The sequence below is a fragment of the Tamandua tetradactyla genome, chromosome 15 (genome assembly GCF_023851605.1).
Source record: "Tamandua tetradactyla isolate mTamTet1 chromosome 15, mTamTet1.pri, whole genome shotgun sequence".
NCBI lineage: Eukaryota > Metazoa > Chordata > Mammalia > Pilosa > Myrmecophagidae > Tamandua > Tamandua tetradactyla.
In genome coordinates this window covers 60,490,575-60,562,663 of record NC_135341.1, presented here as the reverse complement: position 1 = coordinate 60,562,663, position 72,089 = coordinate 60,490,575, and the positions used below count along the sequence as shown (strand labels likewise).

The following is a 72,089-nucleotide window of genomic DNA, read 5'->3' as shown; positions in this document are numbered from 1 at the left end:
AAATCAGGGCACTGGCAGGGCATTGGAGGGCAGAGGGAAATCTGTTTCTCTCTTTGTGGACTCATCACAAATTGGCCAAATCCTTTTTCTTCTGGCTGCAGCTTTTGTCAAGTGGTTTTATCCATATCACTCTTTCTCTGGGTTCCGGACGCCCTACCTAAGTCAAGGGGGCAGGGAAACATCGAAGGGCCAGTGGAATACTTGCTAGACATTACTGCACTGATCACAGAGTCTAATGCAAGAGCCCTGCTTCTTGGGCATCTAAGAATGTGACTTATAAACTGTTTCCTAAAACCCCAAGAGGAATTAAAAATATATACCACTTGGATATACTTGCCTTGCCCTTCTCCAATGAATTTCTTTTTGCAGAAATGGAAAGAGGAATGAGATGGAGTTATTTTGAGCATCCACCTCCAGATTAAGATTTAATTGCATTCCTAGAGACTTTCTTCTGTTTACATTGAGTCTTTCAGATGAGTGTTTCATCAATATGATTGGGATCACCTCCTTCAGTCTAGTCTATTTGCACAATCTATTTTGACAGCTCTGAGCAGAAAGGTCCCTAAAGGAAATATTAGATACCACCTTATCATTTCATTCTAATCGTATTCTGTACTCCGTGATATCAGCTCAATGATATTCAGCTCCAGAGCACAAATACACACTCTCACATGCAAGCATGTATGCACATTTTTGTACACTAGCTCAATCTAGACTTCTCTGTCTTTTCTCGTATGTTTTTTTCATTCTTAAACAATTTTATTCACACATTATACAATCCAACCCAATTAAATAGACAAACCTTCACCACCATAATCTATATGAAGACATTTGCTTTTCTTCTGCATAGAATTCATATCCCTCCCTCATGACCCCTACTTCTTGACATTTAATTTTGGCATAATGCCTTTGTTATATTCAGTGGAAGATTATTTCAATGCTACTGTTGACTATAGACCCTAGCTTGCATTGATTGTACCTTTTCCTGTATATCATCCATTTTCAACCCCTTGCAGTGTTGACATTCATTTGTTCTCACGCAAAAACATTTTTATATTTGTTCATTTAATCACCATTACTGTCCACTCGAGGCATTCCTAAATTATGCCATTGCAGTCTTTATCCTCCATCTTTCTTTCGTATGTATTTCTGTGCAACAGCCATGTGGTTTCTATCTGCAGCCTTCTAAATACTTACAGTGATGGGCATAGACTGTCTATTAATGAGCTCAGCAGTCACCTTTTCAGTAGAGGCCATGTTGGAAAAACTGGGAACCTGGAAAAAGTGAAACGCCAAAGAATGTCCTTGGATTTTAGATTTACAAGATTTACAAGATAGAGATAAAATCAGCCTGCCGAGAAACCCACATATATGTAGGGTGGAGGACATACACTGTGAACTCACTATCCCAGAGCTCAGTACAGGTTAAAGGAGCAGGATGAGGCAGATGACCTTCCACTACAGGCTCAGATTTTAGGACAAAAGAAAGAAGAAGAAAGAGGAAAGATTAATCAATGATCCATTTGGATCTTGAATATCTTTCATCCCCTGCAAACCACAGAAACAATAATAAAAACTCTGCTTTAGAATATAATGTTTTCATGACTAGATATTTTCCAGGCCTCTGAAACATTTTATATCCAAAGCATGGGGTCCAAACCCACGGTGCACTACAGAGTTAATGGACTTCTCAAGGGGCTCTGCAAAGCACACAACACAGTGACCTTTAGTTCCTGCTTCTGTAAAGCGTGGTGGTCTGCACTAAAGTAATCTTCCAGCTCTCCAGTTTAGTGACTGGAGGACAGACAATTGGTTTGAAGACTTGAGAAAAAGTCCTTTCATTAGCAAAGTCCTTTTCTTTAGAAGGCCATCTCTCCAGGACATTAAACCTGGGACATTTCAAAGGGAAATGGTGACAATCAAAGTCAGGCCACTGCAGCAGCCTGCTTGGCTGAATGACTGGTGGCCTGTGGAATAGGCTTCAATCTGATGATGTCTGGGATAGAGAAGGGGGCAGTGTTGTAGCAATGGCATCCAGATGGTAAAATTTACCCTAGTTATTCTCAGAATTACCATGACATTCTCAATAACCAATTCCATCTAGGTTTCAGAATTTGGGGACAGTGAATTGTGAATAGTAATCTGGCAGTGCTGTGGACTTTTCTTCATCTCTCTTTCCACAGATTCCTTCCTCAAACCTTCCCCCCATTCCAAACTAAATAGTAAGAAATGACTTCTCCTTAATTCTCATGGATGAAATAACCCACCTCACTCCCCATATAATATCCACTGAATTACTTGATAGTCCTTTTTGTCACTTCTGATTTCTACATAATATTCCTCCTTATAGGTTCTTGAAATATGTATTTAAAGGGATCAAAAGATTGATAATTTCAAGGGATTGAGAAAGTCTTCTTGATCAAAAGGGGAAGAGAGAAATGAGACAAAATAAAGTTTCAGTGGCTGAGAGATTTCAAAGTCAAGAGGTTATCCTGGAGGTTATTCTTATGCATTATATAGATATCCCTTTTTTAGTTTATGGTGTAAGGAGTGACTGGAGGGAAGTACGTGAAACTGTTGAGCTGTGTTCCAGTAGTCTCGATTTTTGAAAACAATTGTATAAAGAAATAACTATCACAGTGTGACTGTGCGATTGTGAAAACCTTGTGTCTGATGCTGTTTTTATCCAGGGTAATGGACAGATGAGTTTAAAAAAATGGATGAATAAAATAAATAATTGGGGGGACAAAGGGTAAAATAAATTGAGTAGATGAAAATACTAGTGGTCAATGAGAGGGAGGGGCAAGGGTTATGGTATGGTATAGTATGTATGTGTTTTTTCTTTTTCCTTTGAATTTCTTCTTCTGGAGTGATGCAAATGTTCTAAAAAATGATCATGGTGATGAACACACAACTACGTGATGATATTATGAGCCGTTGATTGTACACCATGTATAGACTATATGTGCATAAAGATTTCTCAATAAAAATATTAAAAATAAAAAAGAGTTTGATAATTTGCCCTGGGAAAAGAAAAGCTAATAGAAACATATTTTATCATTTGGTCAAACACTGGTTTAAAGTGATTTCTTAGCAATTTTGTGCTTAGCAGACTTTTATACACTGTCTATTTTATCACTTGGTTGAATACACCCTGTGTCCTTCCTAGGGCCAAGGCTCTTTTGCTGGTGCAATATATAAATAAAGAGCAGAGATCTTGGCTTTTTGTTTCACTCTAATGTCACATTCAAAGTATCAGTGGGTAAAATTTTCGCATTTATATGTAGCTCCTGATACTATCTGCGTTGAAATTTACCTCCTTTGTCAAACACTTAAAGAAATAAAGGATATAGTGAACAATCATCAATGGAAGTGACATCACCCAAAGAAAGACAAACAGTCATCATGAGCCTCCTGATGGAATATTAACACCTATAAAATATTACTAAAAAAAAAGAATCTGAATCAGATCAAGTCTTCATATTTATCACTTCATTTGAAATCAAAGGGTCAGAGGGATATGCCAACACCACAGGCACGCAATCAGCAAAAGCCAGAACCTGGACAACTAAACAGAACAAATGCCTAATTTCTTTGATAAATAAATTGCAAGGAAAAATAAAAGAGGGAGGTGGGGGAGAAGACTTCTGGACTACTAGAATTAAGTGGCACATCAATTAAATGTGTGGGACTTGTTTGGACTCTGATTCAAACAAACCAGCAGTAGAAAACGAAGAGAAAGACCATCACCAAAGAAAGCAAAAATTTTTATGAGACAGGGAAATGTTACTGAATATTTCACAATATTAAGAAATCTGTTGATTTCTTATATTATACACAGATTTCTTAAAATCTGTATATTTTAGAGCTACATATGAAAAATTGTGCATTAAATGTCAATATTTCTGGGATTTGTGGTAGAAAGAGTGGGGTGATGTGGGGAATGTAGGGTGATTCTTGTAGCTGAGATGTATACATGGGGGTCCATTGCTCTTTACCAGTGCATCTCAGTTTACCATCACATATAATCCTATAAAACGAGTGACTAATAATATCTACTAATATTTGGAACTACGCAAGAGTTTACAAAACAGTTTAAATTTGTAATCTCATTTCTTCCTCCTCGGTGCTACCTGGCCAAGCAGGCGCCGTTCGAATCCCAATTTCACAGATGAGGAAATGTATCAGAGAAGGCTGAGCGCAATGAAGCTGGTAAAACGTGGCCCGAGAATTAACTCGAACTCAAGTCTTTAGAACCCCAAGTTCTAAGGTCCTTCCTTTACGCCAAGAAGCTTTAAAAAGGAAGCGTAGGTGTGGGATGCAGAAAAGATATTTTTATGGAGCGCTGCAGGACCCGAGTAAAGCAACGACTTCTGGTAGAGAAGTCTGAGTGGGAGGAAGCCCTCTTCGGCTGGGGAGATTCTTACTCGCAGTGGCCACCAGATGGCGAAGGCTGCCCGCCGCGGGGAAGAGAGCGGCGCAGGCACCCCGGCGCGGAGACCTGGCGGCCAAGGTCGTAGAGAGCTCCTCATCCGGCCAGCAGTGCGGGGAAAGCAGGGTTGAGCCTAGAGTGTAAAATAACAAAGCTGTTGTGCGAGTCCTGCTACCTCTACAAGGGTTTATAAAAGAAAGCTTAGTGCTTTTTAAAGGTGGCGGCGAAAATTTAGCGTGGGTGATGCACCCCCTGCCGCCTAAAATGTGCATCTCGGGAGCGGTCAGGGATCCAGGCAGATGCGGAGACAGACACTTCAGGGGCCATCTCTGAGTGTCCGCTCCGCAACTGGAGCAACTCCGCAATGAACTCCGTGCGGATCCCAGGCGAAATGCAGGGGACTCTAAAGACCGAAGGACACAGGTTGGGGGGGTGGGGGGTGGTGAGTGGCTCGCCAGAAGTTTACTTATCCTTTAAATCCCGATAAGGAGAAACTCGATGGCCGCCAAAGTCAGAGTCCCCTGGATCTTAAAAGAAAGAACAGAAAAAAGTCTGTATCTCCCAGCTACAGATTGAGCCACCCGGCACGTGCACCGGGAAGTCCAGGCTATGTCAGGTTTGGGCTCGCGTTAACCCCTGCGGACTGCGAGCTTGTGCGCTAGACCCAGGCTCGGGAAGCTGCCGGACCGACTCCTACCTCGAGGGCGACGAAGTCGCAAGTGAATGGATTCTGCGCCTTTGCTGGGCCTGCCAGAGTTCGCGCATTCTAAAGCCTAAACTTGAGGAATGGGAAATAGGGGCACAGAGGGGGACTCAATTGGGTTTACCAACAGATTTTGTTAAATTGCCTTTTCAAAACAGCCCCCAAGGTAATGCTAAGGTCCGCGGAGTGAAAGCCAAAGTTTTGGAGTTGGCGTGCAGCAGCAGCGTGGGGTACTTCGCGGCTCAAGCATTCTTGAGAATGGAAAAGAATTCAGTGATTTTAATCTCTGTCCCTACTGGTGGCTCAGCGTCCCTTAAAATCGAGGGACACGCTAGAAGGATTTTATTCCGGACCGTTTTCATGACGCTTCCCAAAGATTTTTCTTTTCTTTTCTTTTATTGCATCCCCACCCCTATCCCAGACTTCGTTTCAAAAGAAGAAAGAGGGCGGGCCACCGTGGTTCAGCAGGCAGAGTTCTCGCCTGCCACGCCGGAGACCCGGGTTCGATTCCCGATGCCTGCCCATTGGGGGGGGGGGGCGGGAAAAAAAAAGGGAAGGGACTGTAGAGAAGGGGGAAGAACCCATTATCCTGCCATTAACCTGGTTTAAAGGTAACCAAAAGGCAGCTGAGAAGAAAGGAGAGTGGTACCAAAAGCAGATTTGCAGTCTTGAAACTCTGCACTGCGTGGCTAGAAGGCGTCCATGGAGGTTTTAAATTGGCTGCAAACCCCGAACTCTGTTGCACAGGTTGAGAATATGGCACAGTGGCAACCTCCCCTCCACCCCATTTCTTTTCTGACTCTTCCTGCCTTTCCCGGTTTTCCTTCCAGACGTTAGCGGCTCCGCACCCCCACTTCCACCCGCAGGATAGCTACCCAGCGTGCGAGCAATTCTCGGCTTCTGCTCCGCCGCGGAATCCTGGGACCACTGGGGTCGAGCTCGGGCTGGGGCGGTGTGGGGAGTAGGGGAAGCTCCTGCTCCGAGTTCTCCCCAAAGTAGAAAACGACTTACAGGTGCCATGTGTGGCTGCCTTTTCCCCACCCCCCAACTCTTTTAACCCTAACAAACAACCATACTGTGCTTGGCGATGAAAGGGGCACACGTGGGACATGGCAAATGAAAGCAGTATTTCTAACTCAGAATCGGATCCTCTTTACATTTAATTTCCCTTTTTCGTTGCAGTTTTTGTTGGTTTGTTTTGTTATGTGTTTTTGTTTGGGGCAAGGAGGTAAGAAAAGCGAACCCTGTGGAGACAGCAGGTCCTCAAGTCCGCATCTCTGTCCTGCGCAGGGAACACCGCCCTCAGCGACGCAAATGCCCGGACCTTGGCGGAGAATGTAAACAAACCCGGCGCCGAGCCCTTGATCTTTATTTAAATAGAAGCTTGTTTATCGGTGTCATCCTAGGAGGATTAATTAGATACATCTCTTCACAATTTGGTGTCTGACACTCCATCTTAGGAATGCCTTATCACAAGGTGTTAATTGGGGCCACTCAGCCACTTACGTTTCTATTAAACACTGCGAGGGACTTTTCACAAGTACCAGGTTCTTTTTACTGTACCGTGCAAAAATATACAAGACTCAAAATAGACTGGGGCCAGCCTGCTTTATCCCAGCGGCGATTAACATTTTCGGGTTTTCTAGAGGGCACGGTTTCAAAATTCCATCGCATCTCCCAGTGCACGCTGGCTCAGTGAGGTTGTTTTGGGGGACAGGCGGAGTGCGATGTCCAAGTTAGGGAGACGCTGAGTCCCCCTCTCCCCGATTTTCAATTCATCATCCATAAATAAATATACATGAAAAACCAAGTCCTCAAAGCTTTTGATTCGAGTGGCTTTGCCAAAGCGTTTTGAGGAGGTACCGTCGGAGACACTCGGCGAGAGCGCAAGCTCCCAAGGTCACCGGCAGCGCAGGAATAACTCGGGCCCCGGGGGGGTGGGGGGGTGGGTAGGAAACTGGGGAGAGGCCAGGTACAAGCTCCTGGCGGTCTTAATTGGGCGCGGAAGGGGAGGTCTAGGCTGATTGCTTGCCTCCCAGCAGCTAATCCTCTTAGCAGCTGCATTTCCGCGCCACGCAGTTAGAATGACCCTCCTGGCCAGACCTTTACTCTGGGAGGGTCAGGAGGGGGCTGGAAAGGTTTGCAAGCCCGGCCAGAGGCCGTCTGCTGATAAGCCTCGCGGGCTGTCTGGCGGCGGGACGAGAGGCCCTCTAGTCCCACTCCTTGGTTTGACTTTTCGACGGGCTACGGGCTCAGCCAGGGGATAGGGTGGCCTTCGCCCTCTAGGGAACGTGAGCCAAATAAACGGAGCTAAACGCAAACACAAACGTTTGCAGACAGCGGCGCGCAGGAAAACTGAGAATACTCATGTGTAAATGCGGCGCCCACCTCCAAGCCCCCGCCGCAGACCCATCATCCGGTGCAGAGTTCAGCTTTGGGGCTGGGGCTGGGGCGCCGGCCGGTGGCTACCGAAGGAGCAGCCCGCAGCGGGCGGGTGCGCGCGAGCGGCTCCCTGCAGAAGCAAACCACAAGTGGAAGCACAAGCCGAGCAGTGGGCGGCCGGCGCATCCTGCAGCGCTCTGGGACCCGGAACTCGCAAAGGGTTGCAGGGGTTCCGGGGGAGCCCATGTGGGCCCATGGCTGGGTGGCCCCAAGTAAGCAGAGAAAAAAGCCCGGGGAATTGACGAAGTGGCCAAGAGCCGCGGCAGGGACCCCGCGCTAAGAGCCGGGGTGGGGGGAGGGGCGGGATTTTCGAGGCTTGGATTGGGCCTGATGTGGACAATCTTAGATCTGGGCAGCAATCCACCCCCCATTCCCCACCCCCACCCCCAGTCCCAACACCCATTGTCCAGACTTCCCAGTTGGGTGAGGAAATAGCCCCATTCAGCTTCAAGGAAAAAGAAGATAAACAAAATCATCCCTGCCCCCATAGCAACGTGGCAAATCAGAGATTCTAGAGCAGTCCATGAGCATGGGGCGGGAGGGGGGGTATGTTGGTGGGGCAGTGTTAATGCTGGAGCAGGGAGACAAAACGAGATTTTAAAACAGATTAACATGCAGGAGAACCGGGTTCGATTCCCAGACCAAGTATCACCTCCGCCGCCCCCCCCCCCGAAAAAAACCCACCCCAAAACAGATTAAAACCCATAATACAGAAGACGGAGCTATGCCCGTTTCCTTAGTGAACCACATTTATTAAAAATGACTAAGACTGTACATAAAAACTCAGGATCTCTAAAAAGCCTACAGGAGCTGTGGCATCAGGTTTTAGTTTCTGCACATTACCAAGGCAAAGGGGAGTAGAGGATAGTAAAGGAAGAATGAAGTAGGAGTTTTCTTTAACACGCTTCTTTAAACACGTTTCAAGTTAGTACAGGGTAGGTGAATACATTCTTAACTATCTACGAAGTAAACAGAAAATTCCCACATATGGGGATGATGAGAGAAACTATCCCCTTGCCCCTGCAGCTGTTGAGTTGCAATTTCTTTACAAAGCCAAAGCACCAATTTTACATGATCTCGGACACCTACATAGACTATTTGTACAATATATTCCACATTATGCTACAGTGTATCTAAACACACGCAACTGTACAGTTTAACATTCTCTCTTTTTGGCTGCTCCCCCTTACTCCCTTTCCCTCTCCTGAGTGCTCTGAGAGGACCCTAGCACACAGCAGAGGCCTCCTAACACATGTTCAGTGAGGCAGTCCTGAACTAGGGCAAACATGGCTTGTTCTGGAAGCCTGGAAGGAATAAATCAGGTAAAACCAGCACCTTCACAAAGGTTTTTCTTGCCTCCCAGGCCTAATAGCTTTTGTCCCTAGCAGAAGTCCCCCGTTGAAGCTTTAATGCCCGGCCCTTCTTTTCCAGGCTCAAAACACCTCAGTAATTTGGCTTATATTTGCTCAAAGATTTACAAATAGTAAAGAGAACCAAAGCTTTCAACTCATTTGACGGTGCTCGGCACTCAATCTTCACAGCCCATTTCACTGAATGTTTAGTGTTTCCAATAAATAAATCTGGAACCTTGAATATCTTCCAAATTTTAAATCATATTTAAGTCCTCCATTAACTTCATTTTAAAAAGAAATGCTAGGTCTGTTTCAGTTACCTGCAGCAATCGAAAAGCTTTGGCACCTTCTTTAGAGAATTGCACAAAACAGGATGCATCAAGGTGGAAGGCAAATGTCTTTTTGGCAACCTAGGTAAAGAAAACAAGAACAAAAAACACCACCAAGTCCATCTGCAAAAAGGTAGCTAATTTTTACGAGGTTAAAATACTTCTTTAGGGAGTTGTATAAAAAGCATAATACCCCCCCATGCCTTTTGAGGTGTCTTTACTATACTCTTCAGCATTAATGTCCTCGCACTTTATGGAGGGAGAATTTTCATTACTGGAGGTGCTAGGAGACAGCCGCCTTCGCTTACAAGCACTGGTGTATACCCCTGAATCATTGGAATCTAGAGACTTGATGGAAGGGGGTGTCTCTATCCAAGAAGAGGTAATTTCTTCTTTGACCTTCTCCTTGGAAAGCTGATCTTCAGAGAATACAGGGGGGCTTGTTCTAGAGGTCCATGGTAGTCCAGCTGTCATCTTCCTCTGATACGAACCTCGACCTCCCCACCCTGTCATTGCAGGGAAGGTTGGGTCAGGGTAATAGCCCAGGGCATGGGATGTCTGGAGGGGCAAGGATTTAAGGCCGTATGGGAGCAAGGTGCTGGAAGTATATTCGGACTCATAGGAACCGATGTCTAGTTTGTTGGTCCCAGGTTGCTGGACAGGTGTGACAAGCCACCGCTGGGGAGGGTTAGTCACCTCTTCACTCTGTTGGGGTGAAAGGAGTCCGTTGGTCTGTGGCACGGTTCTCTCGCCATTATAGTACCGGGCTTGAGGTAAAGTGTTGACAAAGGGCTCCGGGAAGAAGGACTGAACGCCGTACCGACCTCCGGGGACAATCTGATGGGATCTAGGAGAATCCGTGGGAGATGGAGTTAACCTGTCATTTTCTGAAGCGGTGTACATGCTACAATATAAAGAGAAACACTTAAAAAAAAAAAAAAAAAAAAAAAAAAAAAAAAAAAAAAAACCTAATGTTCTCCCCAAACAAATCACCTCCCAGAAATGAAAAAAAGAGAGAGACAGAGAGAGTGCTAATGGTTGCCTATACTCAAAGCACTGGTCTGTTGAAGTGGAGGAAAAGAGAGGCAGGAAATGCATTGGTCTATTTTAGCCAGACTCTTGTTTCTTGGGAGAAAACTCCCCACCACAGCAGAATAAGATTCCTTCCCCTTGGACATTATGCATTAAGTCTTAGAAAATCCACCTTTGTAAATTCTAGAACTTGAAGAACTCAGAACAACCCTCCCTTGCCAATGCGAGAGAAAGAACGCTGACTGTGGTGTTAGAAAACCCAGATTAAATGGACATTTGCATCTGCTTAGTTTCAGACTTTTCTTCTGTTAACAAAAAGGGGGAAGAGTCATAACACCCTCTTGTGGGGATGAAAATGCTGGATCAAAATGAGAAACCATACAAATGCAGACTCTTGAAATTTCAAGTTTCCACCCAAGTATTTAGAAAAAGCTCCTCATTTTTAAGCTTTTAATATTTCTTTAGAAATTAACAAAACCCTTCTGTGTAAATTTTAAAGCAAGATTAAAGGCAAAATACATGCCAAAATAAAAACAAATTAAAATCCCAAACAGGAACGCTCTTCCTAGAACATATTCTCAAAATGTCTGATTATGTGTGTGTTGTTCAAAGATGAGTATGCAAGCGTGAACAAAAGGTGCACTTACGAATCATAGTTGTCCCTGAAGCCCTTTGCAAAGGGGTTATGATCAATCTTTAGTTGAGTAATCTAGATAGGGGAGAAAAATAGTTAAGTGTTTTTTGTCAAGCAGGGGCCCTGGCTTTAAGAGATTCCTGGGACATTTGGGACACTCACATCAGTGTTTTGGTAGGCAGTCACCGCAATGAACTGTGTTTCTGAGAAGGTAAAAGTCTGGGTCTTTGAGGGTTCATTTAAGTCCTCCACGCCATCCTCTGTAACTTCAACAATGTGCAGTCGTGGTTGGTACTTGTGTAAAGACTGTAAGACTATCATCTGGAAATGGTACAGAAAAAGAATGGCCAAATGTAAAAAAAAAAAAAAAAAGCCTCTTTGAAGATCAACAAAAGTAGGTTTTAACAAATTATATATTTTGGAATGGGACTCCTGTTTTCCTCCCCCACCAACAGCTTCCTTTTTTAATTTCCATTTTAGAGATCTTATCACTGCCATTTTTGAAATTTAAGCACTAGCTGGGTAGGGTGTTTGATCATCATCATCTTTCTTCTTGAGTTCCTAAGGCTCCCTAAGATTTCAGTATTTCTGTTCCTAATAGTCAACTCGCTGTTATTGAAATCCAGTAAGAAAGTGAAAAGGAGAAAAGTTAAAGGAAAAAATGGTTAGAAAGAAACAGGCGAGCAAACAGGTCACAACTGTGAAGAGCATGGACTCTTGTTAGAAACTGTAGCCGGAAGACACCCCCTCCTCTGTCACTCTACCTGGGTGTTGTTGTTATTGGCGCCTTTGTTATTGGTGAGTTTTAATTTCCCAAAGGAAATCTCCTGTCTCATCCAGTGGGAACCGGTATTAGGAGACTCTGGGTGCACATACATTTTGTTGCCTAAGAGAAAATGAAACAAAACACAAAACCCAGGCATATAGGGTGGTTTACAAATGGGGGTGGGACAGGGCTATCAGTTAGCTATCAGTAAATCAAGACCAAAACTTAGAGTCCAATTCTCCCCAAAGCTAGCTGCTTAAGAAAGTGGAGATCACCTGGAGACAAATCTGGTATTCCTTCCCAGGGCCCCTGTGCTTGCAGCCTTTCTCGGACAAGGCACTCATCTTAACAATATGTCAAAATTAAAAAATGAAGCCCAGAGGAGATGCCTCTTAAAGGTCAGTTTGTGGCCTTCTAAAGCAGTGGAGGGTGGTTGGACTTTCAGGCATGGACTCACTCTTGGGGAGTGAACATTACCAGGAAGGCATATCCACCCAAAGATCTTGACTGTTAGTTTCTTAGACTGTGGAAAGGTAGGGATTGGAGGGGTGGAGTGGAGTCACGGTTAAAGGTTCTATATATAAGTAGGCAAGAAATCTGACTTGAGTAATTCTTTCCTTCAATCAACAGAAGAAATTTATACTAACACCTCTAGGTCCCAGCTTGGGGGAGTGGGGGGAGGACACAGTGCTAGATCTAAATGTGAATTGTCTGAGTTTGGATTCAGATTTCTGCCCTGCCGGTCTTGCCCTCCCCCCCTCCCCACCCCCCACCCTACCCGAGTCTCCTCTCTCCTCACCCTGCATGTTATTGTCAGCTTTGCCGCAGGTCACCCACTTGCCCCCCTGGAAGCGCCAGTGGTTGGGGTCTGCCAGCACCACCTCTACGAACACGTTGTAGTGGGCCGTGGGATTGAGTCCGTTTATATTGAAGCTCAAGAACGGAAACATGCGCCTGTGCAAGCGAACAGAACCAAGATAAGCGATTTACAGCCGGATCTCGCGACAGCCGGCCCAGACTCCGCCGCTTTCGCCCGACCCCTGCGGTGGGGCGAAGTGCGACATTTAGAAGTCTACAATGAACAGAATATTGGTAGATAAAGTGGGCTGAAGCTATGAAAAATATGTCGAGTTGGCAACTCTTGAAACACCTTCCTCCCCCCCACCCCCAATAATTCCTTCTAAAGTCAGTATTTCTAAACTCATGGGCTTCTCAACACCCTCCTCACAAGTTTTCGACCCTTTCTGATGTTGATTATTTTCCTTTCAGGACATTAAATGATTTTAATTTTTAAAGGTACAAGTATCAGGGAACAAGATTTATTTCTCCTTATAAAATAATTGTAATAAAAAATTCCACGTAAGGCTAAAGTCCCCTTTGAGCGCCCCTCTCCCAGCACCCGTCCCCGTCACCTTCCCCAGAAAAAAAAAAAAAAAAACATTGTTAGCACTTGGATGTGTATCAGAACTTTCTAGCGCCTAGAGCTCTCCGAACCGCCTAAGTTACCATCCGGACCAATCCTCCCAGGCCGGCTCTCAGTACCTCACGCCCATCTCCCGGAGGCACCCCGTGGAGACCTTGGCGCCTAAAACTGCGGGAGCCCATCTACAGTGCGCAGGTGGCCAACCTTGAGCCTTCCCCCAATCCCAGCTCCTCGCCAGTGCACAGAGAACAGCGCACCGCTAAGCTGGCCGAACTGGTGAATCTAGCTTTGTGGATATGCCCGAATTTCCATTACTATCTCCTCCGAGTCAGTACCGGTGAGGATGAAACGGAGGAGGGGAGGACAGTCGTAACTTCGGCCTCAAGCACCAGCCGCAATTGCGGCGACCGGGGGAGAAAGGAATTGGGAGATACTGTGTATTCACTTACTGCGCGCCGAAGGACTCTGCAAGCAGAGCGCGCAGAGAGTGTTGCACCCCGTCACACCCGACCTTCTCCGGGAACACACCCTTTACCCCCGCGCCTCGGGACCCCTCCGCGTTGCGCTCACCTGCCCTGTTTCGTAATAATCATCTCGGTTTGGTGGCGGTGGAATTTGAGCCACAAAGGCCGGTTGCACAGGTAGACGTGGGCGCGGAAACCGGAACCAGGAACCCCCAAACCCCCCAATCCTCCGCAAGAACCGGCGGCTGCTGCCCCTGGGTACGGCCCGTAGAGTGGAGCTCCCTGGCTATACTGATAGGCGCCTGGGCCTCCTCCCCCGCCGCTGCTGCCTCCCGCGCCACTGCTTGCGCCGGCTCCGGGGCCAAACTGCGCCCTCCCAGGTGGGCACACAGCGGTGGGGAAGCCGCCGGGGGGCAGCATGGAGCCGTAGGGGTAGCGCGTCCCGTTGGGAGCCGGGTACATAGATCCGTGGGGCGCCCCGGTCGCCGCCTGGTACGGGAAGAGCGAGCAGGGGGCAGCCAGCTCGGAGCCCTGAGGCCCGGGAGATTGGAGGTAGTAGCGCTCGGAGCTCAGGCTGTCCATGCAGTAGCGTGCGGTGGCGGCGGCAGCGGCCGAGGGCAGCTCCTCCTCCCCGCACGGGGAACCCTTGCGGCCGTCCGGGGGCCCTGGCTTGGCCACTGCAGCGGCGCTGGCGAAGGCGTCCCCGGCGTCGGCGTCAGTGAGCATGGCCGCGGGGGCCCCCGCGCTGGAGGTTGCGGACTCCCCGCTCCCCGCCTCGCACGAGAGGGTGCCAGAGAACTTCTTGGACGCTTTGTCTAAGTCCAGCCTCTGAGGCGAGGGGGTCGTGCCAGGGAGGTGACCCGCGCTCCCTCCGCCGCCGCCTCGCGCACTCTCCAGCTGGTAGAAGTGTGCGCCAGGCAGGTTCACCGAGCTCACCAAGAGCTGCTCCCCTAACTGCATGCTTTGCTAAGCGCAGACGGCAGCTGGCAGCTTCCTCTCCTTCTGCGGCCTTATTATAAAGGCAGAATGGGGGAGCCAGCGCCCTCTTCCGAGGGGAAGGTAACTTCCCCTTACCCGCGCGCGGGTACTACCCACTTGCCGACGCACCCGCCCCACCAGCGCGCACAGGAGCGCCCTAACCCGGTGTTTTTCCCGCACGGATAGCGCACTTAGCCAAGGCAGGAGGTGGAAACTGACCGAGAAGCACTCTCCTTTTTCTTCCTCTTGCCTCCCTCTCCCCGCTTCTACACTCACACTAGGGGAGAAGAGGACTTAGAGCTCTTTCCCTGTGCACCCACCAGCCCACGCCTTTCTGCCCCTTCTCGACTCCCAAACCATTGGCCAAGTTGGCCACTTAGAAACTTGCGGGCTGTCTTCGGAGCCTTTATGTATGTGTAGTTAGGGAGGGGCTTCGCAGTCCCTCAGCCTAGGGACCCTCCTATTGGCTGATAGAGGTGACACTAATTCAATTAAGCATTTACTAATTGGATCAATCGCCTGCGACTTTCTTTTCCTTTAGCCTGCCCCCCCTTCTTTTCCTTTCCTTCTCTCTGTTTCTCTCTCCCTTTCTCCTTCCCTCTCTCTCATTCCCATCCATCCTTCCTTCCTTCCTTCCTTCCTTCCTTCCTTCCTTCCTTCCTTCCTTCCTTCCTTCCTTCCTTCCTTCCTTCCTTCCTTCCTTCTGTCCAACTGTGAGAATTCTGATGTATTTCACTGGAGTTTAGGGGTACAGGATTTGGGGGCTCGGTAGCACGGCAAACTTGACGCACCGAAGTCACCCCCACTCTCCCCTCGGGCAATGAGGGGGCGGGAGCAAGATTTTGGGGCGGGAGGGAGAAATGGTCTACAAGCTGACCGCTCAGGGAGGCGCGGGTTCCGGAGGATGGGCGAATGGCGCGAGCTGAAGAGAGGCCAGAGCCAAGGGGATTTTCCTATCAGAGGCTGTGACTTCAGGCACACCTTACTCTGTGCGGAGGAGAAAACCCTGGCATCTTTTTGTTCACTCTATCCTTTTACCAATGCGAAGAGTTTGTAGAAAGGATTTGCGCTCAGCATTTGAGATTAACGAGCGGGCTAGAGCACTTGGTCTTCAGCGGGTACTGACGCCCTCAGCTTCTAGATCAGAAGTCCGGGTCGGGTGGGCGTTGGGAAACATCCAGAACCCAAACTAAACACGACTAACCACTTTCCCTCATCCGCCTGTCAACTCGCTGGCCTTCGGAAAGCAATCACTTTTACTCTTCACCGTTAAAAATCTACACTGCTCGGATTCCCTGAATCCCAGATTTCTGAGATCCCCGCCCCCATTTTCAGTCGGGCCTGGCACCGAGAAACAAAGGTTCCCTGGCAGCCGTGCGGTTAAGATTCCCTGAGCCTCTCTTTCGCGGCGCAACACAGGACGTAGAATAATTAGTGAAATAAGCAGTCTGATACTGAATTAAACCCCTTGGCCCCAGCTGCCTGTTTCTCCAACCTATGTTTTCGCAGAGTTAAGAGCGGTGCCGTCATATTTTATTGTTTTATTATTACAGAAGGTGGGGGGTGGGGGTGGGGAACGCATGTTAAATTGCAGATAAGGAGAAGCCTGAATATTCACAGTTAATAAGCAATTACGGACGCGGCTTGTAATCGCTCCGGGAGCGCATTTTCCGGCTGAGATGTCCAGGCTCTGCTTCCCCACCCGAACTCGATCCCACGGGAAACTCTCCGCGCACAACAGATGAGGCGGCCACAGAATTTGCTGGGCGCACACCCGCCAGTGTGGAACAGGGCGAAGCTTCCCAACCGGGCTTCAAACTCCAGCAGCACCAACGTTCTCAGGTTTAGGTTGGAGAGCGGAGAGGCCCGTAATGCACTCGGACGCTCCAGGGCATCTATCAGTTTTTCCTAGGGGTGAAAGCCGAGCGCGCGCGCGCGGGTTTGCGCGGTCGAGGCACAGCCGGGCGGGGGAACGCCGAGTGAGGAGAGGGCAAGTTAAGGCGAGTGGGCCGGGGACGGTGTCTAGTCGGTGCGGGGCAAGAGCGATCGCATCACGGATCCCAGCAAAGCTGGCGGCCCCGAGCGCGCTAAGCCCTAATACTCCCTGCTTCTCATCCCATTAGTTTAACTAGTCCGCGTTTGGTGTGTCAGATGTTCTGACCGCCCCACCGCCCACTCCCACCTCCCCTCCCACCCCTTTTGTTTTATTTTGATCCATGGAAGTCTTAAAGCATTCTTCAAATAGGATAGCGCTTTTGAAGACCCTAACTTCTTCCTGATTTTCGACGTGGAGATTCCGCGAGAGTGACGCGATCGGAAGGATAGGAAGGTAGCCCCGAGCTAAGGGTTCCTGGTTACGAGTCGTGGGCTTCTCCACGTTAGCCTTCCTCCTTGACCGTAGCTGCAGGGTATTTGAGGGGCTAATAGAGGTCAGGTTTAATCTCTCATTCTTTGCCGATATTTGGAGATGGGTGTGTGACAGTTTTGCACTTTAATATTGAGAGAAGCGGGCTTTCGTGTCCCTTCAAAATGCTTTCGAGGCGGCCAGGGGAACGCTGCGCGTGGCAAAGTGCCATCGCAGGCAACAGGCATCGTTCCGACCCACTCTGGCGCACATAACATGGGCCAGCTGTCCCCTGCGCCACGTCAGAAGGGGTTGCTTTAATTCCAGACACAGAGCTGGGTTCATTGAGTGCTACCTTATTATTAAATATATACACCGTATGTACAACCAAGAGTATGTGTAACCAAGAGTTGTGTTGATTCGTTGGGCAGGGAATTGTGGTTTACATCTCCCCACCTCCCCAGTAAATCTCTTATTGCATGCAAACTTTAGCACTTTTACAGATGGGAAGACAAACAAATTTTAAAAGGATCAAAAATCAAGCTGTACACAATAATACCTAATTGTAATGTAATTATGTTAAAACACTGAATGAAGCTGCATCTGAGCTATTAAAAAAATCAAGCTGTACAAAACTCTCTGGACCCCAAGATTTTTTTAAAATGGGAAAAATATATAATATAACGTATTACATGGTGTATTACATATATAAGTATATTACAAATTCCTCTGTAAAATAATGAAAAGCACTTTTCAACTACAGAGGATTTTTTTGTGGGTGCATAGAGACAAAGAAATCTCATTTAATGGTTCCTCTGTGTTAATTAAATAAATATTTATTATTATAATCATTACGTATGGAATATACTACTCTTAAATGTCTGAAAAGTTGAAGATGAGCACATCTGTGATTTCTTACACAGAATAGACTTTTCTTTTGCTTTCTCAATTTTACTTGTAACTAAGGAAAGAAACCTACAAATGATTTTCACGTGTCCCAGCAGTACTTTTAAAAAACCCAAACACTCCTTTCCAGAAATAGGAACAGAAAAGAAAGCTTAAAGCAGTAGCTTCAGTGAACATGTCAGGCAGCACCCTTCTTAGATTGGGTGAGCAAGTAACAGAGCCTTCCAGCCTGTTTGCTGTTTGATTTCAATTACACCCCAAGCTTCATGAAATCCAAATGAGACATTTATTGAAAGGTGCCTGGTTTTACGTGGCTTAGCTGACAGTGTATTGGAATACACTGAACAAAAACATCAACATTGGAGAGGAAACGTGGAGACCTTTTGGAGTCCTGGAACCAAATGCTGGCTGGATTAATTCAAATCTTGCACCTTTCAGACTGAGAAGGAGTAAGCAGGACCCTTTGAAGGCTGTAGGCAAGCCAAGGCCAAGCCTGTGTGTGAGCATATTAAAGATTTCATGCAGTATTATTTCAAGCAATAGTACTAGCTTCATGCCACATGATATCACAAAGTTATTGCCCACCTGGCCAGGTGACTTCTTAGCCCTTTCTCTCCCTTAAAAGTAACCACTGTCAGAGCATTCATCTGTTAAAAGTAAATCTAAGCAGCATCGATTTGTAACAGAAGTCTTATACATCAAATGTAAATACAGAACATGAATAAATTACAGGGGTGTTATAGATGAGAGCTATGATATATGGTTTAACTCCCCTGCACATACAACCAAGGGGGCCCATATAAATGTCCCAATAAATTCTATTATTTTCACCCCCACTAAAAACGTGTTATCAAAACACTGTCCGTGTTATTCAAACACTTTGTAAAGTCTGAACAGACTTGCTGCCGGTTCCACTTTTAACCCTAGGAAAACATTCCAACATTAACCGGTCACCAGCGCTTCGCCCGGACCCTGTGAAAACCTCAATGGTTTTTTTGTGGCGAGTTGGTCTTTTTACTATTTATCTATGGCCCGTTTTTGTTGATGTTACATTTTATTTCACCATCTCAGGTTCACTCTTTGGCCCTTTGTTCTCTGATGGCCAGATCTGCCACCTCTGCTGTGTTTTCCGAAGGGGGTGGGAGGGTAAGGTTGTTCATGTTTCATTTCTCTTAAAGTAAATGTCCCACAAGATAAAACATTTTGGCAAGGACAAGTGGTGTTGATACTGCTGACAATAGCAAGGTGCTCCCATGAACACAGTTTCACTCTTATAAGAATTTACTTTTCACTGTGATGGTGAGACTGAGCACTTGCTTTAAAAATATTCACCAGATCCACAAATGTGCAAGGCAAAAGTCAATATTAAACCCATTGTATTTTTTAAGCATAAATGACCAACTCAAATAATTATCTTAGTTATTAGGCCATATATTTGTATTGTAAATTGAAATAATTTTACATTGTTAAAATATGAGAGGTGCATGTGTGGGGGTGGGGGGGGAGGAAATCATGAAATGGAAGTTAATGAACAGTCTAAAAGTTGCTTGTTACCAAAGAATAAATTCTCATTTCCTAAATGTTGAACCAAGAACATTAACAGTGCCTATAATCTTGACTTCTCCTTTTAATGAAGGAGATTTTAAAACTGCAAATGAGTTCCTGTATTTTGCTACTATTTTATTATCAGCATCACCACTATCATTATGCTCATATTTATGGGAGTACACATGTTGACATAAATAACAAGAAAATCCACATGAGGCAGAGTGAATATAGTAAGATACTGAAAAAGAGTATACTGTGAGAATGTTTGGTTAATCTTTGCTTCTTTAAAATCTGAAAATTTTACCTGGCTCTGTGTGTCTTGTTGACTGTTGCACCTTGAAAGGCCTAGGACTTAGTAGGGGCTCATCTGTTACATGAAAGAAAGGCGTTATCGAATCTGTATGCTGGATCAGCTAACAGCCCAATGAGAGTGTCAGTTTTTATTCTTTATAACCACAAAAGTTAAAATGAAAATGCTCTTTTTTAAAAAAAAGAAAAAGAAGAAAATATGGATTGTTCCAGATATGTGGGCCTGGTATCTTTGTCTTTTTAAGATTTTTAAAGTTTTTTTATTTTTTTTATTTTTTTAGACCTTTCCTAATGCAAGATTCTTACATTGTTGCATGGCTTTTTGTGTGTAGATGCCAATGTTTTAATATTTTCTTCCACAGAAAAAAAGAAAAGTTAGTGCCAGAATTGCAAGACAACTATTAATGGAGCCACCACCGAAGAGAAATATTACTTTTAACATAAATCAAGTGCATATCACTAAAAGGGTTGGCAGAGCCTATGAAAATTAATGTTCCAATGAAAGGAATCTCTATGATAAGGCGTGGCAGTATGTTTACACAACAGGTGGGCAGCAGCCCTATCCTGTTGACCAAGGAGGGCTTCAGTATGACAGGAGCAGCTGGAATCTTCCACCCAGGCCCTGTGTGAGAAATGGAAGAGCAAAACTGGGCTGGGGGAAGTTACTGGCAGAAACGATTAAGCCTAGAAGATAATCAAGGAAGAGAGGATGGGAGGGAATGAGGAAGGAAGGAAGGACACCGGGAGAAAAACCAAAGAGGTCAGATAATTACTTAAACTTGTCTCTTTCCAGAACCATAAGGGGAAAGCAAAAACTGTGTATTCCTTCCTTCATTCACTCACTCCTTCATCGTGACTTTACCTTTACTAGCTTTGTGAGCCTGACCAAGCCCCATAAACTCTCTGTGGCTCAATTTTGTAATCTGTAATAAAAGCATAATGTAAAGCAATTAGAACATCACCTAGCACACAGGAAGGTCTCAATAAAGTAGCTCCTGTTACTACCCATCACACTTGTACATCTTTTTGCCCCTCTTACTAGATGTTGGGGCTAAATGAGGATGAATGAACCTTAGCCTTTGTCTTCCAGGGATTTCCAGTCTGATAAGGGAGGCGGAGAAACGAACAGGTTCAAGACAACGGGGCATCGGAGGTGGGAAGCAAGACTCAGTCAGTCAGAACGAGCGGAAAGTCCCCAGTTGCCCTATCAGCTCTTCTCTCTTTTCCCCGAAGGGAAAAAGAAATCAAGTGCCCTCTTGGCAGCGCGGCTGGAAAGATGCACTTCAAAGGGAGGCGGCCGGGGCGCCCTAACCCAGGTACGTCTTCCGCCCCCTCCCGGACACAGCATTAGCATTCTATTTTTCCCAGGGCCTCCCCGCCCTCCCGCCACCCCGCCGGGATTTTGCTGCTGGGGCAGATTATTTGCCGAAGAAAGAAAATAGGGTATTTAGCTCAGGTTTTGTTCTCCACCAATTTGGTTAAATGCCCTACTACGGAGTTAAGTGGATCATCGGAAGCCTCCTACAGGGTTCTCGCTCCAGGAGAAAGCACCCTGAACTGGGAGCCCCGAAAAAAGACCCTTTCTGGACCCACTCGCTGTGGGTCCCTGCGGGCTTCAGTGGAGGCATCTGCCAAATGAGAGGATGACCGGACAGGATCAGCAAAAGAGGGCTGCACTGAGGGCAGTCTGGAGGAGGCCACCAGCTCAGACAGTCTGGGCTGCTTAACCTTTGGGCAAAGTGCAGGAGGGTCCATGGAGCTCGCTTACTCCACGAATTATGAAGGGTCCACAAGAGCTGGGTCTCTAAGGGGGAGCAAAGAGGAGCTGGGATCATCTCCTTAGCCAGTGGGGCTGACTTTTCAAGAATAGGGTTGATCTTCGAATCCAGTTACAGGAGGAAAATAAGAAAAAGAAGCTGATGATCAGCAGACCCTCCGCTTTACCTGTACGGTTGCTTTCAATGAGCACCCTAAAGTGCTATTATCTGTCCATTTTACAGATGAGTAAAGTGAGGCTTGGAGAGGTGAGAGCCCTTGCCCAAAGACACACAGCTAAAAATGACAGCCCGGGAATCTGAGTCCAGTTGATCTGAGCTGCGGGGCCTCCAGGGGAAGAATTAAGCGTGTGAGCAGGGGGTATGGTGGTGGATTTTTGGCGGTGTGGGGTGGGACTCCAACATAGGCGGCGGAATCCGGGAAACTGTGTGGCTTCAGATAAAGTAACTGGACCCCAGTGGGTCTCCATTTGCAGCGGCTGGCCTTTGGAATGAATCTCTTTGGAGGAAGCCGGGCCCCATAGCTCCGTCCTAAATCCCGGTCCTGGGCTCAAGCCCGCCATCCTTACTTGGGATAACCATAGCATGCGTAGAGCGCTCTCTCCATGCAGAACCTGTGGCATGCATTGTCCCATTTAGCCCTCACCATCAGTTTACACAACAGGAACTTTTATCACCCTCTTTAACAGAAAAGAAAATCAAGGCTAGGAGAGGTAAAGCAAGTTGACTAAGGGGCCTACAGTCAGTTTAGTAGTTGGTCGGGGCGGACCCGCAAGCTGGCGAGGCGGCGCCTTCTCCCTGGTACTCTTCAACCTTGAACAGAAAACTGGGGTCTCCCGGCCCTGAGCTTTTATGAAGGGGCGAATACAGAGAGAGCGCCCCTAAGCAACAGCCAGTTCCCCTCCCCCTTCCCGCCGAGTTTTCTTTTCTCTTCGAGACCGGCCCTACCCAATCATTAAGGCGCGCTCCCGGGCTGGGGCTTCTGCAAAGTTGGAGTCCTTCTCACCTCCTCCGCACAGCCTTTTGCATTGAGGACGAGCGGGACCCCTTGGGGCTCCCCCTTCTTTTCCTGCGGGGCCCCCATGGTCGCACCCCCAAACTCAACCTGCGGCTCAAAGACTGCAAACGCGCCACCAGAGAGGTCAACTCTGCCTCGGGGGGTGTATTTTAGGGCTCCGAGAGCTCAAATGCCCTCTCCATGATGCACAATTGCTCTCATCCGCGTCCTGAGGAAAATAATAATAATAATAATAATAATAATAATAGCAATAATAATAATTTAAAAATTAAAAAGTTAATTCCAGGCAGCGGTCCGAACCCCGGCAGCTGCGCCGGAGCTCTCTGGGGGTGTTGGGTTCTCGGTGCTCACAGAGCCGCGCACCTTGAGCGAGGTGGTCTTGGGACCCCACCCGCATGCCGCCGCCAGCTTAGAACTCTCAATGCACACGGGAATTTTCACTGCAGTAGTAGAGCGACTCGACTTCCCCTGGTTTTCTTGACCCACAACCACCCTCCGATTCCCAGGATGTCTTGAGTGAGAAGATACGGGAGGGGGTGTCCCGAATATTTTCTCTCACCCTCCCTATTTGCCTTTTCATGCATTCTCTTCGTCTTTATTCCTTAGGTCAGCCTCCAGGGCCGATGTTATTTTATAGACGGCTTTCTCTCCATCAATCGGATATGAAGATTTTTACATAGATATGTATACGTTTATGGCTGTCACATATAATATAATATGAAATCGATATATATCTGAAAACATACTTGCAACTCAAAAAGCCAACGGATTGCAATGTTTCACGCCTACAGATTTCCCGTCCTGGAGTGAACTACAGTTAGTTCCTCAGGTATTATATGCTTGCACCGGCAGGTAGGTGCATCTAAATTTTTCCCTTATCTGCCTCCCAACCACGTGCGTGCACTATTCATCACCTTGCTTTTATCACTTAAATTACATTTGGAGTTGGTTCCTGTGGATGTCAGTTTTTGCACACCAGGGGCGCACCATTGGCGGGAAACGTCTGGGAGAAGAAAACACCACACATACACACAACTTGCTGCTTGGGGGGCTTTCCTTGCAGCTGTGCGAGCCAACACCGGCCCACGCTGTGGTGCTCCCTGAGGCCAGCTGCCAGTAGACCCGCGCGCCCCGGGGAAGCGCGCGGCGGGCGGAGAAGTTTGCGCGGCACAAGGCGCAGCGCCCCCTTGCTTGGTTAGTGTGGAACCTCGCCTACACCTCTCTGTGGGAGTTTTCCTTTCTCTGAGGTCCGTCCTTGCTCGTGTTCTAAGGCCACAGAGACGAGTAAACAAGCTCTAGGACCCTGCCTGTGTTCCTGGGGCCTGGGAGCGCTGAAAAGATCTGCTAGACAGTCCCGATGCTGCCGTAGGTCAGATCAAAGAGGAATATCTCTTTAACATCAGCCCCATTAACATCCACATGGTTTACCTGCTGGGGCGGGGATGCGGGTGGGCTAAGGCGGGCTAGAAATAGCCTGTTGCCAAGAGCCCAAGGAGAGACTGGATCAGATTTACTTTCTGAATTACCCTTAGGCCCAATAGCAACTCTTGGTGAAGGTGAAGCTCTGTATACTTCTCTTTAGAAGTCGCTCTCTTGAGGCACAGCTGATTCAATAAAATGTAAAAACATAGATTGACTCACTGTATGTGCCAGGCATTGTGCACGGAGAGGGTGTGTGTGTGCAGAGCTGGACAAGTTTGGCAAAGCTGTGTGCCTGGGGAGAGCTGGTGGGGGAGACAGGTCAGCAAACAAGAGACTACCAGAAAATTTTCAAACGGGTCATGCAGCGATTCTCATCTTGGCTGCACTTTAGGATCACCTGGGGAATTCTTTAAACTCTGGATGCCAAGGAAACACTCAGAACAATTCAATCAGAATTCTGAGGGGTGAGACCTATGCATTGGTATAACTTAAAAGACTTCCAGGTGATTCCAATGTGCAGCAATTTTTGAAGACCCCTGGGCTGTTAGCATGGGATTCAGGGTTGGTGGGGACCTCTCTGAAGAGTTGACATTTGAGCTGACACAGGAATGGGTAAGTAGCAGCCATGAGAAGTCCTGTAGGAATAACATGTGCCCAAGTCCTGTGCATTCTGGTACACTGGGGTTAGCAGTGGGGAAGGGTGGAAGAAGGCATGATAAAAGCAAAAGAAACCAGGTGGTGGCAGAGTGCCTGGACACAATGCTCTGTCTCCTTGGAGGCAGCGGTCTCCCAAATGGCCAGTTGCTAGGGAAGCTTTTAAAGTCGCTGAAAAATACCTAAAGTGATTTTTTAAACATAATTAAAAAGTAAAATTATGCATGGAAATATTCTAAATAAACCAAACAGCAACTCTATAAAGAATTTCATTAGGATGTTTTATCAAATCTAAGACTCCATATGTTAATAAGCACTATTAATTTTTTTACCATTAAGAAAGAAAAAAACGTGCCTCCTAAAATGATTATTTTGTGGTTTATTAAAAAACTGCTTAGACAAAGTATTATTTTCATATTTCACCAATGCACATATAGAAAAGGAAAATAGAAGCTGTATACACAGCTATACCATAACTGTCACCCAACCAACAATCATTGTAAGACACCATCAATTATATAAAACATCTGAATTTCCAAGAAGTTAAAAGGGGATGGTGGGGGGTCTTTGAATTGACAAAAACCAGTGTGGCCCAATGAATTCAGTATTCTTAATCCTTTACACCTTTTTAGCAAATATAATCTTGACCATAACCATATGAGGTAGGAGCTATTATTTATTACCTCCATCATACACATGAGAAAACAGAGTCACTGAAATGTAAATTACTTTGTCAAACTGCTACCAAGTTGCAGAGACACAACTTAAGCCTAGTATAGATTTAATCTCTGCACTGTGTGGAGAAAATTGTTTACCTCAGTCAACTGAGACTCAGAAGGGTAAAGAGGAGTAGGTGAGACATGAGAGAAGGGGATTGAAAGCTCTGTTAAGTGGTAGATTTGGGATCTGAACTCAGATCTCTCGTTCTCAATATTCAGTCAACTGAAACGAAAAATGTGGGGCATATCCTACCTGAATGGACTTCAGTTTGGTCTTAACTTTGTTACTATTTTGGGGTCAGAAAGATCATGTGGCAGAATAGTATTATATAGCCAAGAACATTTAAATTATCCATATAAATAACATAATAGACAAAATTTATCTGCATATTTCAGGCCAGAAATATATAAAATTAATTTTTTTTTTGCATGGGCAGGCACTGGGAATCGAACCCGGGTCTCCGGCATGGCAGGCGAGAACTCTACCTGCTAAGCCAACATGGCCCACCCTCAGGCCATACTTTTTAAGTATACTTTAAAAAAATGAAGAAAAATACATACAGAAAAGTGCACATATCCTAAACATGCAGCTTGATAAGTTTTCCTAAATTGAACATTCTTGTATAAACATTACCCACATTAAAAAGTTCACTATTGCTCGAACCCAGGAGCGGCCACCCATGGTTATTTCTGGTCATTGTCTCCCATGGTAACTACCATCTTGACTTGTGTCACCATCAATTAGTTTTCTCTACTTTTGAATTTTATATTAATGAAGGTTTACAGCATGTTCTCCTTTGTGTCTGACTTCTTTCACTCAACTTACATTTGGCATTTTCATTCATGTTGTTGCACATGGTTATATTTGTTCATTCTCCTGGCTCCAGATATACTTGGATCTAATTGTGTGAATGTAATATACTTTATACATTCTATTGCATTTAAATTGTTTCCGGTTGGCATTACTTTGAACAGGGCTGGTATGAACATTCTTGTACATGTCCTTTGGCAAACATATACGTTGCGTTTCTGTCAGACCTGTACTCACAGGAGTGGGATTATCGGGTCATAGAAGTCAGACTCTGTATTTTTAAACAAGGCTGGAAACATTTTAGAATCTTGGGCAATTGAGAATAGCACCTCATAATATTAGGAATGAATTGTAATGATGGTAGGGAGCATTAAGGAAAAGGATATCGAGTTGAAGGAAGGAAATGCTTTAGTATGCATTTATTTTTCTGTACTCTAGTATTCAAGTACTAAATACTTATGTGAATGCTTACATCATTTCCTCTACGAGTGACTGTGAACCTACTGAGAAGCTAGTCGTCAAAGCAGACAGGGATTAGGGGAACCATTTGCCTTCCTTTCATTTTATAAACTTATGATCTTCTAGCAATTGAAAATGTCTAGCCTGTGAAGGTGGAGTGATGATGTCAGGGAGTTCTCAAACCTAGATTTTCCATTGTTCTTTTTCTTTCTCTCTCTCTTTTTTTTTTGTAATTGAGGGGAAAAAATCTTTTTTTCCCCCTGATGATAAATGCTTTCTGTAAAAGAAGAAAAAAAAAGCCAGAAAGAGTGAGTTTTTAAAATCCAAACCATAATTCAACCTCCCCAGTGTTAACTGGTCTAAAGAGTTTGCGGTTGTAGACCACTGATGGGTGTCTACCTAGTTTCCGTCTCCCCCCACTTCTTTTTCCTAAAAAAATTCTATTTTATTCAGGCATCTATCTCTCCCCCATATGACTCACAGAAAGGTGATTTCCCAATATCAGGAGGAGAACTTTTTTATTCTAAGTGAATCGATATGTGTCATTCCCATGAATTGCTACTGGGTTAGTCAGACTGAAAGGAAAGATGTAGGGTCAATACTTGGGAGAGAGGTTTTTACCCATCACTTTCCTACTTAAAAATAAAAAGGAAACTAGTAGCCAGGTTGCCTCTGACACCATCTTGGGACTACTAAGGAAATCTCTTTAGGGAACCCAATGCTCCAGCAGCAGATCAGAGAGAGGGAGAGAATCTCAATCCTTGGTGGTATTTTTGAAATGATGGGTTGCTTGGAGCCTGCCCTAGCTTTTGAGCTAATAATTATCTTAATATTGAAGATAATTTGAATAAACATCTTAATTATGGCAGCTGTATACCTTTCCAAATATGCTTGGGCATTGCATTATACAAATGTAATGTATATGTAATACGTAAGCATAGAAATACTAATCCAGTTTTTTCCTGTTTTAAGCAATACCACAATGAACATTCTTGCAAGAGACATCTTTACATACTCTTCACAACTCTTTTATCAGTTTATACTCCCAATAACAAATGTTCAAGAATACCCATTTTTTCTTTCTCTCCATCCTTACCAACACCAACTATTATTAACCCTTCTGGTTTTTGTCAGTTTGGTAGGGAAAAAAATCCCAGTATTGCTTTGTATTTATTAAATTGTTGATGAACATGTGCATCATGGTTAAGTTTAGTAATAGATCTTTGTATAGCATACATATCTATGCTTTGTTGGTGGTTGCAAAAACTCTTTTATGCTTTGTCTTTTGACATTGTTTATGATGTTTCATTCTGTATAGAAAGTTAAATATCTTTCTATATGTATGTTGGGCTATATATGAAGGCAGAGAAAATCTTATACCCTCCAAGATTTCTTCCACTGCTTTCATATTTTATTTATTCAAATATTTGATATATTTCAAATTAATTTGGAGGTAAAGAATAGGTAGAAATTCATCTTTATGTTCTGACAATTGGACTTAACCCATTGTCCAAACATGACTTACTGAGTTATCCTTGATTTAAAATACTTTTGAAAATACGTCCCAAGTTCCCATATAAACTTTGGTCTAATTTTGGGCCCTATTAGCTGTTATTGAACTGTCTATTTCTGTAGCAATGACATACTATTTTAATTATCTTAGCTTTATAACATAGTTTTCCTCTCATAGAAATAAAACACACACCTTCTTTTTAAAGCAATTTCTTGGCTATTCTCTTATTTTTATTCTTCCAGAAGAAATTGAGAATTGGAGTTTTAGCCAGGATTTGAATTTAAAAACTTATTTGGAAAAAACTGAGGTATTTAAAATATTGATTTTTTCCAAAAATTAATATATCTCAATTTTTTTACCCAAGTCTACTCTCAGCATAGATATGTTTTTATTCATATAGATCTGTGTCTTTCTTGATACATTTATTCTTACATATTTTTATTGCTGATTATGCTGCTCTTATTCCTACTGCCAAGAGGATCTCATGTTTTCTAACTGGATCTTTCTTTTTTTTTTTTTTTTTTCTTTTTTCATGGGCAGGCACCAGGAATCGAAGCCAGGTCTCTGGCATGGCAGGCAAGAATTCTGCCACTGAGCCACCGTTGCTCTGCTCTCTACTGATCTTATTTTTCAATAGGGAAACTACTGATTTTACAAAATAATCTTGTAATAGACACTGACTTAATAACACTGATTTTCCCTGAGGCTAGGATTACAAGTGATTTTCCTTTTTTTTAAAACTATATTTTTCCCCTGAGCAATTATTTGCCTAATTTTTAAAAAGACAACATTCTAAAATATTCTAGAGTGGCAAATGCTATTAATTGTTAAAACTGAGTAATAATTTGCGGGGGGGGGGTTACCATACCAATCTATGTACTGTTGTGTGTTTTTGAAAATTTTCATAATAAACGCAGGTGTTATGGATTAAACTGCATATTCCATAAGGATAGGTTCAAGTCCTAGTTTCTGGTTATGTGACTGTGACCACATTTGGAAGTAGGATCTTTAAAGATATTTATCTGTTGAGCCCAAACCGGTGTCCTCAGAAGCAGAGAAAATTTGGACACAGTCACAAAGGAGAAACGGAGACAGCAACAGCCGTATGATAGAGGCAGACATTGAATTGTGTTGCCATAAACTAAGGCATGCCATAGATTGCCAGCCACTCACCAGAAGCCAGGAGAGAAGCATGGGATGGATTCTCCCCTATGAGTATAAAGATGGCCCTACTGGTTTTTGGACTTCTAGCCTCCAGAACTGAGAGATAATACATTTCCATTGTTTAAGCCAACTAGTCTATGGTACTTTGTTACAGCAGATCCAGCAAACTAAGACTCTAGGATATACATTATCTTATATATGTTAAATTTCCATATATGTTCACATATATATATATTCATTTTAAAAAACTTAAAGGGCAAAAATCTTGTTATTGACTACCTTCTTGAATTCTCTTATGAATTTCAATAGCTTCATATTTGATTGTCATCTGTATTCCTACATCATCTGGTAGAGCATGATTGCTTCCTCCTCTGTGCTAACAGATTAGCTCTTGGGTATTAAACTATCATGCAGAAAAAAAGTTAAATTAAAGTATTACTGGGTAATATTTCCATCTTGTACCTGGCATTAGTGAGAATTCTTCCAATGTCAAATCATTCAGCCTGATGCTAAACTTTGAGCATACACAGAAAAAATAAATATTTGGGATATATTTGAAAATGTCTTTGAAAAACCATATTTTGTGATCTATTCAAAGTTAAAGAATTTTCCATCTATTCTTATTTTACTTGAAATAATATTGCATTAAAAAATCTGAGGTAAATATTCTGTTTCTTCAAATGAATTATTTTTAAAGTCACGTTTACTAAGGTATACTTTACATACAGTAAATAATTCACCCCTTTCAGGTTAGAGTTTGGTGATTTGGGACATTTGATGAGTGATAGAACATTTTTATCACCCCCAAAAGTTCCCTAGTACCTTTAGAAATCAGTCCTTCCCCTTTCCCAAACTCCAGCCCCTGACAATCCTGGCTTCTACAGAGATTAGTATACTCTCCCCTCTGTTCTATACATCATTTTGATGAACTTTACTAAGATACTTTATAATGTTTGACGCCCTACTCTCCACGCTAAATTGTTATTTAGGAGTTTTGCGTTTATAAGGGAAAGTTGTCTGTATTGTCTCTGCCAGGTATTGATAGCAACAGTATGCTAACTTTGTAAAAGGAATTTGGAAGTTTTGTTTTATTCTCTATAATACAATTTAAACACAAATATCAGTCTGATAAGAATTTATCCCTGAAATGAATAGGACCTGGAAATACTCTTCACAAGTTTTTTTTCCCCCTCCTATTCTTATTGTTTATTTAATTCTTAGGTTTTCAAATGTTTTAGCCTGGAAATGTACAAAATGGTATGACTATATAATGCAGAGCTCTATTCTGTATGTAAAATATTTTATACTTTTAGTCTTGATTCTGCCATCACACCGTATGCTTTTAGTTTTTCCTTGCTGCCTTTTTTCTCCATTTTTTTGTTTGTTTTTCCATGATGTATCTACACATTTTTTGTCTCCTTTCTTCCCTTGCTCCCGCCCTGACTACTTTCTTGGTACTTCAGGGAATATATCTTTGTCATTAGCGATAACTATTTTTTTATTTTTAATTTTTCCATTAGTGGTTACTTTTATGGCTTTAAACAATATGTTTATGCTTCTTTTTTATTCCCTGTATAAGAAATGAAACATATCTATAAATTTTCTATTGTGAAAGATGAGAACCAGCTGGAAGGTAAACATCATGACAGAATGTATATTGTCTATCTCATTCACTGCAGTATCCTCAGTGCCCTAGCAAAGGGCCACGGACATAGTAGATGCTTGATAAATATAAATTGATGGGATGAATGAATTAGTCCACTTCATTTGCTCTCATCTTTGAATTTTTGACAGCAGGCTTTCAGATTTAGGCACTAGACCATTAAATCTACAGTATACCTAGATTCTTGTATCTTTTGCATAATGCTGTTTTTCCTTCCCCCCAAAAATAGCATTTAAATAATTGTTAACTGTAATTGCTGTAATGATTTGCCACCATATATAATTAAATGGATTCTGAGTTAGCTGTTCACTCTTTTGTGTACTGCGTTCTGCAACTCCAATCTCTTTTGCTAGGCTGGATTATATTTCTATATAGCCTTTCCAGGAAAGGGTTGCAGGTGTCATTTTTCTCTTATGTGATTTCACTCTCCTCCTCCCTCTTTCTTTCTTTCTCTTTCTCTCTCTTTGCTTCCATCCTTCCTTCCTACCTTCCCTCCTTCCTTTTTTTGCTTCACATTTCCCTAAGCTATTTATTTTTACAATAAGTAATACATTCAAATAGTTCAAAATTCAAGAATATATATTTTAAAAAGTGTATACAATAAAATTTTTTCCTCTTCCCCAACCTCTCAATTCCCCTTCCTAGATGGAATAAATGTTGTCAGGTACTTACAGATTTTTTTGAAACCATTTTGTGCAAACAAAGGCAATTTACATTTTTCCCCCACTGGAAACATATAGCACTATTCTGAATCCTGCTGTTTTTTTTTTTTCTCTTAGCAAATGTAGGTTGGAAATAATTTCATATCCATACATAATGAGCTTCCTTATTCTTTTCACTAGTTGCACAGTATTTCCTTATATGAATGCATCATGATTTATTTATTCATTTTTTCACTGATAGACATTTGGGTTATTTCCAGTCATTTGTCATTATAAATAATGTCTTAATAATCTTACACATTGCTGAAATTCTTTTCTATCCAGCAACTACGGAATCAAACTTTCTGGAGTTGGGCCTTTTCAGGAAAGCTTTTTGGGTAAAGTGGATGTATGGTGAATTTTAAAGACCATATGATAAGCCAGTTAGTCCTTAGGCCATCTGAAACTTTCATTTGGGGGATCTTAGCACTGTTTTAGATTTGACCCAGCTACTAGTACCTGGTGATGGGAAGCAGAGCTCAGCTTGAGATATTCTGAATCTTCACTTGGTGAGGATTTCCAGAATTGCAGTCAACATACTTCAGTTCAATTTCCTGCTTCTGTTTTGTAACAGCCCAGTATTGATTCACAGAGTCTTTTCCCAATTTGTTTTAATTGTTCTGTAGCTGGATGATTTCTCTCAAGGCTTATGGTAGTGAGTATTTTCTTCCTTTAGGTTAGCATGACTGTCTTACTCTTTGAGTCTTATATCTTCTGCTCACTTTGCCTGTTTTATGGCTGGAAGATTCTATAGTAAATGAACCATCTTTCATAGACATTTATTTTGTATTTATTTTATTACTAAAATTATTATTTTAAAATGTGGTGGTTTCATGGGTTTGCAATATTTTGCTAGTATAATAACGTAAAAATTATGTAGTTCTACACTTGGATATTCTAATGTCTAGGGTTTTAGTTCAGTTTGCTTCACCTAGACAGCTATCTCTATTGTTTTATTTTTCAGATTAATTTCATACTTGTCTTGAAATTAAAGCTCAAATTCAGGATGACCAAATGAAATGCTTATGAAGTCCAAGTAGATGAAGTAAATGAGTGACGTTGGGCTACTGTTATTTTCCCTTTCTCTTAATACATTACTGCATTTTACAGGAAATCACTTATATTGCTTGAATTAAAAAAATCTTGTTGAAATTCTAATCTTTTATTTAGATAATCATTTTTTCTTATTTTTTGTTTCTGATTTAAACTCTTACTATAGATTGTTTCATAATGGTGTCTTAAGATCCATTAATTTGACACAGACATTTTATTTGCATATCCCACATGTGTGAATAGCATTTATTTCCACCAGGAGAAAATTCCTTCTCTTAGTTTTCCAGGTCTATTGCAGGTGTCCCACTTTTGATAGAAATATAACAAGTAATATTTCACTTTTTTCTTAACGCTAACCTCAAACTAGCTGATGATGTTTACTGGGTGCTTGGAATGTATGAAGCACCAAGCTAAGTGCCCTCATGTAAAAGATCATTTAATCTTCATCATAAGCACATGAGATGGGTGACAGTTATTATCCCCACTTTATAAAAGAGGAAACTGAGGTACAAAGAGATTAAGCAACTTCCCCAAGATTGCTACTGATCAAGATTATGAAATCTGGATTTAAATCTGAGCAAGTCTGGCTCCAGAGTCCATGCCCTTAGCCACACTGCTTGGCTGCCTGTCTGGAATCGGATGCATCACAAACGCAACTGACATAGATTGGAGACAAAATTGGAGGTGAGGAGTCTGTGGCACACTGAAGAATACATGTCTGCATCCAAAGGGGCAATCATTATTCAATGCCATCCCACCATTACCACTTAAGAATTGGAGAGCAGTCCTGTCAATACTAGGGATTTTTAAGAAAAGCCATAATTTAGGTAATTATGTTAACTATCTGGCTTTCAAAATGTTGGAAACCATTCAAATATTTAAGAACCCAGAGACATTTTGCATAGGGAAAAGAGAGCACATCTCTGGGCTGAACATGGATTGTGAGACACCTGATTGAACCCCTTGCTTTAGAGCATCTCCTCTGGACCCAAATCCATCCTGAGCGAGAAACAATTTAGAGGGATAGAGTGGAGAAATTATGTCATTTCCATATCTTTTTTCCGTCTCTTCCCTTTCCTTCTTTTCTGCATCCCTTTCCTGTTTTTCCTTCTTCAGTGAGATTATGAATGTATTTTTAAATGTATTTTAACCATTTCCCCAGTACTTCTATGATGAGCATGAATTGCTTGTGAAAATGTTTTAAAAGATTGTAAAGAAAAGGAACTACACTTGGAGTAAAAGGGCTTCCAGAATAGAGAGAGAAATATTAATAGTGTACCAACAAATCAGGGAAACTTAAGGCTGCCTTCAATAATGTAGTTTAATTGGACAGCAGCATAACATATGGTTAAAAACCCAGGTTTTGAGGTTCCACAGACATATTCTCACTTCTGAATCAAGCTCCTACTTTCTGTTTGATTTTGAGCAAATTAATACATATTTAAAACCACAGTGTTTTCATTGGGGATACTAATATCTACCTGTCAGATGCTGTTTAAGCATTAAATGATAGAATTAAAGCACCTAACAGAAGTAAGAGTTTTTGGGTTTTTTTTTTTTTTTTTGAGAGTTTAGGAAGTAGAAGAACCAGGACCAAGGAACAGAAGTTAAAAGGAAGTCAATTGAAGTGGAAGCATAAAGAATTAGAGAGCTTGGTTTCACTATCATTTGGAATATACAATTCAATCAGATCACATTGCTAGACAATCCCAGGGATTACTCAGTGAATGAATCTTGACTAGCTGCTTTGTTTGGCTGCATTCATTAGTAAGTTATATAATGTAAGAGGAAGTTCTTTGTACATAAAGTCAGCCGTAAGCCATCATTTAAATTTGAAATTTAGGAGTTTTTTTCTGGGATGGTACCATTTTAATAGCACCAGATACCCTGATTAAACATAAATTTGCAAAAGGCTCACTGTGTTTGAAGCTCTGTGCTATTCTCTGAAGGAACCCAAATCAATAACGCTAGATCCATGCTTTTAAGGGGTTTAAATCAATTGATCCTATAAAATTGCTACTTTTATTACTAGAGAACCTACAAATGTTACCAGTAATACAAAACAAATCAAACAACAGCAACAACCAAAAACAGCCAATTTAATATTAAAGAAAAATTTCTATCTTTAAAATCTTACTTAGAAGCAGGTTATATTTTCATTAAATAAAATAATTCCTACTTACGGATTGACTGCTACTTTTTGACTTCAAGTTCTTGGTTCTTCAGACATCTCACATTATCTTTGCTGATATAACAAATTTGATTTCTAGGGAGAAGAATGGGTGTCACTTTTTATCTCTTTAGTTTCACTTGTAAATACAAAAGTAACACTGTTGCCAATATACTGTCTTTTTGTCTAGGAAGGACAACAGAATACTTCTAATTAACTCCCTGTGTTTAGGAGTTCACAGAATACACATTAATACAAAACAAACTGTAGCAATTGCTTGCGGGAAAGAGGATATTAAGTGTCCCAGATTTATGAAAATGGTGCAATTCCCTTCAGATTTCCCCATTTTGAAGAGGAGGAAAGTGGCAAATTATTTTTTGGTGAGGATTCTCAGATGTCATAGAGTGGGACAGCTAGGAAAGTGAAGACGTTTTTTCATTAAAAGCAGCTGTTAAACTCTTATTTTTTTCTTCCTTTCTGAACAGGTTTGGTGGCACAGGCAGAGAAGAAGAACTACAGAGCAAACAGTTGGTTTTTATAATTGTCTTCACAGTATACAATGGGCTAAATATAACAATGAGAATAATAGAAACTTAAGCTAATATTTACTTTTAAAGCCGTAGTCCTACTATCTAAAACAAGTAATAGAAGTGGATAGGACTTTTCAAGCATTTGAGGAAATTTTATAAAAATTGTTTATCTATAAAGAAAACCTCAAATTTCCCTCTCCTTCCCCCCACCCACCAAAAAAATTGACATGTTAAGATCATGTTTTTTGGTCATTGCACAAAACATTATAAATCAGCAATACAAATGTGAACATTTCAAACTGTAATCATTTGAGAATTTATAAAAAGCAAAGCAGTCATTTCTCTATAAGACATTAAAGGAGAAATCAAGAGCACCACAAAAGTATACTTGAAAGAGTAATGAAAACCTATGAACAGCGCATATTCTAACTAATGGGATACAGCCAAAATTATAGCTATTCTAGGTCCTTTGCATTTCTGTATGAAGTTTAGAATTATCTTGTCAATTTCTATAAAGATCTAGCTTTAAATGTTTATAATACAAAATAAAAAGGAAGTCAGTGAACTAAACATTTAAATTAATATTTTAGAAAAAGGAAAACATATACTAATATAAATCTTCATTTACTTTACATTTAGTCATTCCATTATTTTATTTTATTATTTGCTTGTTCCTGCTTAAAAAGCTTGCTGGGATATTGATTGTGGTTGCATTCAGTCTAATTCGTTTCTGAATGTTATTGAAGACCAAAGACCTAAACTTCCCTTCCAGTCTCAGAGATCCGAACAGTGGAGAAATAAGATTTGATTTATGATTCTAAATGATTTGGGCTGTCGAGGTTTGGGGCTCCTGCATTGCTCAAGCAAGGGATGATGGTGGCATGAGCTTGGGGTGTTACAATAAAAATGGAGACTACTGTTTGGTTTCAAGAGATGTTTTAGATTAGAGCTGCTGGACTTGTTGATTAAGTGAATGGTGTATATTTGGGGCTGGGGTGGGGTACTGACCATAGATGGAATTTGAATTTGATTTTGTGCAGAATCCTGATGAAATCTGCAGAGATTTTAGGGTATAAGAATATATGATGATAGAACCACTACCATGAAAAATTCTTCTTTAAATGATGTTGAGAGACAGATTTCCAATTGCGGGGATGGAGGACTTCATTTTAAGCCTACCTCTTAAGCAACATGTCAATATAAATTCCAGGTGACATTAAAATGAGAGATTTAAAAATAAGGAGAAAACGTGACTTCAATATTTATTTCATTTGGGAGAGTGCTTATCTAAGTGCAGAAAATACATCTTTATATTTACCAAGGAAAAGACAGACAAGTTTGATTATAAAAATTAGAACACATCTATAATTTAAAAACCCAAAATAAAATAGAATAGTGGAGTAGGGAATATCCATAGCAAATATCATATGCCAAATGGGTATAATAATGTTATACTAAATGATAGGGAACAGATTGTTCATAAAAGGAAATTATATCCACAAAACAAAGATATAAATTACCAGTAATCCAAACAATGCAAGCAACAACAAAAATGAAAATAAGTCCTCTTTTTGCCTAATAGCAACACATTTTTAAAACAATGAAATCTACTGTTAGTGAAGGTATCAATAACTATACTGAAAACTGTGGTGGTATTAGTGGGTCTAATCCTTTAAAAACTAAATTCAAAAATGCTAATGTCTTTTACCACAAACTGAGGTTTGCCTCAATAACAACAAACCACCCCTCCTTTTCTTCAACACCACTTCCCCAACCAAAGCAACAGATTCTGGAATTCTTTGGATTTCTGGTTTTACCACTTTCAAGTGAATATATAGAATGTACATACATTTGGGAGAGGAATACCTAACTTTGATAGTGGTTGTATTTCAATCCAAGAGGTTTTTAAGAATGGTTATCTTGTTTTGATTTGCATTTTAAAAATCAAGTAATTAATAACTGAATTTGAACACCTTTTCATGCATCTATTACTGTTTGAATTTTTTTTCTAATCAGCTATTCATGATAGTTAAAAATGGATTAATCCTTATTTTATCATTAGCTACTACCCAATTAGTACTGAATAGTAACTATTCGCAATATGCATTTTAATAATCTAGTTTGTTTGAAATGAGCATCTGCAATCCCTACTACTGACAATTTCTTAGACCCATAGCTGGAGCAAGTCAATAGTGGGGCATGAGGGAAGTCTTCAAGATTAGGGAGGGGCTAAATTCTGATTGATTGGATTTACTTGTGGTTTGATTGGTCCACATATCTGTCTACATATACACAAGAGGATAGGCTGGAGGTTTTTTCTTCTCATTTACATAGAATATAATTGCTTTTATTTGTTCTCAGCATAAATCTAATGCTGGGTTCTTGGATTTTTCCAATGAAATGTTCCAATGTTGCAGAAAAATATGGCTGAAAACACACATTCATATTGTAGAGTTGTCCAAATCTTACTGTGAAGGAAGTGGAAATTGGTTTCTGTTGAGTGCTCCCTGGTTGGACTGAAAGATGGTGGGCTGAGGTCTTAAAGCAAGCCTGTGGTGCTGTGAGGCCTGTGCATCTGGGAAACCCCAGGCCATACTTGATTTATTTCTTATTGAGGATGCCTTTGTCGAGTAGGGGGAACCAAGATCCCCCTACTAGACTTGGAGAAGCCAAGTCCAAATGCTTCCCTAAGTAAGTGTCAAGGAACTAGCCAAGCAAAGGAAGGGGTAAGAAGTAAGGATAGAGGTGAGAAGGAGACAAGAGTGTTTGGGTCTATTCCTGGGAAGCATTTTCTTCCTAAGCATTGGCTAAAATGTCTGAAGCATGAATTGACTTCGCTCTGGTTAAAGATGAGTGTTGAAGCAGATACCATACTGCGTACGTTCTCATAAATATATGACATATGTATCTACGTTTCAAGGTTTGAACATGGTGTTAGAAATCCTATTCTCTCAGGAAGAATTCTCTCAAGACTATTGGTAGCACAGGTTGCATGATTTTGTGTATGTATAGGAAAAAGGAGAGATAGCACAAAACAGAATTAAGAGACTAGAATGTAGTGAAAAGAGGACCTAGCTACCCTCCATCATTTACAGGTTGGGTGATCATGGCAAATTTCTTAATTTCTCTATGTCTCTGTTTCCTCATCTCTCAACTTGAGATAATTAATAATATCTTCCTCATAGGCTTGTTGTGAAAATTCAATGAGCTTATTCATAAAAAGTGGTTAGAAAAGTACCTGGCATTTTTTTTTTTGGTCAGTAAATGTTAGTATCATCAGGATTGTCATCTTGAATAGGGTCTCTGAGTTCAATCTGTGGCAGATTCTATTTCCCATTAGTTGGATCCCTGAAGGTAGACGATTTGGATTCCATAAACGTCTCCAGCACGAATGCACTCCAAAGCAAAGAAGAGATGCGGTTTACCTCAAAGTGTAAGAAAATCAACGAGGAGACAAAATTTCATGAAAGCAAGTAGTTTAAATGGACGTTACAGTCACATACATTCCTCTTCCTGAAAAAAAAGAAAAAAGGATCTGTAGTCAATTAAGTCTACATGTTCCTTTCCCCTTGAGGGCAGGGTGTGAAATGGATGCAGATGGCAGCCTTCTTGGCAGTGATGTATCTTATTGCTAGTATGGGTTGCCCTAAGGGACCTTGTTGAGAGCCTTTTCCTGTTGGCAGCCATGTCTGACCTTATGCCATCCCATCTAGGTTCCAGATAGGTGTGCGAGGTGACTTTGGAAAGCCCCAGGGTACGGTAGATGAGGGCCACATCCACCAAGTCATGTCCATTCACATCAAGCTTCAAAGAAGCCTATGACTAAGGCGCTTTGCAGGGCCAGGTTCAAGTTCCAGGCCACCTCCACGTCTCCAAGAAGTGGGACTTTATCAAGTTTAATGCTGATAAATATGAAGACACAGAGGCTGAGAAACACCTCATCCTGTATTGTCGTAGGGGCAAACGCAATTCCCAGTTGTGGCCTTTGGACAGTTGGTGGTCCCTGTACTCATGCAGACTTTGCCAGTGTTGCCTTAGTCTTAGTTGAAGTATATATTGTTGGTAGCCAATGTTTAGAGAGAGGGAATGATATGATCCTGCAGTGAGCTTTGGCAGTGGATTGTATTTGTCATAAAAGCGGTCCCTATTTATTGTAGAAAGGCATTGTCTTAGCTTCAGTTTCCCTAGAAGGCAAGGATTGAAGTGTGAGTACTTTGTTTGCAAGGTAGGAAACCATCAGTCCAAGAGTGAGGTGTGAGACAAGGAAGTGAAAGAAGCCCCTAAAGTTTGCAGTATCAAGCAGTTGTGGTTAAGTAAAGCTTAATCATGCTGCGGGAACTCTGGGAGAAAGTGTAGGACATATGCTGGCTGCAGAATTATCCTATTAGAGGAGTGAGGGAGCTGGGGTGTTATACCCCAACCATTGTTGGTGAGAGATTGAGGGCTATTCCCAGGGAGCAGTATTTTCCGCATACTTCCTGCCTGCCACATGGCTAGCAGAGCATGCTCCAGCTGCCAGAAGTCTTCAGGCAAGGAAATGCTGGGATGGTAAGTGGACATTGGGCCAGTGTTCTGCCAAAAAAGAGGGGACAAAGCCACTTCGTATCCCACAACACAACACAGAGATTAACACTGGTGCAATATTAATGTGTTTCCTTCCAGTCTTTTTTTTTTTTTTAATGCTAATCTATTTTGTTCTACTCTATACTTCCCTATTGTACAGTTTTCCATATATTCTCAGACATATTTTTACATAATTCTATTTTAAAAAGTCATGAGCAGATAATTCTTCACCTGGAGAAAATAATTATAAAAGCAGAACATGTGTGAATTAGAACTTAGGGGTGGTCCACCGAGGTAGCACAGAGCACACAGGGACAATCTTTTGTGGGTCAGGATCACTAAGCTATGGTCCAACTCCAAGGAGAAGAGTGGTGGTGCAGCTTGGAGGGAGGTAGCTAGCAGAAGTCTGAAGGATGGCGAAGTCAGGGGATGGGAAGCCTTATCTGGAAAATCATATTGACACATGTAACCCACATGTATGAACTTCTTGGGCCTCTTTTTCCTTTGATAGTGCTTTGGTAAGATCTGAAGAATCCACTGACCTCAAAATTAGCTTACTTACACTGTATAAATCCTGGCTATGATGTGGGTAGGACAGTCACTCTTGACTTAACTGACACCCTCTCTTCATTCATCAGCTCTGGAAAAGGAAATGCCAGGCTAGATGTTGAGGAGACTTTTCTGAGATGGAAGGCACTTCTGAGTCATTTTTCAGCTTCATGCTCCTGAAGCCTCAAGAACTTGGGTTGAATAAAGGATGAGTTGAGAGTAGGGTTTTGGAGATGAATGACCTCTCAAGTTAGAAGATCGTGTCATGCACCTGAAAAGTGAAGAGGCCAGTAGAGTTATATCTGATTCTAGTTTGAATCTCACTCTGGAATTGTTGACCTAACGAGCAGGTCAACAATTTAAAATTTTGTATTAAATTTTAGGAAATAGTGGGGGAAATTCTGATAAGAAAGAGGATATTTATATGGCCTTGAAGTATCTCCACATAAAATATTAATTAAAAGAAAAAATAGCAACTTTACAGTAGAAACCAACCAATTCTGTCTTAGCCAAGTGATCAAAATTAACATCACCAGTAATGAGACAGATAGCATGTGCCTTCTGATAACACACAGTGAGGACACATTGCTCCTGTGGAATTCTTCCCAAAATGCATCAAGTGACTCTAATCATGAGGAATCATTTGTCAAATCCGTATAGAGGGACATACAAAATACTCTTCAAAAACAACAAGGTCATAAAAGACAGATATGACTAAAGAACTACTTCCTACTGAAGGAGACTGAAAAGATATGACAATTAAGAATAAGTTGTGATCCTGGATTGGATCCTGGCTATGTTTTTTTATTTTGTTTTGCTTCATTTTTTTTTAACTTATGCTATAAAGAATATTAGCAAGACAATTGGAAAATTTTAAATAAGCTTAGTAGATTAATCTATCTATTTATATTAAATATATCTATACCTAATACCTGTATTATCTATATATATTGAGTGTAGAAAATGATAGAATAAAATGGTGACATGAACATTTGAGCAATTTGGGAAATCTAGTAAAGTGTTCAATAATTCTTTGTACTATATTTACAAATTTTTTTATAAAGAAAGCCATTTTAGGGTCTGTATGTTTTACTGAGGTCTGAGATCTGGAGTACGCTCAGCATACAACACTCTACAATTTTAACATACAATAATACAAAGTGAAATAAGCAGCCAATAAAATCTTAAGTACATTGTGATTCATTTTTCAACACACACAGACGCACACACACACACACACAAACGAAGGAAACCAGGAAGGATATATACAAAAATATTAGCAGTCTGGGTAGGAAAAAAGATGATTTTTGCTTGTTGGTTTGTTTTAAATGTTTTTCTGTTTTCTAGGTTGGTTACAGAGAAGCAGTCGGGCACTTTTAGAACACAAATGTCAAAGAAAATATCTGAAACACTACCAGACAAAACACATTTGGTCACATACAAAGGATATGAAATCAGAATGGCTTCAGACTCCATAGCAGTACCACAGCAGGTGACAACAGAGCAATGCTTTCAAAATTCTGAAAGGAATTCCCAATCTAGGATTCTATGCCTAGCCAAATTATTACCTAAGTATGAGTGTTCAGTAAAGATTTTAAAAGATGTAATCACTAAAAAAATATACCTTCAATGTACTCTTTCTCAGGCAGCTATTGGAGGATGTAGTTTAGCAAAACAAAAGAATAAACAAGGAAAAAGTCTAACATAGGATTCAGAAAGCAGAGGACCCAAACAGAGGGAGGCAAAGGAAAACCCAGGAGGATGATGATGACAGAAGATAAAAGAGGACATCTCTACACTAAACAGGGGCAACCAGTTCATTGTGGATGAGGTCAGAAGGCTCCAGGAGAGATTTCTATGAGAAAATGAAAGTAATAGAATGCCAATCACATCCAAATGTCTTATGAGATTTAGATACCTGGCAGAAAGGAAACTTAATCATATTATACTGCATAGCTCAGTAGTAAACTTCAAATATCGATGAAACCAAAATGATGCTGAGAGGCTGAGGACGGGAAGGTTGTGGGAGTGGGGGGAGGGAGGCGTGGGGACAGACTTGGAAAATCAAGCTGTTTCTTAAAGATATGGAGGCAAATACCCAAGGAATGATCTAGAAGCACTGAAGAGGATTGCTTCTGGAAAGCGGGAGTAAGCGACTGTGTCTTTCATAATAAGCCTTAGTAGTATTTTATGATGTTTTAAACTAAGGACATGTATCACTATACCATACATGAAAACTACAGTTAAAAAACATTAAAGATGTGTAACTTAATGAAATAAAAGTGCATTGAAAATACTTGAAAGTTGTTAACTATGGCAATATTTATGTAATTATTAGCAGGAATTTTCTTAAGTAGAAGCTTCTGTGATTATCTGAATCTAATCCATACTTGAAAACTCGTTGAATAGAAATTCCATTATTTTAAATGGAAAAATCATCATTCTGTCATAGTTCTTTCAGGTTCTCCAGATGTCACTCAAGTAGTCTTAGAAGAGGCAAGCCTCAGAGTGCATCTCCTGGCAGAACAGTTAAGAAACAGCTCTTAGGGCACTGGGCACCTCCTCACCCAGACTCACTGAACTATTCTCATTATCATGCAGTTCTCTTTCTAGTAGTGAATTTGCAGTATAAACATTTGCAGGTCATTGTTATGAGTATGTGGATAGAGAGAGTTTGGATAACAAGAGCCACCTCTAAAAATGGGTTAGTGCCATGTATAAACCTATTTACCGTATTTTCCTCTATTTCAGGAGAGGACAGCTATAATCCTTTTAAAATAAAAATTATATAATGAACAGAGCATCAGTCAGGTCTCTCTAATATGAAAAATAAATAATTAAGTGAAAGAGTTACCAAAACTTGTTATGGCAAAACTTCTGATTGCCCCCTGGCCTTCCTCACAGACGCTCTGCCCCTTGGTTCCTTACATATCCTCAATTCAGATTAGGTATTTGGTTCCAATGTCCTTATCTCATCTCCAAGGGTGAATACTGATTCATCCAAGCCTGTTATCTACAAGCATATTTGATCATTTACCCATTTCAGTTTAGGGGGTCTGAGCATGAACTCTCTCCCTACATACACACTTGTTGACTTATTAATTATATATGTGTCATAATATAATATACACGTTATAAAACATATACGCAAATATTTAAGTACAAAAGTCTGAGATGAGAAATACTGAGGTGGCACTAATGCTTTCATCTCATGCCTCAGTAATCATGTTTTACATGCATTTCTTAGACTCAGGGTGCCCAGCCTACTTGAGAGGCAACCGATTTAGGCCGAGTATAGTAGTTCTGTTTCTCGGAAGTCTGTTGAGAAGCTTCTGAGAAATTTTTCCTGGCTCTAAAGAAAGACACCAAGATAAGTACTTGTCCCTTCTTGCCTACAGCTGTTGTCCAGTGAGGGCGTGATGCTTGGAGCTGCCACAGCCACCTTGTGACCATGAGTAGGGAAAAATAGAAGATAGCAGAAAACCAGCTGGATCACTAGCATTGTTGAGCTGCTGAATTAACCAAAAACTGGAATTGCCTTCTTCAATGCCATTTTATATGAGTTTAACAGGATATCAATATGGAATTCTTCCTTTCAAAAGTTCAGTTAAGGTGTAAATACAATTTTAAAAGTAGATGGAGGGGGCGGGCCATTGTGGCTCAGCAGGCAGAGTTGTTGCCTGCCATGTGGGAGACATGGGTTCGTTTCCCGGTGCCTGCCCATGCCAAAAAAAAAAAAGAAAAAAAGGTAGATGGAGGAGGTGCAAGGATAGTTCAGTGGTAGAATTCTCGCCTGCCAGGCGGGAGACCTGGGTTCGATTCCTGGCCCATGCACTTTCCAAAAACAAACAAGCAAACAAACAAAAACAAATGTTCAACAAATGGTGCTGCAATAAGGGGAAACTCACATGGAAAAAGAATGAAATGTACCCCCTGCTATATAACATACAAAGAAAAAAAAAGTAGATGGAAAAGTTATGATTATAAGATCTTGAACCCTTTGTCTGCATCAGGATTATAAAAGGGTCAGTGAGACACATCTCCTAAAGGGAAAAGGTACTTTCCCTTTTACCTCAAGTTAGTAGAAAGGGCTTTTAAGGGGACTTAGAGAGCTTGCCCTATGTCTCCTGCAGTGAGGGGACCACAGGAGTAGAGGATACTCCTGACTTGAAGATCTAAAATGTGAGAGATACAATCACAGGTTTTAGGGCAATTTGGGGGCAAAGGTAGAGTGCAATTTTCCCAAGGATTTGGTATGGGCCACACAGAAGAGAGAGAGAAAGAATGAGCCTGGCTTGAGTTGCTTTAAATCTTGTCTAAGAGGACAAGCTGGAGGTGCAATGGAGCCACTTTTGAGGGTGATTGTGTGGAGTAGACTGTTAAAAATCACAAATGGCAGAAGGCTGAATGGCCAGAGGAAGAAAACAAACAAAAAAATCATAGTAATTGCATGTTCCAAATGGTGAGCTCTGAACAAATTATGAAATTTCCCAAGAGTCAACTTTAAACACTGGATGGGTCACGTCATCACATGACATAGCCAATTGTCCCAGTTTGAATCTCTGTGGACCCCAGAAAAGCCATGTCCTTTAATCCTCATTCAATATTGCAGGGTGGAATCTTTTTTATTGTTTCCATGGAGATGTGTCTCTACCCCTTCAAGGTGGGGTTGCTTCCCTTTAAGAGGGAACCATTTTGGAAAAAGGTTTAGAGCTGATGCAGCCAGAAATTTTTGGAGATGAAGAAGGAAAATGTCTCCAAGGGAGCTTCAGGAAACAAGAAGCTTGGAGAGGAAGCTAGCAGATGTTGCCACGTTCACCACGTGCCTTTCCAGTTGGGAGGGAAACCTCAAACTTCATCGGCCTTCTTGAACCAAAGTATCTTTCCCTGGATGCCTTATATTGGACATTTCTATAGCATTGCTTTAATGTGGACATTTTCATGGTCTTAGAACTGTAAACTAACAACTTAATAAATTCCCCCTTTTAAAAGCCATTCCAGTTCTGGTATATTGCATTCCAGCAGTGAGCAAACTAGACACCAGTCAAGTAAGAAAACTTCTGCTTCCTTTACCATTTTCTCTCTCTACTGGTTTGATCCTGGAGTGGGTCAGAAATTATGGTTATTAGGATGACGGGATAGAGATGGGGAGAAGATGAACAATGAGCAAAGAGTACAGATTCTTTTCCAGTACCTGCCTTCAGAAAGCAGCAGCATTAGGAAGAGAGAAAGTTTCAACTTAAAATCATGTCCAAAGTTATCATTATTATATGGGTCTGGAAACATTTAATTACTAAACAGACAAGTTTTCCAACTTAAAGTGACTGCAATTTAATGTGACAAAAGCCCTTTCCCCCTCCCCTAAGAGTTATTAGAAAAGCCATGGAACTGCCTGAGTGTCTGAGTTTTCCATTCAGGGGCAGTTGGAAAACTTTCCACATTGAACAAATTTTAACAGCAGAGTAGGAGACCTAAGTAAAGATGCTTTCTAAATATAGGTCATGAGTTCTATTTGTTCAATGTACTGGTTATTCTCATATCATGTTTAGTTAGAGTATTATATCATATTAGTTACAGCGAAAAGCATTCTAACGGATAGATTAGTCTTTCCACACATTTTACAGAGTAAAGAAATAAACCAAATCACAGTCCACACTATTGTCTTTTAGTCTGTAACACTGAATTGTTATTTGTTATAATTGTCATGTGTCAAGAAAACAGAACTATAAAGTTGTCAAAGGATTATAATCTTAACCCCCAAAAGGAAGTAGTTGGATATATAGGAGGGGATGAATTTTCAAAATGCCATTAAGAGACAAGGATAATAAACTATGTGAAGGTATCTCTTCCTAACAAGATTATGCCTGTCACCTATATTGTCCACAAACACACAGCATATTTTACTCTGGTATTATTGCTAGCACTGAAGGATGTATATCTGACAGATGGTCCATAATGCAGCCAAGAATACGCAATACGAAAACTGCTCTTGTTTCCTAAAGGGCAAAAATGAATCACTTTCTTTTTGGATTAAGAACAAGTTCAGGATGGCACAGAACTCTATTGATATTGTTTATTGCCAGAATGTTGACATTCAGTGCTGTGGATATTTTGGGGAGAATCTTTATTAGTCTCCATAAATGGCCAGTTACTAACGTGTTAACGTTGGAGTCAAAAAAGTTTGCACTGTACATGTTTTCTTACATGGAGTTAAAATTTTAAACATTTCTTTAAAATGAAGAATTTCACAATTTGGGCCTATTATTGTTCTTGTATTCCCAATTTAACCACTGTTCAGTGTTGGTTCATTTCATGATACTTGAAGAAAGTAAAAACCTGCTTTGAAATCCAAGTTCAAAAAGCAAACACAGTTTCCTTTTGGCTTATCCATATGCTTTTTGGCTTTTAAGACTCTCCCTCCAGGAGGAATTTTCTGAATTATTTTATCTCTAATTTATTTTGTTATTTTGAGGCATTTTCTTCTGTTCTTTATCTGTATAATTTATTCATCATTGACTTCTTATCGAGTTTATGTGCTTCATAATTTAGTCATAATAAACTTTTCAAAAGTTCTATGTATGGCATAGATATCTATGTCTAAATCATATGTATACAGTATGTATAATATGTATGTGTGTATATTATATATATATATAATCTTCCCATAACCCAGTACAATACCATACTATACCACGTCAAACCAGGTAATAGTAAGACCTCAGTGAGCTCTTATTATAAGAGTACTCAATTTCCTAGGGAATTAGTTCTTAATGAGAAATGTTATTATTTAAATAATTAGGTAAATGAAGAAATTCATAAGATAGGCATGAGTTACCATTTTTCCCTCAACTACAGGTAAGGGCTTTTAAGTCATCTCTCTGTGTCATTCTTTAAGTCCATTGCCCACGTTAATGCCAGAGTCCTCTTTTCTATATTGCAAGCCTGATTTTTCCACTCCCCTGATTAAATTTCTTCAGTGGTCTTCCATGATCCTTAGGATAAAAGTCAAAGTGCTTGGTTGATCTCCCAGGCCCTCTGTGATGTGACTGTCTATGTCTCTGCCCATTTCCCTCTCACTCTCCAGCTTCCAAGGAATTTTAGCCCAGCATGGGGTTATTCCTCAGGGGCTACACGGCCTTTTAGCCATGTAGCTGGTCCTCCATTCTTCTTCCTTGTGAACACCTACCCATTGTTCATATTTGGTTCAAATGCCACCTCTTTTGGAAGCCTTTGCTGACATCCCCCTCTCTTGGTTGAATTTGGAGTCTCCTGTTTCTCTCTTCACATCTTTTGTGTTTTGGCCATTGGTTTCTTTGCCTGCCTCTCACCATGAACTGTACCTTGCTCACCTCTTTAAACACAGCCTCTTGCATAGGCATCTCAATATGCATTTGTTGGATAAAAGGATTCCTACCTATTCACAGACTTTAGTAACCTCTCTGTGGAGAAATAGTTGTTTCTCAGGAATATAGTAGCATTCATTTTATAGATGAAAATCCACAGGTACAAGAAAGCTGAAGTGGAAGTAAATTAACCAAGGTCATCTACATCTCTATGCACAGCTAAGTGCAATCCTCCTCCTTTGGGGTCTAAATCAAAACATTTTGGAGACTCCCCAGACTTCCCTCTGCACATGAAGAAGCTGAGATCCATTCTGTCAGATAGAAATAGCTTCTTCTTTGCAAACACAGAAAAAGCTTCTTCTTTGCAAACTCAGAAAAAGAGGAGTTCACTGGATGTACACTTAGGAAACTATTAATAAAGCTAAGAAATTCTTTCAGAAAAACTTAAGTGGAGATTCATAATTTATACTTATCCCTAATGTAAATTCTTTCTCTTTCTTCCCAAGAGGTCCAAGGAAGAGTATCTAAAATTCATTTAGAATGAATATTAATATCTTTCTTTTTCAGCTTTCATTAGTCAGAATTTAGTACAAAAATCTCAGGTATGATAGAAGAAAGTTTAGTTGGGAATATTGAAGTAGCAGTTAGAATTTTGGGGGGAAGGGGAAGAGCAGTTAGAATTTAAGAATTCTCATTAGTACATTTCAAAGCCGTATTGATAATATTGATAATCATTTGAGTTGTAACTCTAGTGTTGTCTCAATACGTATTAGTAGAATCTATGGCTACTGCTAGGAACCTAAGAATTTTCTGTAGTTGACCTGTTGGTCTCAGGAAATTCACTGTGGACCCAGTTGAAAAATAAAATGAAAAGAGTGGAAGGATCACATTTGTGGTATAAGCAAATCCTTTAAGAATCATCAAGAGACTGCATGGATGGCCACAAAGAGATTTTTGTCAAGGGTTTTATACAACTAAAATCAATTCATCCACTTTATCTGTTTTGAACATACTGGGGATGCAACTAGAGATGTCACTAAGAGTTAGAGCTGCTTGGAAACCTTTAAGGTGTCAATTGACCATATTTTTAGGTGCAGAAATGTTACATGGGCACACCACAAATTCACCAGTGATTTACTTTTTAAAATCTGCAACAAATGGACCCAGGAATCTACAAGGGAATAAAAATATCATGAGAGCAAAGCTAAGTTGAAGCAGGGTAACTCAAAATCAATATTGTGCTTTTAAACTCTTAAGGGGAGACCCAGGAGGGCTGCACTCATTTTGTCCTCCTTACTTATCATCCTCAGAGGACAGGGTAAAAAGTGACATCCCTGCTCCATACCTCAATCAGGACATTCTTCACTAACAAGCCACTTGTTAGAATTCTTAGTTCAATTTCCTGATGAGTGGCTCATAGCTATGGTATGAGATGCTGGTTAAAAATGACATTTACTTTCCATATTACGTAAGTTATGCTTTGTATTTCAAGAGCCAAAGAACAGTCAATAGCAAACTTGAAGGAGATAAGGGGATCTTCTTGGTAACTATATCTGCACAATAAAGGTTTTTGAAACCTTACCCACAGCAGCTTGATTGAGTTTTTTGCTAGGAATTAGAATTTCCTATTTTAAAATCAAACTATTTTTTTTCTTTGTACAACAAAAAGCAAAGACCTTGCATTTTCATTACTTGACTGGTGCCTTCAATAGGAGCAAATGGCAAATTAAGGAGTGAGTTAGAGCTTTCTTTAAGAAACAGCCTGGGGTCATTTTAGCTACTGGTTGGCTGTCCATGCTATTAGAGCTTTAGGAATGCAGGGTTGGATCTTATGTGAGGTGAGCTGGAAGGAACCCAAGGAAACATTATACATCCTGCACAGAGCATGTGAGGACCAGTGGTAGACCTGCAGAGTACCTGTCACCAGCTGCTCCTGGTCCCATTCTGTCCACTGGCTCTGATGGTGGTGGCGTGCCAAGGCGCACAGCTCAGAGCTCTGTGACCCTTGAGGATATGGCCCTTTACTTCTCCCAGGAGGAATGGCGGCTCCTTAATGAGGATCAGAGGCTCCTGTACTGTGGTGTGATGCTGGAAGACTTTGCATTTTCAGCCTTACTGGGGTGTTGGCATGGAACAGAGAATAAGGAGGCAAATTCTGGGCAGAATATTTCCGTTAGAAGAACTGTTATGGGTTAGGACTCCAAAATCTAGTCCATCAACCCATAAGACTAACCACTGTGAGATATGTATCCCAGTTTTGAAAGACATTTTGCACTTGACTGAGCACTAGCACATGCCCTGGGCAGAAACCTTACTTAGATGAGGCATGTGTAATGGGCTTCTGGTTCATTACAAACCTTCACCAGCATTACAGTGAATAGAAACCTTTAAAATGGTACCTAGGCAGGGCCTTGTCTGGAAAGAACTGCAGATTCCATGTGTTAGGAATGTGTTAGGAAAACATATGGAATCTGCCTTTTCCTTTGAGGAGGTTGGAAAGAACTTCTTAGCCACCTTGGCCCTACTACAGCAGCAGTCCACTCCCAACAGTGAAAATCTATATAATAGCATGGAGTGTGGTAGAAGCGTTTTCTACAGACAAGAGATATTGCAATGGGATGAATGTGGGAAAGGTTCTAGCTCCAAACACGGCCCTGTTCAGCACCAGACAGTCTGTCCTGGAGAAGAGCTTTATGAGTGTAGCAAACTTGAGACAGCCTTCACTTGCAAATTTAGCTTTGTTCAGCATCTGCAAATGCACACTGGAGAAAGTTTGTATAAGTAGTAAATATGGAGAATTCTTTAGTCAAATCTTTGACCTTATTGAACACTGGAGACTTCTTACTGGTGGAAGGTTTCATGTGAAAACCAGTAATGGATGCAGTGAATATGGAAAGTTCTTTACTCACAACTCCACTCTCATTCAGCGTTGAAGAGTTCACACTGGAGATAGGCCTTATGAGTGTAATGAAAGTGGGAAATCCTTCAAGCATATATCTGGCCTCTTTCAACACTGCAAGATTCACACTGGAGAAAGAACCCCAGTGAATGTGGGAAATCCTTTATTCAAAGTTCTGTCCTCAAGGGACACCTGAAGGTTTACACTCATGAAAGGCCTTAGGAGTGAAGCGATTGTGGGAAATCCTTTAACTGCAAATCCAACTTCGTGCAAGACTGCAGAATTCACCCCGGATCAAGGCCTTATGAGTGCAAAGAATGTGGGAAATTCTTTCGCCAAGGATCTGGCTTTACTCAACACTGGAGAGTTCACACCCATGAAAGGCCTTATAACTGCATTGATTTTGGGAAATCCTTTAGCCACAACTCCAACCATCCAGCACTGGAGAAGTCACAAGGGAATAAGGTCTTAACAATGCAGCCAGTGTGAGAAAGCACTTCACCAAAGATTTGCCCTCACTTGACACCAGAGAATTCAGAATGAAAAAGGATTGTAGTGATTGTGGAAAATCCGTTAGACAGAGCTTCAGGTTCCTTCAGCTACAGAGAATTCACACTGGAGAAGACTTAGGTGTGTAGAAAATGGGTTATTTTCTTGTTCAGCATAACAACAAGGGGCCAGAGTCTATGTGAGGGTGCCATCTATCTGAATTGAACCCCATACATCTTCACAACCACAATGGGGAAATTCCTGACACATTCCAGATACGTGCAAAGCTTTAGGCAGCTGCATTGCACTTTCTGACCTGCCTAGGTCATGCTACTGCCAGTGTATGTGGCATAAGCCACTTTACCTCTGAAACCTGGAAGGTCCACACAGTGCGTCACTCACCCCAACGTGCTCACTTTCAGACTTTGCAGCTCACCCTTTTATTGGAGGGTATCATATGTAGCCTGGGTCCTGGTGGAGATCTTAACACTTAGGGTATGAGCCTGACCCAGTTTTGGCCCAGAAGACCTGACCTATGTTCCGCCAGCAGCTTGCAGAGGATGAACTTTTTCAAGGACATTATGGATCCCATGTGATTCTTGTGATAAATTTTCTAGCCTCCAAGTCAACAACCAGGGAACTGCCTGTCAGCACTGCTCTGCTTTATTTAATTATAAAGTTCTTTCTGTTTAAGTCCTTTTAAACTCGAGGGCCCTATTCTCTGCATAAGGTTATTGAAAACAAAACTGAGTTTTGCCAGCATTGAAGTGGGAGTGAGGAGTGGGGGCGGTAAAGAGCATTTGTGGGGATTCTAAACTTTGTGTGGCTCAGATAGTAGAGTATAAAGGCAGAAAATAGCTCTCTCCCAGGTTTGGCCCGATTTGCATTCCCGTGCAAGCTGTCCTAGGAAAGACCGAAAGGCTTTCTGGTCCTTATCTGTGACGGGTTTTCTGTGGGCTCCGTCTTCACAGAAAGACTCTTCTGCCTGAGGAGGGGGCAGTTGTTTGTTGAAATCTCCTGTGTTTTTGCGAACAACATGAAGTTTTTCCCTTGTTCACGAGGTATATCACAGGACTGTGGAGGGAAATCTCTTCTCAAGATCCTGCAAGGACCATATGTTTTGTTTTGTGTTTTTAAACTTTTTTTATTGTATAGTATGACATATATACAAAGCAAAGAAATAAATAAAAAAAAGCAATAGTTTTCCAAGCACTCTTCAGAAAAGTAGGACCATATGTTTTCATGCCCAGAGTTTAGTATGCTAGTTTTAACTAGTTTCAAGACTCCAAAGGGCCAGGGGTAAACTTAATTGATAAAGAGATTCTCAGGACCTCCAGAACTGTGTATCTTTTGAAACTGTGGTCATTGTTACAGAAAGAGAAAGTAGTCTTAAGCTTTTGTGGATTTCTGTAGCCTATCTGGGCTTTTTACCACAGGGCATTTCTTCACAGGCAGGAAAAGGAAGACAGAGAAAAAAGAAATCCCATTGTTCAGGGATGTGGCTTTTGTGACCCAGCCATCATTTCTGGTGACTCAGGTGGAAATGACATTAGTTACTCGCGAATACGTGCCGCCCCTCCCAGAGCGTGAGGAGAGTGATGATGGAGTCAATGAGGGGTTGCCAAATCTGATTTCCCAAGAAGAGTGTAAGATCTCAGATTTTTTTTGAGCCATTTTTAAACCTTTATTAAAATGTAATTGGCATGGCAATAAAGTACTTATATTTAATGTGTACAATTTGATTAGCTTATGTACATATAAACCATGAAATCATGAATATAATAATGATAATGAACATTTTGGTCATCTAAATATGTGCCTCATGCCTTTTTTTTTTTTTTTTGTATTCTATATGGCAGGGTCGCATTTCATTCTTTTTCCATGTGAGTATCCCATTATTGGAACAACATTTGTTGAATTTTTGCTTGTTTTGGTTTTTGTTTGTTTTGCTTGTTTGTTTTTTGAGAAGTGCATGGACCAGGAATTAAACCCAGGTCTCCTGCATGGCAGGTGAGAATTCTACCAATGAACTACCCTTGCTCCCCCTCTTATCCCATTTTATAATCTACAGTAGATTATTTGGCATTTTCTGTAATCTCCTATGATAAAAATCAATTATAAAGTGGTTGGTTTTTGTCTTCTGGCTCCCTTCTCTTGTGGGGTTCTCCTGTGATGCTTATATGAGTAATTAACTGTTTTTATTATTGAGTAGTATTCTATTCTTTGGATTTAGTGCTATATGTTTATCCGTTGATCTGTGGACTTTTGGCTATGGGAAATAAAGCTATTTTGAACATTTGAATATAACTTTTTATATGAACATGTTTCATTCCTCTTCTTTTACTAAGTCAGAAAACAATGTCCAAGTCATAAAGTAGATGAGTTGTTTAATTTTAAAGAAAGTGCTCCAGGGATATCTAAAATGACTACTCCTGCTTGCATGCCCATCAACTATGTATGAAGGTTCCAATTTTACCATCTCCTTGTTAATCCTTGGTATGGTCAGTCTTTTTAATTTTTTTAGCTAGCAGTATCTCACTGAGTTATGGCTTATTTTGTTAAAGTTTCTTATGCAAGAAAATTCATGCATAAAATAGAGTACCCATATATCATCTTGTTATCACCTTGAATTAGTGTGGTACATTTGTTACAGTCAATGAAAGGACATTTTTATACTTTACTATTAACTATACTATATGGTTTCCATTAGGGCTCACTCTATTGTTCAGTCCTATTTAAAAAAATTTATTCTAGTAGTATATAGTCAACCTAAAAATTTCCCTTTTACATTCAAAATATCTAATTCAGGCTGTTAATTATTTCTACAGTGTTGTGCAACCATCATCAACCATCCATTAACAAAACTTATCCATCAATACTAATAGAAACTTTGTTCAATTTGAGCATTGACTCCCTATTTCCATCCCCATCCTAGCCCCTGGTAACCTGTATTCTAGTTTCTGAGTCCATGAATTTGCTTATTCTAACTATTAAATATCAGTGGGATTAAAAAAGAAAAAACAGTCTGGAAGTAGGTTTTGTTCCAAGTGGATGATGTAATTTATGTTTCTCTTCAAAGAATCTACTTTAAAAAACAAAAGCAGAACCATGTTAGGTGATTTCTGGTGTTGGAACCCTTTAGAAATTAAAGGTATAGGACTTGGCTGAATGTGAAATGCTCCCCCCACACCAACTCCCTGGTTCAGTGCCTTCCATGAAGTGGTTGCTGCATAAATACTGCCAGATTAAGCAATTTCCTTCATAGGAAAGAAAAGAAGAGATGACTTTACTGGCTCAAATTTTCCTTTTGGCCATAAAGATTGGGAAAAATATAGGGCCATATGAGTAAAGGATAGATTAAGCTAAATATCCATATAAAAGAATGTGTGTTGATATAGCAGTCAGAGTCCTAACAGGTAAACAAAGCTACAGTTATGTTGACAGCGAGCATTTAATATGGGGAATTCATTTTTCTGATTTGTGGAACTGAAAAAGTGAAGAGCAGTATTTGAAGTAACCCAGAGAAAATAGGCCAGGAAGCAAAGCCAAGGGATTAGGGCTATTGTAACATAAGAACTGGGAAAAGAGGTCCTGAGATGTTGAAACTCACATCTTTGGGTGGTGGGGCTAGGTGTTGCCTGCTGGTGCTGATGCTTCGGCAACTCAGAGGAGGGGCTTATAGGAGCGCAGACCTCTAAGGAGGGCAGTGGAGCTGGTGTCTCTGATGGGACAGTCTGCGACTGGTTCTGGGAGTGCTGCAAATGAGCTGGAACCCTCTGCCACCTCCAGGGTGAAGGGTTGTTGTTGACATAATGCTAACAGGAAAAGTTAGCAAACAGGAAGGAACAAGCGTCCCTGCCCCACATCCTCCTCACCTTGAGTATCCCTCCGTGCTGGCGGAATTCAGCGGGTAGACTGTTGGACCAGAAGAAATGACATTGCAGGCCCAGGATCACAAAGCAGAATGTAGATGAGTGAGTTTGGGGCTGGGAGGTAACTGTTTAATAATTGGCCACTTGATTTCCAGAATCCATTCATTCAGGATAGACTAACTTAAGAGGTAATTAAAAAAAAAAAATGCTCCTGAATTTCAATGGCCTAAAACAAAGGCTTGCTTTCCAGTGGTACCACATGTCACTTTGGCTGTGGACCCTGCTCAATGAATGCAGCCTGAGGCAGCTGCCACTGTGTGGAACGTTAGAGGTCACACGGCACAGGGAGAGACCTGAGTTGAACTGAGCCCTGGACCTAAGCCTTCTGCTCAAAGTGGAGCAAGTCACTTTTGTTCACATATCTTTGGCCAAAAGAAGTCACATGGACATTTCTGATTTCAAAATTGGGGAGGGGGATGCAATCCTACTATCTGGGAGAAGAGCCAGAAATATCTGTTGAAAATAGGGGAAAATGGATATTTACTAGGCAAATTTTAAAAAAATCAACTTTTGCATAGTTTATTTATGGGATGGGGAAAGTAAATCAATCAGTAATATACTTCCCTTTCCATCTAAAGATTGTTTTGTTTTTTTTTTTTGGTTTGTTTTTGTCATTGATTTTTTTTTAATTGTGAAGAATAACATATATACAAAAAAGCAATAAATTTCAAAGCACACCACAACACTTAGTTATGGAATAGATTTCAGAGTTTGGTATGGGTTACAGTTGCATAATTTTAGGTTTTTCCTTCTGGCTGCTCCAAGACACCAGAGACTAAAAGAAATATCAATATAGTGATTCAGGAGCCATACTCAGTTGTGAAATCATATCTTCTCTTTTATAATTTCATCTTCTCTTTTGATATTTCCTTTTAATTATTTATTTTTTATTGATACATTAAATATTCATATGCCATGTAATCATCCAAATTGTGCAATCAATGGTTCACAGTATCATTATATAATTGTACATTTATCATCACAATTGCTTTTTTTTCTTTTTGGTGAAAAATAACATATATACCAAAAAGCAATGAATTTCAAAGCACATCACAACCATTAGTTATAGAACAGATTTTAGAGTTTGGTATATGTTGCAATTCCATAATTTTAGGTTTTTACTTCTAGTTGCTCTAAGATATTGGAGACTATAATGATTCGGCAATCATAATAATTTGTTAAACCCTACCTACTCTGTATAACTTCACCATCACCTTTGCTCCATCCAAAGATTTTTTTTGAAATTTTTTTTTACCTGTGGCAATTAAGACTTGCAATACAAGTACTACACATATATGTATATATTTTATATACAAGTACTATATTGAAATGAAGAGAACAAAATATCAGTAAACTGCTGCATCACAAAGGGTTAGATCAAGATATATATTTTTAAAGATATTAAATTATATTGCTCTCACTTAGTGCAAAAACTTAATTTTCTTTTCCATAAACAAACGTATTAGCACATTGTTTGGAATATTAATTCCAATGTGTTTACTAGTTGGAGTGTGAAATCAAAATAAGTTGGAGACAGTGATCTAGAGAGGAAAAGAAAACAAATAGAAATTCTACATTTCAAACTCCAGAGATCAGGAAACAGATCTCTTTAATACACCCCTTTATAAGCAAGCTCCCCCAAAGTGTCTGGTCAAAGTGCATGATAGTTGCTCAAAACACTTGCTCTGACTGAGACAGGGTGGTAAGTGCTGTGAGGAAGCCCATCGAGGGGCAGGAAGTGGAGGAGAGAGCTGGGTGGCCACAGCTGCAGCAGAAGGTAAAGCCGCCCGGAATGCTCCTCATACATGGACTGGAGAACAGTAGGCTGCTGGGATGGAGCTGGAATTGGGGAAGAAAGGCCACTGATTCAGGATTGCAACTGCTTTTTAATTTTAGGTGCGCGGGTGGGGAATGGAACCCGAGTCTTCTGCATGACAGGGGCTCAATCTACCCTGGAACCACCCGTGGACCCCCTTCAACGGCTTTTTGAATTAACCAGTAACTTAGATTTTTCTATGAAATAATTCATTTCATTGAGCAGCTAAAGTAATACTCACTATGTCATACTGCTAAGATGTGCATATAAATAAAAATATAGGAACTGGTGGGTGAAACATGAGAAGAGTGGAAAAAGCACATGGGAATACGGAGGAGAGCAAACTTGCTACTAGCTATAGGATCGAATTGTAGACCCAATTAGCATTTATATTTTGATTCTGTAAGAATCAAATAAATGTATTTCTTTCTTTATTTAAAAATGATGTACTATGAATACATTTATTTTGTAAAAATATAAACAGTACAGCCAAAACTAAAATTCTTTAACCACCCTACATTAGAATCTTCTGTCTTGGTATGAACACTTTTTTATGCATTTATATTCATTTTTATGGAGCTGTAGGGCCATAATATTATTTCCTGGAGAGTGTTTCGTGTTAGCCATCTAGTTCTAATTTAATCTTTTACATCAGAAATTATATCTCAATTATGGACCTGCCATCATTTATTCTACTCTCTTACTGATAGAAATCTAGGTTGTTTCCAATTTTTAGCTATTGTAAACAATGTCGCAATAAACTAACTTCTGTCCTCTTGGAAGTTACATTCTAGTTGGGAAAACAGACAAAGAACAAGATAAAAGTAAAAATAGTGTATTAGAAAACAATACATTCTCAGAAGGAGAATATGAAATGCCAGGGTTTATTTGGGGAGGGCTATTTCTATTTTATGTAAAGGCTTCATTGAGAAGATGATTTCTGATATGATCTGAAGGAACTGGGAAGTGGGACACTGATTAAAACTATAATTATATGTTTTTACTACTCAAGCATGAATACTCAGAATCTTAAAGTATTTATTGACATTACTCCATTATAACAAACATGGCCTTAATCTTAACTAAATTTTATTTTTCATGATTCCTTATTTTCCATTTTCTGCCTCGGTTAACCACAATTTGGCCAAAGCACACCTTATCTGTTCGTTTGCTGGATATACTTCCACAATTTTGCTAAGTATAATGAGCTTTTGGATTCTCACTTGAGTCAGTGCATCTGGTGCTTTAATGTCATAGTTTTTCCTACCGATTTGAGGCTGGCCAGACTAACTGAATAATTTCTACTTGAAGCATATATACTTTATCCATTTCTCTTCAAAAGTGAGTTTTGACATATGGGGGTCACAGACTCCATTGAGAATCTAATAAAGGCAATGTATTATCTCCCTGAAAAAAAAATGTGTGTGTGTATGCATACACACACCTGATTTTACACCTGACATCAGTGGGTTCATAGATACCCAGAAGTTTGAACTTAGATTGGAGCCTATGGACCTTATGTTAAAAAAACCTCAGGAAACAACGAACAAAACCTTTCTAAAACTCTAAAATCTTTCCCTAGTAAAAGGGACTTTTAGAGAATATTGTAGCTGAATTATGTATCATGAACCCTCTGAAGGATTGCTTTTTTTTAAATGTGTACTTCAGCATAAAGCTAGAACCCTAAATGAGAAATGGGTTTTTTAAAAAAAAAGCCTTTTTACCATATTTATCTAAATTCATTGTGTTTTGTTGTTTAGGATTATAGGGGAAACGTCTTCATCTACTTTCATAATCAGGAAAAATCATTTTGCTTTTCTGGAGTGAGGAATCTGTTTTAATTTTATGACACTATAAATTTTATAATCACGTTGGTTGCTAAAAGGCTTAGAGCTACTGTGGGGGTCTCTTTTAGAGAGTGAATGGGTTACAACAGAAACGCTCATTTACCGAGCACTATTTTTTGACATACTGTGATAAATGCCTTCTGAGAATCATCTCATTTATTCCTCACAAGAAGGCCATTAAGTAAAGTCTCTTTTTTATTCTTCTTCTTTTTTTTTTTTTTTTAATTTTTTTACCTGGGCAGGCACCGGGAATCGAACCCGGGTCCTCTGGCATGGCAGGCAAGTATTCTTGCCTGCTGAGCCACCGTGGCCCAAGTAAAGGCTCTTTTAAACTCCATTTTACGGAGGGGTAAACTGAAGCTTCAGTGAACTTGCCCAAGTTTACAGAGAAATAACAGAGCAAACAGGGTTTTGTCTGACAGCAAAATGCTTTTAACTACTCTGCAATACTTCCTCCCGTGGCTGGTATTTTGGGGATTAACCCCTCCCCCCAACTTTCTGTTTTGCTATCCTACCTTTATTCTCAGTCTAGTTTTTCTTATTTGTTTTAAACTTACCTTGCTGCATTTTACACTTTCTTATAAGTTACCTTCAACTCTTTTTTGGTAAAGGGGACATATAAATAAATAAAGGCAAATATTTTTAGGTATCTATTTAGTTGTGTACTGAATAGACTGAGATAAATTTTTTTAGCCTTTCTCTTATTTGTTTTCTTCTGCTCCAGAGAGCTATGAATTCTTAGATCCTTCCCCAAATCTTATCTAACTAAGATGCTGAATTTTGTCTTTATTTTGTTTGAAACAGTTCCAAGAGCCCACAGTTTCTCTTTTCTAAGATACACCATTCTTGCCACTACCTCTTCCCTTCTGAGATATTATGCCTACAATTTCCTTCTTTTAAGGTTTCTTCAAGCCTGCATTTCCTTACCTCTCTCAGCCATCTTTTATGAACTAGCAGAGATTTTTCTGAGATACTGAGCCCTTCTTTACAGAAAGCTGGTCCTGTAGAAGGGACATTAAATTTAAATTTTAAATGCTGGTGCTAGGGCTTATTTCAGAAGTTCTTTATCTGTTGAGTAGATTTGGGGTAAATTGGTTCATGCCTGAGGGCCTCATCTCACCCTATTTTTCTCACAGGGAAGTAGTTGTTAAAGCTCAATCGAGATCCGAGGTTCCTGAATGGGGAGAAAGAGGTGATGGGCACCCCGTGGGGTTGTGGAGCTCAATTGTCCTTGCCAGATCAGAGTTAGGCTGTCTCCTCAAGCCTCTCCTTCTCTATGGTTAGAGGTGTGCAGGGAATAAGAAGGGAGAGTAGTGGCGGGGTGGGGGTGGGGGCAAGAAGTAATGTACTGTTTTGAAAGAGAAAGACTTTTGAAGTAGAAAGAGCGTACAGATATGGTCCATACCCCATCTGCCATAGTCAGAAAGGATCTGAATGTGTTGACCCCTCACAGAGTGGTAATGATGCCTCCTGGATGCTTCCTTCTCCATATTTCCCAGGGTGCAAAATTAATCATCTGTCATTCCCTTTATTCTCCTTCTCTTTACTTCTTTCTCCACTCTACATTCCCTTCCACCCCACCTTATGCCCATATTCTTTATGATGGAGCCTTCAATTCCCATGCAAAACCCACCCAGCAAATGTTTTCTGAAACTTTCCGTTTTTCTATGTTCTTTGCATTAATAAACCTATTCAAAGGACCTCATTTAATTTTTACGTCTATACCGTCACTTAGGGAAATAGCTTTTCCTTTTTTCCTTGCATGTGACCACTCCAAGGATTTTTCTCCCATGCAAGAGAATGTGATCAGCTACCACAGCATTTCCTGCAAAACTCCCTCTCTTGGCCTTGTTTCAACAGCAAAGCGCAAGCTCTCAGACAAACATCAGGACTCTGGGAAACAAACACAAAAATGTAGCTGGTGGAAAAGTCAATTTTTTATTGAAGGCAGGTGAGCATCTCTCTCTTTTTTTTTTTTTTTTTTTTGTTTCATCCCTGAAGTCTTAGAAGTAACTGCCAGCCCCCTTTTCAAGGTAGCTTTGCCTCCTTCTGCTCTTGTCCATGTAGGACTCTTATTTCAAGTCTTGCTTTAAACAGAAACCCAGCCCTGTCTGGATGGAAATTCCTTCAGCCTAGTAGCATGTCGTGAGTGTGATCCATTTTGGTTTTGTTTCTTTTTAATGACTTTAGGCCTGCTGCCACTGGGGACCATGATCTATGAAGCTTTTTGGATTAGTATTTTCTTCCCCATGGCAGTTAATACCTTCGCCCTCGTTGCTTTGCCAGTTTCTCTTCTCCACATGGTGGGGAAATAGTTCCAGCTTCTCTTCCACATGGCACATATCTGGCCCTGGCCTCTAGCCCCTCCTCCAACTGCTTAGAACTACAATAAATGTTATATTTTATTCCTCATTAAATCTTTATAGAAGCATATTTCAAGATTTACTAAATAAATAATAAACAAACAAACTGAAAGGGAGGCTAGCCATGAGGATGGGGTGGGATTGCCTCTTTAGAGATGGGTGGAACGTAAAGTTGTCATAATGACTGCTTTGGCACCACTTCCGTGGTAAAAAATAAGTAAACAAAAGATGTTCTCTCTCTTCCAATACCACTAGGAGCTTCTGGATCTGAAGACCTTCCAAATTCGCACTTCTTGGTTTCTGCCTGTTTTGAGTCAAGAAAGTGAGTATTTTGTGAAATTTGGTATATGCAGCTTTCCTGGCAGTTATGGTTTGTCAGTTCTGGTAGCACATGGGCTGAGTGAAAATGATTTACTGAATCCAGCTCTGTAGGGCGAAAAGTGTAGCTAGAAGGCAGGGCATCTGTTAACTGGAATCCAAACTGGCTACAATTTGGGACAGGGGGAGTGAGTCTGGGACACTAAGCATGTTTACTTAATATAGAGATATGCTGGCTTTACTCTGTGATGGTGAATCATTTTGGTTTTACTTTCTTATATTTGTCTATCTTCTTCCTAATGGAATATTGCAGGGATTAATTTAACCAACAAGAGGATATTAAGCATCTACCGTGTGCTCTGTACTAGACTAGGCCCTCTGAGTGCTATAAAAGTCATATAAAAGACATAAAATTCAAAATTGAACAGTACAAAAGAATACAGAGCTCATGGTCAAATTCTCTGGTACATACGAAAAGAGGAGAAGTAAATGAATGAATGTTGGATTTGTTATCATAGACTTCAAGTAGGATATGGAATTTCATCTGGGTTTTAAAGAATAACATCTGGATAGAGGTAAATTAAAAGCATCCTAGCATTTGTCTATTACAATGCAGTGGATGTCTTCTGTTTCGCCTACCCACACATTTTTCTCGTAACTGACGTAATTTCTGGATCTGATCTACATGGTTGCAATGGGAGAAGATAGCATTGCGCAACTTGTCTCACATTCCCACCCCAACCAGTTGATGGTTAATTGGTTAACAGGGAGAACACCTCACCAAGTTGGGATCCTGGAAACTTGGGAAATGGATAAGGGATTCCATTGACCCTGGCTATACTCTTGAGCCAATGTAACCCAAATTTGACTGCTCTTGGAGATGGCCATTTTCTGTCTTATGAACCCAGAGGTGGAAAACCGGTCTATAGACAGGAAGAAGAACAAAGCAAACATCTGGAGAAAAATGCAAACGAGAAATGGAGAGAGAGGACTACTTGGGTTCCCTCCTAGTCCTCAGTCCAGTCGTTTCCCGTGGTTTAGCCACAGCGTTACCCTTGAATTCCCATCAGACTCCTGGCAGGCCCTGACATTTGAAGAGCTTAGGGCAAGAACGAGTATGTGGGTCCATCTGCCATATGACTAAATATTTAGAGGTTACCTCAAGCTCACAGGAAAGGATAGAACAACATATGTTCTGCATTGACCCTGGAGAAATGTACCTTTATACCTTTATAAGAAGCCAGGTTCCAATTTAGAGCTCCTGGTCTCTTCAGTATTCATTGCTGGAATGTGGTGGCAGAGGGAGAGCTTGCCCCTTGCCCTAAGTCTCTGGCCTGAAGCCTTTCTCTGCTCTCCTCCCATTGCCTGCTCCATACTGGGACCCCACAGTTTCAACATCCAAGTTCTGTCAATAGCTTCCACAAATAGCCTTGGTTACCTCTCTTGTTGAGGGATGTGCTCACCAGCTTGTCCTTAGGAGGCCTGGAGAAGCCGTAAGCATAGGCCTGGAAGCTAGCTTGGGCCATTCAGGCAGAAAACTCTGGGGTCCTGAGTACTTGCAGCATGGTCTTAAGGGATCTGGGTGGACACTTTCCTTCGATCCCACAGATTCCTTGTTCTAAAGGGAAGTGCATGGCTGGAAGAGGGCCAGATAGGTTTTTCTGAAGCAATGCACCTTAAAATTATATGTGGTAAAGGTGTGTTTGTTAAAATTTTATAATGGATATTAGAAATAATGTCTAATATTGTGGAACAATAATTTTGTAAAATTTAAAATCAAATGTTTGGGTGCTATGGCAATGTCAAGTTATTACACAAGTTTCTTAACCTTTACTCTTGTTTCCATATTTCTCCTGTTGCCGATGGAGTTACAAATAGTTTCTAAACTGTCACTGGCCCATGGTCACCCTTTGGGTAGCTCCATTCTAAAGCATGGAGCATAGGCAGGAGCCCCTCTTTTCTGACTTTATGGGGGGTACTGATTCCTAGTATTCTAGTAATAAATACCTCTTTTCACTCAAGCTAACTTATATAGTTTCCGTTATTTGCAACCAAAAAGATTATAACTTACATGGAAGCTAGCCAGTTATTTGATCTATTTTAAAGAGCTCATAAAGGTAATCCTTCCCCTCCTTTAGTACATGATGTATTCCTGAAACTGTGAACTCTCATCAAAAGATGGATTTACACTTTATAATGGGTATTTCTGTTCCCAGAAAATTAAAACATATTGCAATACCCCTGATTACATCTCACCTTTTAGGCAAAGTCTTCAACAAGATATTTTTGGACATGATGTATATTTTTAAACTGTTTTCTTTTGCTTAAAAATTATGCACAGTATTGGGGTGCAAGGGTAGTTCAGTGGTAGAATACTTGCTTGCCATGTGAGAGACCTGGGTTTGATTCCTGACCCATGCACTTCTGGAAAAAAAAATCAACAAATGGTGCTGCAATAATGGGATAGTCACATGAAAAAAGAATGAAATGCGACCCCTACCGTATAGTACGCAAGAAAAAAGAAAAAAATTATGCACAATATCAATAAGTTGAAACCCTTGAGCATTTTATTGAAAGTAACAAATTTTTGTTTTTGAGATACTAAATGATTTTTATTCTGTATCAATTATATTAATTTGTGATACTTATTCTACATCTCTAAAATATCGATTTATTAAACAATGTGTACGTGCCCATATTCCGGCATGTGTGTGCATTTACATGCTTACACTATACATATATGTGAATAAATAAACAACAAATAGATATTGAATTAGTGGCATGGATGTACAATGTTCAAAAGTGTGAAGTTGTTCGAAAGCTGAATATATGAAATTTCACAATAGCATCTAATCAGAAAAAAGCCAAAAATAAAAATAAGATAACATGCAAATTGTGCTATAGCATAACTAACTATATTTCAATTTATATCTATGGAAATAAACAGAAGCTTTTTATTCAATTATTTAAATAAGCAAATTATTTGCCTAAAATTTCATTCTGGATGCACATTCCACTTTTGCTGAGAATCACGTAAGAAAATTTTATTCTCCACTTAAGCAGTGATGCAGTGATGAACAATTTCAATGATGAACCAAAATCTTTTTTTTTTTTCTTTTGTGCAAATGATCCCTCTTTATGCAGCTATGTAAAGGAGAAGAAAGGAGTAGAAATTTCTATGGCCAGGAAGAAAACTACAAAAACATCTGCTTTTAAAGTGCTTTATTTCACTGAACTAATTTTATCCTAATAGGTAAGTGTTTGGAAGTTATTTATTTACTTTTTGTTTGTCTTTTGAAAAGGGATTTTAAAAAAATTAATAGTGGTGGCTTTAATGTGATTTGAGGTGGAAGCACTCATAGGGATGCCAGTAAAATTGAAAAGATAAATAGCTACCCGTATCTTGTACCCCATCCTTGTACTCATCTTAAGACATTCTTCAGCTGCCTCCAAGAGGAAACTAAAAGAGTGTTCGGTCTGTATATTTCAGGTGACTCTTAGATCACAGCTAGGCAAAATAGATGTCAGTTATTTGCACATAGTCAATAGTTAAGCAAAGATAGAATGTCTAGACATTAAGAATACATTCAGTAATAATGGATTGTAAGGATATTTCAAATCTCATTGTTCAATGCAGCCGCTACTAACCTCATGTGGCTGTTTTTGAATAATTAAAAATTAAGTAAGTATAATAATTCAGTATATTAGTCACACTAGCCATATTTCAAGTGTTCAGTGGCTACACGTGGCATAGAATACATTTTATTGGATGGCACTGTTCTGGATTGCCATTTTTTTTTATAGCAACACAAAAATTTTGATTAATGAACTAAGTAGTTTTGTATTAAGCATATTCTATACAAAAGAAATGTCCAATCAAATAAATAATATATAACATATATAAATATACCAATTTATTTGATTGAACAATAAGAGGCTTTATTTTAATAATATGTGTTTTTGGTACTAGGTTTTGAATAATCTACCACAATTTCTTCAGATTTACATGTCAGTGATTAGATAGTCATTTTAGTTGTAAAATACAGAAATTCATTCATACGTTCAATGAGTATTATTTAGTATCTACTATATTTTAAACACTGTGAAACAAATAAGACAGGCTGATGATTACAGGGAACTTACAGTCTGGTAGGGGAAGCAAATTTCCTTGAAAGACAAATTTCTTGCATATTCCATGTGAGGCCACCCTCCAGCACTGCTTTACCTATGTACCCCAGGCCACACTGGGACTTGGGCAATCACAGAACCTCATCACCCTGGCAACCGTGATTGGTCCGGGGCTTGGCAATGGAGCTAATCAGAATTATTCCCTGAGATTGAAATGCAGATGCTGGAAGGAAGAACCAATTGAGGTTACTAAATTGGGAGGTCAGGAATCTTCACTCCTACTATAAGCGGAAGGCCTTGTCAGTGAATGAAACCAGGCAACCCAAGGTGGATGAAGGGTAGAGTTTGAGCAATCCGCTCGGAACTCTGCTTCCTATAACTGTTTTTTCATCCTGAGAGTTTCCCTCTTATCCTGCCCTTCAGTAACAACCAATAAATTCTTATTTTTGCTTAAGGTGATGTGAGTTGGCTTCCTGTCTGTGACATCCAAAAGAATTTTCAACAGATCAACATGGTGATATAAGACATCCCCTGAGAAGGACTCCCTAGAGATTCCATGAATGAAGGGACAAATCCCATTTGTCCTGGAAGATACTAGAGACTGGAGGATATTAGAGACTGGAGGATATTAGAGGTTGGAGAAGAACTACCACAAATGCTCAATCAAAGAAAAACACAAATATCAGGGAAGAAATTTCTGTCTTAGAACCACTAGTTCATTCCCTTCTCCCTTGGGAGTGGCTCAGAGACAGCGACCTGGACCCCTCCCAGCCCATGTCCAGACTGGAGCCACTCACAGCAGTTAGAACCCCACGCATATCCAGGTGGAGCACAAGGAGTGCTGCATACTAAAGAGAGACCTCAGTAGACCCGTTGGTGAGTGGTATGCTCACTCAGTCCAGTTTCTGTTGGCTAGACCACCTAAGCGCAAAACAGGCTTTTCTGGAGTGACCCACTGTCAGGATGCAGACATCTTTGGGGGACCATTATTCTGCCCACCACACCTCCTTTCTTTAGGATTTGTAGAAGAAGGTATCTTTTCATTTGTTCCAAGCTTATCTTTCAACCTATAATCCAGTACTCACCCGCTCTCTCTCTTCCAGAACTCCTGATCTATCTTTCCCACATTTCTTTCATACAGTCCATAACTGTGGCAAAGTTTTCCCCATATTGAATTTAGGTAAACATTTTTAAATGAGAATATTTCTACTTGATTTTAGCTCCAGACTAGATGGTGGATTGGAGGAGGCTCAGGCACTCCTCACTTGCCGAAAGTCAGTACGTAAAGCAGCAAATAAGGAACAAAGTGCATGATGCTTATGCTTTTCAGAGTTAGGGTCTGAAAGACTCAGGTCCCTCCTATGTCCACCTCTTTCCTTTCCCTTATCACCAATCTTGACCCAGACCCAGTGATGTGAGACATAGTAGGCACAGTTTCTGGGGCTGCAATTATTTTAGAGGCCTACAAAAATATTTTTATTTCTTTTAAAATAAGAAGAAATGGATGAACTACTGGGTTGAAGAATATGTTTAAAATATAACATTAATGTACTCATCATTACACCAGTGACATTATAAAATACAATTTTAAATAGTTTTTATGGAAGAAGGGGTCCATGAAGGCAAATGTGTTCATGAAAGTCATAACACAGACTGGTCTCAGTGTCTTTTGTGTGTTTGATTTCCTCTTTTCATACGCTTAAACTTACGTGTCTCTGAAAGCTCTGAACTTAGTCCTCTCCCCCCCAGGCTGTCTAAAGTACTTCTATGGCTTTAGCAATACAACCGGTGATAGCAACTCAAATGCCTCTGTCTTTCCAGAGACTTCTCCCATAGGCATCTCAAATTTACCTTAACCTGACTCTAGGTCATTATCTGTCCACTCTAAACCTGGTCTTCTTATAGTATTCCCAACATTGATGAATGACACGACCACTGAACTAGAAACTTAGGAATCTGCCTTTATCCTTTCTTTCTAATCTATTGGTAATCAAGACCTATGCATTTTACATCTGTCTCTTCTTTTTCACCTCTTGCCTATGGCTTTATTTCAGGTCATCATCTTTTACCTGCCTCCACCGTCTCTCCCACTCTCATCCATTATCTTCTCTGCAGTCATATGGGTTTACTTATAAGTTTTTAAATTGAGGTGTAATTTATATACCATAAAATGTAGAAATCTTAGGTGTACAACTTGATGACTTTTTATGTGTCTGTATATCTGTGTAACCAATACCCAGATCAAAACATAGGACATTTCCTTCACTCCAGAATATCCTCTCATACTCAAGCCCATTCAACTCCACCCCATTCCCAACCAGCCCAAGGGTTAACCATTTTTTGACATCAATTGTTTTCAATTAGTTTTGCCTGCTCTTCAATTTCATATAAATGGAATCATGGAGTTTGTAAAATCTTTTCTGGCTAGCCTTTTGTCTTCAATACATTTTCAGATTCATCCATGTTCTTGTTTTTAATCGTCAGTTTATTCTTTTTTGCTAATAAGTAGTATTCCATTGTGTAGAAGTACCACAGTTTATTTATACATTTTCCTGTCGATGGACATTTGGTTGCTTCTAGTTTGGGCTATTATGAATAATGTTGCTACAAACATTTTGTACAATTGTACATAAATATACTGTAATTTCTTTTAGAGATATAGCTAGAACTGGAAATTCTAGTCATTAAGTTAACTTTAATTTTATTAGAAACTGCCAAACAGTTTCTCAAAGAGGTAGTAACATTTCACACTTCCATCAGCAATGGAAAAGATTCCAGTTACACCTCAAGTTTCATTAAACCATGATATTGTTAGCTCATAGAATTTTTAATGTCAAATCTTATATTACATCTTTGTTTGAAATCTATCAATGATTCTTTTCCCAAATAACATAGTTGGTATTTCCGTTTGCTATGCAGCATATTCCTTATGGCGTTCCTAGGAAAATAATATAATAGCTAAAGAGGTTGGCAGTTATTGGCGCATACAAATTCTAAAATTAACAGTTTATCGAGCAATAGTTTGTGTTAGGCATAGTTCTGAGTATTTTTCATGAATTAACTATTTTCTTTAAAAAGAAAAGCTATGTTTATTTTTCTAGCAGTGATTTAGACAATTTTTTATAAAGGTATTAAAGAAGTCATAATGGAAAATATTCTAGTAGTTTTTTAATTAGGAGGTGGAACCTTCACTTTATCCCAGCATTTTCTTCAGAAGTAGACTTTGTTTTTATTTCAATGAGTTCTTCTACTCAAGCCAGTACACTTTCAATCAAATCAAATGTAGAAAAAGCTGAATGTAGTAACTTAAGCTGTATTTCAAGAGGTATGTTAGGGAGCTCTTCTCCATGTACTGTTATGAAACAAAGATCTTTACACTTCCAGGCTTCTTTGCTATTTTCTTGGCTTTTTAAAATTTCTGCTCCATAGGGTGCCTTTGACATATTAAGTCCTGTATGGAGTAGCTTTAAGAAATTATTCTCAATCTTTCTAAATTTTGTCCATAATCCAGTATGACTGTCATTTTCATTATTATTACTAGTCAAATAGTTAAATAAATTTAATAAAGCATGATCCTATCTGAGCTTTGCAATAAATCTATTTCAGCACCTTCTGGGAGAAAGAGTACTAAATCTAGAAAGGAAATCAGCTGTGGTCCCATAAACAATTTGTTGTTAGGTCCTCTCTTTAATGACAATCAATTTGATTTTTGATATTCTGAATAATAAAGGACTTCATACCTGAATGATGTTTGTTTTCAACAAGCACTTAAACAATGCATATTTGCATTGTGAATCCAACTTGTTAACAGATAGCTGAAGCATAGCTAAACCCTTTTTCCTCAATGTCTCAATGAGGCAAAGTGTCATTACTTTCAGTAAACCCTGAGGTACAGTAAGAAAACTCTTGATTTCTAAATACTGATGAAATAGTCCAAGCAAATCATGGGGGCAAAGAGATTCAAAAGGAGGGAAATTAATCTCCTCCACTTGATGGGAGAGGAGCATGCTAAAAAGGGACAGAAACCATTGTTGGTAGCTGTCTTTGCAAACAATCTATCACAATAATCTACCTTGTCTCCATCCAAAATTTGGAGCAAGGCGGGAGGATAATTGTGAGGGAAATGTCAAGTCCTTAATGCTTGTGGGTGACTGATTAGGTATTAGATATGTAGAAGGGCGTGAAGAGGTGAAAGTGCTTTTACATAGCAATGGAAGTGGCAGTGGGAGTCAAGAGAAACACAGTACCTCCTGCCTTTCCTTGCTTTGGGTTTATTCATTTATCTAGCAAATACTTAATGATCAAGACTTAAGGCAGTGCAATAGATGGATGTACAGTTCCTGGAAGCAGTATTATCCCGAGAGGCTGCCTGCTCAGAGGATTGTAATATTAGGAAGCCAGATTGCTCGAAGGATAGTGAAGGGAATTGGAGTATGGAAACAAAAGAAACTGGGACACACAAGGGTCAGAGAGTAAGGACTATCTCAGACGCTAGAAAGGAGAAGGACCTGAGATCATTCTTGGCCTTCTCCATGGACCACAAATGACTGGCAGGTTCCCACGAACTTTTCATTTGGGTTCAATTCATGGAGTTAAATTATAGTGTAGGGCTCATGGCTGCATTATTCACAATAGCCAAAAAGAGCAACCCAAATGTCCACCAGCAGATGAATGGATAAATAAAAGGTGGTATATACATATAATGGAATATTATCCAGTCCTAAAAAGGAATGAAGTTCTGATACATGCTACTACATGGATAAGCCTTGAAGGTATCATATTGAGTGAAATAATCCAGTCACAGTAGGACAATAAGACAGCTACTATATGATTCTACTGAACTGAAATAACTAGTATATTCTAATTCTAGAGACAGAAAGTAGATTAGAGGTTAATAGAAGGTGGGAAAAGGTAATGGAGATTAATGCATATGGGTACAGGGCTTCTGCTTGGGGTGAAAAGAAAGTTCTGGTAAATGGTGGTAAGGGTAGCAAAACATTGTGAACGTGATTAATCTTACATAATTGTATGACTGGGAGTAGTTGAGATAGGAGTTTATGTTGTATATGTTTCCACAATTTAAAAAAAGAGAGAAACTAAAGAGATAATGACAGTTAAATGTGATACATGATCCTGGATTGGTTATAATAATGGAGGAGAAAGTGCCCAAAAGGACATTACTAAGACAATTGAAAAATTGGGATATAGACTGTAAGCTTTTTATCAATGTGAAATTTCTAGGACTTGATAACTGTTCTTAAAATGATAACAGAAATGAATATTCTTATTTTTAGTAAATGTACACAGAAGTATTAAGTGATTAAGAGGATGACATATACAACCATCTCTTAATATTTATAAAATAGATAAGATTATATGTCTATTGTGGAAAAATGTTCAAAGTTGGTGAATTTATAGCTAGGTGGGGGGTATGTTAGAGTTCTCTGTATGATTTTTTAATGCGATTTTATTGAGATATATTCACATATCATGTAATCATTCAGAGTATCATCATTTAGTTGTGCATTTGTCATCACAACCAATTTTAGAACATTTCTGTATAATAATTTTGTATTATTTTTGCATGTCCTGTAAGTTTGAAAGTATTTCAAAATAAAAAGTTAAAAATTATAGTGTAAGAAGTTTTGGTGCTGTTGAGAAAGTAGAAGTTCAGTCACTGTCTTGGCTATAGATGATGGCTCTAGAGGGTTGCAAAGGATTTAGCCATGGGATGATAAACAGAACTGAGTTTAGGAGAAACTGGGATGCCATAGATTTTTGGAACTGGCTCAAGATGACATATATTATGGAATTAATAGACCCCAAAGTTTCAGGCAACTTCAGGTGACATCCTTGAGAGTTTTTGTGGCCAAAGGAAGATGTCAGGACTCAAGTGTCCAAATAGAACTCTGACAAGTGGTGGGGTAGCAGCATTATTGGTGGCCCATTCATTTCACCTTGCCTGTCCCACCTTAGTGCACTCCAACTTGACTTCAACTGCCAGCATCAGCTTTTCTTTGCCTGAGGGACTTTTCTTGTCTTGGAACTGAGTATGCCACCAGAAGAGACAAGATATTAATGTTATCCCATCAGCATTCCTGAGCCAAAGGCTGATGAGATTTGGAATGAAAATAGCCCAATTCTCTCACCCATTAAGGGGTTGTTTTTGAGGTATACCTCCTATACTGGTCCCAAGCAAGATTAAGCTTCAGTAGCCCACAATTTCTGATAGGCCTGAGATTGTATCCTTCAATAATTGCATTCATTTACTTCTCTTCACTCTTGCTTCTCTTTTCCCCTATTGGTATTTCTAGATATAGTTATTTCTTCTAAATTAACTATCTGCATTCAAATCCTTCTTTCAGTCTCTGCTTCTAGGGAAATCCAAATTAATTCACGTAGTCATGATGATCTTTTTTTTATTGTGAAAAGTAACATATATACAAAGAGCAACAAATTTCAAAGCACACCACAACAATTGATTGTAGAACAGATTTCTGAGTTTGGTAGGGATTACAATACCACAAT

At 40.4% G+C, this 72,089-nt stretch overlaps 1 protein-coding gene, 1 non-coding gene and 1 pseudogene across 4 annotated transcripts; 2 read left to right on the top strand and 1 right to left on the bottom strand.

Annotated features, from left to right (window-relative positions):
* Positions 1-8,317: 8,317 nt before the first annotated feature.
* On the bottom strand, positions 8,318-14,600 carry EOMES (eomesodermin). 3 transcript variants are annotated; one of them, XM_077129949.1, is made up of 6 exons: positions 13,684-14,600; positions 12,490-12,644; positions 11,689-11,810; positions 11,087-11,245; positions 10,938-10,999; positions 8,318-10,105 (listed from the first exon to the last, which is right to left on the bottom strand). In XM_077129949.1, exons 1-6 carry the CDS (start codon positions 14,535-14,537, stop codon positions 9,424-9,426), a joined length of 2,034 nt encoding a protein of 677 aa, XP_076986064.1. In that variant the 5' UTR covers positions 14,538-14,600; the 3' UTR covers positions 8,318-9,423. The 3 variants fall into 3 exon arrangements, with proteins under 3 accessions (XP_076986064.1, XP_076986063.1, XP_076986065.1); XM_077129948.1 differs by having other exon boundaries at positions 8,318-10,162; positions 13,684-14,599; XM_077129950.1 differs by lacking the exon at positions 13,684-14,600 and adding an exon at positions 13,563-13,626 and having other exon boundaries at positions 8,318-10,162.
* Positions 14,601-24,426: 9,826 nt separating this feature from the next.
* On the top strand, positions 24,427-52,826 carry LOC143656836 (uncharacterized; annotated as a pseudogene).
* Positions 38,850-38,982, top strand: LOC143658160 (small nucleolar RNA SNORA70). Its single transcript, XR_013163170.1, has one exon. It is a non-coding gene; the product is annotated as a small nucleolar RNA SNORA70 (small nucleolar RNA).
* Positions 52,827-72,089: the final 19,263 nt, after the last annotated feature.

Excerpts from the sequence above, each read along its gene's own strand:
- EOMES (XM_077129948.1), bottom strand. The coding sequence starts at position 14,537 with ATGCAGTTAGGGGAGCAGCTCTTGGTGAGCTCGGTGAACCTGCCTGGC. Across the intron at positions 12,645-13,683 it reads ATTATTACGAAACAGGGCAG|GCGCATGTTTCCGTTCTTGA; the intron begins GTGAGCGCAACG and ends TCGCTTGCACAG. Across the intron at positions 10,163-10,937 it reads TTCAGGGACAACTATGATTC|CATGTACACCGCTTCAGAAA; the intron begins GTAAGTGCACCT and ends TTTATATTGTAG.